We start from the raw sequence: 58,683 nt of genomic DNA on the forward strand, positions 1-58,683 counted from the left end.
ATTTTTAACCATGAAGGACAACCTCTACCAATAAAAAGTTAATCACAATGCCTTGAATACAGTATTTCATTTAAATAACTACACAAAGGAAACAACATATTTTACTCTTGATGTTCCTCACCGTCATCTAACTCTTTTCACAGCTGAATACTGAATATTGTGAATAAAAATAGCAACTGGCTGTAGTTTCTCACACCTTCTGTTACTAAAAATCTTAGTCTGCCAAAACATTCGTACTAAACTGGATCCTCTCTTCTTCAGCGGGACCCACACACGCAGTTGTAGAACTGAGCTCCAAAACACTCTCTTCTGGTCAGGCACAGAAAAAAGTCAGCTGTAAGGCATTATACAGGCACTATCAGATGTTCAGATGTCTTTAATGATAACACGCTGCACTTGGGTCAGCATGCTTTCAAAAGGGGTAGTTCAGATTGGTTGCCCCAAAAGCAGAGAGAGGGAAGCAGAGGCTCTGAGAGGTGACCAAGACCACGAGAGGAACCGGTGTCCGAGGTGGTGCTGGGATTTCTGAATCCTAATGGAACAGCATGAGCGGTGACCTCTTCCCATAAGAAATTGGCACGACATACTTAATAAACCTACCTAGATTACACACGTGCATATCTGTCACGGCAGGTCTTCAGCATCAGACCAGTGACCTGCAGGAGGCCAGCAAGGCCTTTACTTGCAACTGGCAAAGGCAGGAGAAACATGTGGCAGCTGAAAATCGAACGACTTGATAAAGATCTGCATATCTGCAGAAGTTAGAAAAAACCAGACAAGATAAAATTCTTCTCTGGGAGACAGTAAGTTATTCCTCTGGATAAGGAACAGGTCCCTCGTTTGTCAGGGCAGAGAATTTTTTTTCAAGGCAGTTTCTCTCCTAGAACAAATTTGTGAGCTGGAAAAAGAGCAAATTGGTTATCTTTCACTTCCAGTTTTAAGGAACAGCTTTGAAAACTACTGGGAAACATTTACACACTCTGCATTTATTGCTGTAGTAAACTTGCTTTCATTTTTAAAGCCAGGCAACACCATGTGGGAATTTCACACACTTGGTGATTTTTATAGCTCATGAAAACATCTGTATTTCCCTCCTTGGTGGATAGACGATTCATGTCACAACCAGAATACACTGAAATAGCTTAGCCATATTTAGCATAACATCCTGCTATTCCTCTGTTGTCATTGGTATGATTATGTCTCTTTCCTGGGGTTTATGTGCTCCGTTCTCCTGAAGGACTGCACTTTCCAAAGTGCATATCTACGGCTACATCCAGCCGGTGGTGTGGAGCTGCGGAATCGTGTAGCCTGATGGCGACGAGGCTGCAGCTGCTCTGTGCCCCCCAGTCAGAGCAGCAGCAGGGCGGAACACGCGTTCCCCATAGGCACACGTACGCACAGGGGGGCAAAACGCAAGTATGGATACACACAGCTGGGCACACAGATCCACGTGGACAGACACACTCGGTGTTTGCATGACCCCAAACGGCACCAGCAGTCTCGCCCCGATCCCCTCTCCAGCGGATCAGGATGGAGGTCTGTCAGGGGCAGCACGCGCACGCGTGCCCAAGGCGGATCCCCCGGCAGCGGGGCTCAGGCCCAGGCTCCCTCCAGGGGCTGCCCCGGCCCCTCGCCCCCCCAGCTGCTGGCACCTGGCAGCCAAGCGCAGCTGTACACGCTTCCATTTTCCTCCAAAGACTTCTCAGCCTCCTTGCTGGAGGCAGGGTATCCACCCACCCTGACCTACAAGGACTGAACGTGTACAGCTTGGAGCCTAATAATCTGATTTTCCATTACCCCGGTAGTGCAAATCAGCCTCTGGCAGTCTTGTCGAAGTATTAAGGAATCTCTCAATCCTTTTTCTTTGATCCACATCTCTTCTGCAGTAGTTTTCCTATACTGCAAGTTACACCATAGAACGCTGACGGGTTTTTGCTAAGCATGTAAAAAAACCCCTAAGGCAGCAGGTTCCTGAGGGGAGAGAGCTGATGCACTGGGATCTAATTTAAAAGATCCGGAATTTCCCTTTGTAGGCATCCAAGGTCTGACCAGCCACCAAGATGTGCTTGCCTCTGACCCTCTGGCATACAGGGTCTTTCCAAAATCTGCTACCAACAGTTAAGACACAGTCAATGCCAGTTTGCAACGGGAGCGACTGGGCTACTGGGAAGTCGCATCAGAAAAATAAGAAAGCCCAAGACATCCACCCCACTCCCCCCAAAAGCCCTGTTCTGGAAGGCACTATTTTCTCTACCCCTTTTCTCAAGCAGATCATATCCCGTGCAGTTCCATTTGATTCCCAGTGAGGAGTATATTTGAAGAGAGCGGCAGGACACAGCCGCGCTCCGAGATCAGCGACCCGAGTGACTGCAGGGAGTCTCAGCATTGCCATTGATCCACGTAGATTGGGAAGACAAGGAGAAGGAAAAATAACTATTGCTTCTCAGTTCTAGATATCGAAAACATAGCAGGGATTTGAAATAGTCAACCTCTCACAAGAACAGAATTCCTACTAAGGATTTGTTAGAAAAAACAGACGCTGTAAAGAAGTCACAAATGGTAGGGCTTTGCACCTGAGTCCCACTGGAGGGGGGAAAAAAATTCCAAATTTAAGGATTAAGTAGCAACCTAGGAAAGAGCCAGTCAAAAAAGCACATTGATACACCTAACCCATTCTCTGCTTTTCTAAACGATTAGACTGGGGGGGGGATCACTTGAAGTTCTACATGAACAGCGGCTCTGGCACTGCGATACAAATTGCATCAGCCGCTATTCCAGATGGAATAACATCTCAGAATAGCGTTTCAATTACGAAGAGTATTTTTCATGACAGATCCTGCATGCACACAGCTGTTCAACACTCACACAGTTGTCTTTAAAAGTTCATACATCTATTTGGATTTTTTCACTTCCAAGAGCCTGCTTCATTTGCAGAAGTGTTGCTGGAGAGAAGGCAATGCTCACAAGGTGAGCGTTTGCACCAAGAACTCTTACACACCCGAAAGTTAGTAATTTGGAAAAATTTTGCTATTAGATAACTTCAGTCAAGGAACCATCAAATACTTGGGGAGCCTCCTTGGCCAAAGCAGGATATATTTCATCTTGGACTAGAACTGGAAGCCAATCAACCAGGAAAACATGACAAAACCACTGCCACATGCCTAAACTTCTTTTTTAAAACACTTCCAAAAAAATGAAGCTTTCAGTCAAAAATCAAGTAGCACCTGGGTTGCATGTCTTTCATTCAGAGGCTTTCTGGTTTTGTTTCTAAAGCAGCAACAGAATGGTGTTTACTCCTTTTTTAAGCAAGACTAGCAAGAGAGCCTTTGTTAGCTTCAACAAGATCACTATAGTTCATGAATAAAGGACAATTAATTTGTTAAAATCTTAAAACCGAACTTGTAAATCAACAAATATGTGCAAGGTTTTAAGTCTTGCCTAACTGGAAATAAATTATCTGCAGAGTAGAGTTTTTATCTTTTTTTTTTTTTTTTTTTAATCAAAACACTACTGTTTTCTAGAGAGAGAATATTTTGTAAAATACAGTGTTACTCCTGCAAGAGGCTTTTATGGGCCTGCCCTGGTTTTTACTGTCAAACTAGAACATGTCATAGTCACAGACTCGCTATAGAAAAATTAACATAGCCCCTTTCCCCAACAACTTTACAAGGTTTCCACAAACGCCAGGTAACCCATTTAATACCTAACGATTTGAGTCCAGCTGTTAGGTGAAACTCCTTACCTAAGTCACCTCCTTCCAAGAAGTGTATTTACCATCAGAGAGGGTGCAATTAAAGAATATACAGTACTTACCCAGCACTATGGGTCATCTTGACTGATCAGAAGTAGCAGCACTTAATTCCTGGAACACTTACCAGACCACAAGACGAATCCTCTCTTTAAGTGCCACAGGCTTAAGACATGGTGCAGTACTGTCAAAACCAAGCAATTCTTATGAATAAATCAATTAGTTTTATGCGATTGCTTCAGGTAGATCCTCCTCCTCATGACTTTGGGGAAACAACAACAAAAAAGAAGTGGCCACGGTCAGTTGTTAGATCTAGTGTCTTTTGGCTTTGGGTGGTCTGCATTAGCATAATATATTTTACAGGTACCTTAACATATTTAAACTTTTTTTAAAGCTTTGAAAATACTTTTAGAAAATTAAAAGTTTCAATTGCACTGATTCCTAAAGAGAAAGAATTAAATGCTTGATTAGAATACAAACCTATCCTGAAATTTTTATAAATTCAATTTAGCAAAAGGAACGAAAGACTCAAGTTCTTACACATTTGCTGACAAAAGCTCAAAACCAAAGTTGCAGTAGGTTTGTTAGACCAGAATGTGTTTAATGACCAAAACCGTATGTGAACAAGACACAGCTGTAGCACAGCTACGGAGCTTTCAAGTTTTCGATTATGGTGAGCCGATACAGTCAAGACAATTGAGAAGCCATACTAATATAAAGAAATTGCCAGCATACTGATTTATGCATTTCAAATTCTCCACCCTCTTGCAGAGCAGTGCCTTTCTGTAAGAGGTTATAGCAGAAGATGGACTTTTGTAATCCAGATACTCGACATTACTGAGGGTAAGCAGGAATGCCTGCAATCAAGACTACAAACAAAAGCTGATCATCTGCTACCGTAGGTAAAGCTACTCCTTTAGTAACAGCTTTCCCCTCAAAAACAAGAGAGAAGCGATGAGCTCAACCTCACACGCTGAACGTCCCACGTCCTGTTTCTACCCCAGACGCTGCACAGAATAGCCGTCGTCTAAATGGGACTCCTGCTTACACAAGCTGTCCGCATCCACAGGGACAGGATTTGGACCCCAGTTCAATGTTCAGCAGTTGCCCAATGAGAATCGTATTGATCACCAAGAAGAAAGCCCCCAAAAGCCCTGAAACAAATTTGCTATAGCTAAGGGTTCAAGTGGAAGACCAGAAACAATCGGACTATGAAAGCAAAAGGCTGTATTTTTTAAATGTTTCCTACTACATACAAGAACAAATGCAGGATGTGATGTTTGCTTAGTTTTATTAATTTATTTTTGCAGGAATCTGCAACTCGGAGTATGCACTTTCTGGAGGTACCATGCATGCATAGCCTCTGAATGCTTTTATACAATTTCATCTCTTAGTAATAAGTTCATTCACAGCATACACAAATCTAGAATGTAGACACCATATATACAGGATTAAACAAGATCGTGTCTTCTTTTTTAATGAAAAAATTTAACAGGGTTTCACACAGCAGGAAATATGGATTAGATACACTGGTGCCACCATAAATAAATAAGTTTCAAGAACACAGTTTTTTAAAATCGGTTTCAAAGGTACTGAAAATCCAGGATTATAATATTGCATTAACTCCATTGATTTCTGATTATTCAAAACCAAGAAAAATATTCGCATTAATATTTATGGACATAAACAGCAATGAAAGCCCCAAACTGAAGAAATCTGGCAAAATTCAGTCACGGCTAGCTTCATATAATATTGACATTTTGAAACGAAACAAATGCAGCAGCACATAGAGACAGTACTGACTATGAGATGTGATATCTGTGCATGTCTTCTTTCTCTATGGGATTTAGAGTCACTGTAGTACAGAGCACGTAAATTCTGTGGTACCAAACAAGCTGATGAATTGTTTATGTCCAAACGTCCACTTCTCGTCAGGATAGTCATTTTTCACATTCTAGGGTATACCACTGAATTTTAAAACAGAAACTATCATCCTGATGACAAGCTTGTTCTTAACATATTTAATATTCTCACATTCTTTTTTAAAACATTCTTTATTGTTTTTATTTTGTTTTGTCCCCATTTCAACTCAAGTATTTTTATTTCAGTTTCAAGGGGGTTTACAATCAATATTAAATGTAAAAGCATTTAGAAATTGAAATGAGAGATGTATAACTGGGACAGATAAAGTAACCGGAAGAAAGTTTTTCTTTTTAAAAAAAAAAGTGATTTAGTAGCATATCATAACCAGAAAGTACTGAGACCAGCTCTTTTAAGAATTATTACACCTTTTCACCACACCTCCCATTTTTCAAGGGAAACACACACATACCACAGACACACGGATACACAATTCAATCTAAGACTACATTTTACAAAGTACTTCCTTTTGCTTCACTTCCCACCCCTTTCCTCTTCACCCAAACAAGACTAATAATTACATCAAATTAAAAGTAGATCCAAAGTTCAGGATTTCTTTTGGTTTACTATGATCTGAATCATTTTCCACAAGCCCCACTCTAAATAAACTTTTAAGGAACTACAGTAGTATTCTATAATTAAAGGGAATTCATCTTAATAGCACAGTAAATATAAAATAAGCTTTATAAAATTTCAGTGAACAGTGAAATAATTTTGAATATCTGAATGTCCAAGTCAGTTACAAACTCTACCACTCTAGTAGCACGGTCGAGGGAAAGCTCAGTCATTAAGGAGAAAAAAGAAAAACACAAGTAGTGCATTAACTCAACACAATGGCATCAGCATCCCACCATTCACACACACACACACATTTTATACAATACAGTGCATTTTGTATGCCAGCTGACATTAGGGTTTTACGTGCATTCAATAAATATTACATAAACCAATCTTTTTGGCATAATCTACAATTCTGTTGGGGTGTGAACAGCGTCACCTGCTTTCAGAAGGAAAATGGATCTTCCAATATTCAAAATACAATTTACATTCTAACAAACTAAAAATATTCAAGCACCATGTAAAGTCTTCACTATTAATGATTGAGTATGGGCATTTACAAGTAAAAAAATACATCAGAAGGTTGTTGGTTTTTTTTTGTACAAGCAACAAATGAGAGCAATTGAAAAACTGGAGGGAAATTATCGGTAGAAATTAATTTGCAATTTAACAGCACTCAGCCTTCCAAAAAGTCTCTTGCTGACACAGCAGCTTTCCTTCTCTTCCTCTGGTGAAGCTACGACTAAGATTAGCAAGTTTCCATTTATAGTTATTACAGTTCAGGGAATTATTGGACTGCATGCATTTCCCCCCGCCCCCCCCCCCCCGCCTTCAAAAGTAGCATCTATTCTGCCTGAAACTGGCACAACTCTATGGATGCATGACACACCTACTCTCATTTGCTGACTGCCATTTCAGTTGCTATCATTTTGTAATTCCAGCAAAAACAAATCCTTCTAGAACTTCAACAGAAGTACAAATGAACAGAAAATTGAAATAATACAAAGGCAAAGGCATCAGAATAGAAAAGTCGTGAAGTTACTGGTATTGCTTTGAGTAATTCATTATATATCTGATAACAGCAATGGTACTGCTTATCCTAGGTATAATGCTTCTGCTCTTCTGTTTTCTAGTTACCTCAGTTTTGTCAGACTGTCCACTTACATGAACAAAATTAATATTTCCCTTCTAACTTCATTTGACAGTAATTTTTTTACCCCTTTCCACATGTGATGAGCTCCCCACACAGTAATATAAAAAGGGAGGGGGACGGAGGGGAAGGGAGGGGACCTAGCTCTGATGCCTTTGACTTTGTTTTGCTCATCAGTGGTGCACACTGATTGCTGGAGATCTCTTAGCTTATTTAAAATTATGCTGAAGATTTAATTAGTGCAAGAACATACTGAAAAATGCCAGACAAAATATTGGTTCCTCATCTAAGATCACAGTTTCTTTTTTACTGTTATCTTTATAAACTGCAGGGCGAGAAGACACCAGATTGAGCAACGCAGTCAAGATGAGTTTTCCTCCACCCACCCCTTACAAACGCTGCTTGATTTTAAATAAGGATTCAGACACATGATTGTTCTACCACAGCTTAACATGTTATCACACATCAAGTGAATTGTGGTAATTGACCATATGGATGTGGCTGCCATGAGCTAAGAACAGTTTAAAACGAAGTAGTTTAAATCCTTCTGGTAAGGTTTAGCTAGCACATTTTGCCTCACAGTTGCAAAGTCAATTACCATAACTCAGCTGACATGCTTGGTTGCGTCTCTGAATCTTGACAAAGTTATACCATAAAAACTCAAATGCACTGTACCAGCTTTTGACCAGTACACAAGAACATCCTACTCAGTCGCACAGTTGTGTAACACAATCATTCAGCTGCCCAAACCCAAGTTCGGTTTCACAAGTATTGAGTGCTTTATTACAGCAACCTGAAACATTCAAACAAACTGAACATCACCTTTATAATACAGTGTATCATATGCATAAAAGTACCAGTATGATTTTCAGTTGCAAGTCTTGTATTCTTTAACCTATGGCAAATATTTCCTGACCAAAATAAAAAGAATGCAGTGTGAAATTTTTCAGGATCTGGCATCTGCTATTTTATACAGGCTGGTTTATTAACAATGTGCAAATAAACCTTTACTGAAGAGCTAATTGAATAATTATCTTTCAGCTAACTTTGAACTGGGGCACAAAGTACCTTCTGTGCTGTAAACATCATGAATTCTTCACAAATTGGAAGCTGAAAAGGCCTAAGGAACTGGGTACAAACTCTTCTCATACACAACCACGGCTGAGCTCAAGTCTTCAGAACAGAATTTGGAGTAGTCTGTGTTTGGCATATGTCCCTGTGCTGCTACAGAGCACAGGCTTAGAAGATTGTTGTATATAAAAGCATACTTTTAGCTTTGAAACACGACAGCCTAATGAAAGCATGCAGCAGTATTTTCATCTGTAATATGGTAGAATTCATTCTTAGTTTATTACCAGTGTTGACACAGCCAGGTGAGCACTGTACAAGCAAAAGGGATTGTAAAAAATTACCTCTGATTAAACTCTCTGTAACACTCATACAGTATCTCATTTAGTCACCTTAGGTTACTATTTCAAACAGCAATTTTTTGTAGACATAAGTTACCCTGAAAAAAAGCAGCAATTACAAATACCCTTCTCCTTGTTTTTTTATACATTGCAAAATTTATCGTTGCATTTACCTGTCTCCTTTTTCAGTAGCTTACAATCTAGAAGCACAGGGAGCCTTTGTTTTCCAGCTAGCTGTGGCCAGGTTAAGTCAGCTCTGGCTCTTCAGTTTTTCTGGTTAAGTGTAACATTTCACACCATTACTAAGAGTCCTATAATTTTTTAAAAAAAAAAACCCAAAACAAAACAGTATATTTTTTTTTTTTTTAGAGCCACTAAGCAGTAACTATAACCACAGGACTAAACACCAGTAGTTATTTGCTTTCCTGTATACATTCTTCCCAAAATTAATCCTTTTACATTTTCAGGTTTCATTTTCTGCTTTGCTCACTGCAATGGGATAAGAATTTCACCCTTAATTTATTTATTTTTAGTGTAGCACAAGCAGAAACATCTTAACACATTACTCCCACCCCTTGCAATATGAAGATTGTTGACTGGCAAAGGCCGGGCAGATGGACTGAAAGGTTCCCCATGTTTCCTTCTCCTACAGCTGTCAGCTTGAGAGCCTGTTTTCAACCCAATGCAGCCCCTTCCTGATTTTCAGGTGTATCGTGGCATTTCACACTGCTCACAGCGATTTAGTGCTGGGTGATTTAGAAAGGTGCAGCTATCACAATTCCATGGAGCCCCTTCAAAGTCTTCATCTCTTGGCTGAGTCCGTGTAGTCTGTTTGGAGCTGTTTTGATGCTCTAAAAAAAGCCAAAGGAAAACATTTTTACTTATTTCAGAAGAGAAGCATGATAGGCAAGATCATACTACTGGTTTGTCACTTCGTTAAACATTCTATCTTAAAATGAACATGGAAACCTTTCCACTTAAGTAACATTAAAGGTCTTTTGCTAAAGCACTTCTAATTCAGTTTGTGAAACCTGAATATTGGAAGTATTTAACTTCTGTAAAGAGTCCCTTAACCATACTACATCAACAACAAAAAGAGCAGTCACCACTCTTAGGTCACTGATACTGCTAAACGTTTAATAGCTTAAAACGTACTGAAAAGTTTGCTACTGGCACTGCAACACCATCCTGTTAAGGAATGACTTCATAGGTTTACATACCGCAGTCTATTACCAAATTCTAAATTCCAATAACCCTACTTTACCTGAACTGAAAGACTTCTTCTAACTTAGTTCCTTCAAACAGTCTGACAGATTAATATATTTTCAGCATCTTTTTCTAGCACTTATCCAGGCTGAAGAAAATACAATATAAAAATAAAATGGTAGGCCTGGTTCAAAACAAGATGATTGTTTTTCTTCCTCATGGCTTTGCAGCAGGGATGTGTGTATGTGAAGCAGCACTTAAGTCTGTTTTCATTTATAAAATCAGTATGTATGCAAATCATACATTAGGTATCATCCCACAGAAAGACTCGCTTTTCTGGTGTCTCTGACCACCACATCAAGACCTCAGGTTATCTACTAAAAGTGACAAATACTCCCAGGATGTGGAAACACAACATTTTACAAACTGTTAATATTTGAAACAACATTAGCACACACACCTAGAAGGTAAGGTTAAGATACCCATCTGCTAAACAAACATCTGTAGAACAGCTTAATTAAAAGAGAACTTACATTGTAAAAAAGGACTGCAATTCGTAATTCAAAGTGCACACATTGCTGTCATCTGCTAAGAAATCTAGCAGATGGCCAATGACAAAATTAGTGCAAATAGTGCTTAGGTTTGTCTTCACAGACATACTTAAAAGTAATCTTCTTGCTTAGATATAAACCTTCTCCAGTCCAGAAGTTGTGTAGTGACATTAACAGTGCTTGGCCTCAACAAATTCCTTCTAAGCAAGCAAGTAGTGTGGGCACTAGACTGCATGCATGTTGACTAGCCAGATGGCAGCACAGAGCAGACCCTTGTCTGCCCATGCCGGTCTGTCTGCCCATGCCTTCAACAGGTGAATATTAAGGAAATGAAATTTTTTAAGGAAAAAAATCATTTTGATGACTCCATGTTAACAGCTAATCTCAGAATACAGTACACCAACCCTAAAACTGATTTCTAGTAAGTTGACAGACAAAACGGGGAAACTAGTCATAAAACTCATACAAATCCTTACAAGACACTATCTTTCCAATTGCCAAATAAAATCACTTATTTCACACAAGTTTTGCACATTATTTTGCTTTGAAATAATAAATCAAATAGGCTAGTGTAATTAAGAGAATCTCTTCAAACATTACGAAGTAGCAGTGCCTTAAATCAACCGCACGACCATGGCAATTTAACAAGAATCCAGGCAGCTGCCTTCAAGCCACTGCTCACCTGCTGCTACTGTCTTTCCTGGACACTACCACCTATGCAGGGAACACATCCCAGTACTGGGGTTTTTTTTGAACCACGAGCAGTAGTTCTGGGCCTTCTCTTTCTTTTAAATTTCCACATACTAAGCATTTCATTGCATCAAAGGGTAAAATACTTCCTTCAAAACAGGGGGTAAAATTTCCTTATATGAATTCAAAGTTCAACTGCAAAAACCTTTATGAAGTGCTTATCAGCAACTAGAACTTAATTACAAAATTTGGATTTTCAAGTAGACTATATGATTATTGATTCAGAAGAGTGACTTTTCCACTAATAATTTTAGTACATGCTAGTTACAGTAAGAGGAGACACAATATTATAAATCTTATCACAGATAACACTTTCAGAGAAAAGACCACTGTTTTCTCTATATCAGAGCACAGGATCCTAGACTGGCTATTTCAGCAGAAAGATACGAAGCGTTTAAAAACTTTCACTAGCATCTGAAACCATTCTTTTAACAGATTTCAGGACGAAAAAAAAAAGTCCAAAAGCACCTGAGACAAATGGTAGGATTCTGCTCCCAAATCACCACTGAACGTAGTGGAGTTGAGAGAGCTACTGGGCTACACGGCCACTAGGTGTCTACTAACGGTGAGCTGAGTCACTCTGGGACGTACTGCCCGAGTCTCCACTGGGCAAAAAGTGAGACTAAAGACATGGCTCCTGTGCTAACACAAAACTTAAGTGTCCTCAGCTGGATATGAATCCTAGATACTATGCAATTAGCATAGAATATTTTAGAAACCAGTAATGAACTTGTGCAAGTGGGACACGGTTATCTCTTTAGACTGATGTGAGGAGACTTGTTCTGTCTTGATCCTTAAAATGTCTGAAGCTCTTGCTGTGCTGAAACTTCAGGGCTACTGTGAAATTCATACTCTGCACAAAAAATAGGTAAAGTGTGACCAGTCAAGTTAAAATATAATTAAAAATATAAATGCAAATTTTAAAAAGCTGCTGTGACCAATTAAACTTGCCTAGAAGAACCCAACTAAACTATAAAATCCTAACAATACATATTGTAAGACAGCTAAACAAACCTGACAGAGCTTATAACCTAGAAGTATTTTAAAAAAACATCATTAGGAAGCTCAAGTTAATACATAAAAGTTTGTGTATTTACAAACAACATATTAACAGAACATTAATTTGCAACAACCTGTCTGAGGAAAACAAGTTGTAGCCAGGATTGCTGCACTTACATAAAAATGTTCTGTTTTGGTTTATATACAGAGAAAAGTTATAATAATTAGAATTGCTTCCTGTCATCACAGGGGTTTTTCAAAAAAGGGGGGGGGGGGGGGGGGGGAGGAAGCTTTCTCAATGCAGATTAGGTAACTTGATGCTTGTTTGTTGACCTACCCTTTTTATATGGCTTTGGTGGCACAACAGGACCAGGCTCTATGTTATCATAGAAGTTACACGTGGCTTTCGGATCAAAGTTCCCTGTCAGAAAAGAAAAGTAAGAAAGCGTTAACTCCAAGGTTATTTACATACCTATGCTAGTGATATGAACATCTAGAGGCTTCAGATTTTATACATCTTTTTATTATGACATTATATGTTAGTTTTTTCCTGAGTAGTCTTTTGTCACATTTTTTTTTTGTGTTGATTCTAGTAATTTTTAGCAGGCCAATCCTATATTGAAGAATCAACTCCAGCTCAATGTTCTGTACTGCTTTAAAAATATGTGAAAACGTAAATCTTTCTGTAGGACCCATTCTTGGTAAAAAAGGAAGACTATGCATATTTAACCTATTTGATTGTATTTATGTCAAGTTTCTGTTGCAGAAAGAGGATTTTTAAAGACCTAAGTAGATTTCTGTTTGCCAACTTCTTGGTTGCAACCTGTAGTTCTGTTCTGTATTACTTGGTCAGAGCCTTTGTCAGCAAAAATTTAAAAACTTAAGTAAAGAACCTTCACTAAGGAGTATTTTATTTTTTTTTTTTTTAAGTTTGCTCTTGACAAAGTCACTTTTAAGTCACCACTTTCTTGGTAATGTAACTTAACTTGGCCAACAGAAATATTAGCAAGTCAAGTTTATCAGGTTGCAACTGAAAAAGACAGCTTTTAGAGATAAGTGGATATTGATAATCAAAATTAAACTTTAAAGAGTCCAAGTATCCACATTTAAGCACATACTATATTAGAGTCATAGAATCATCTAGGTTGGAAAAGATCCTTAAGATCATCAAGTCCAACCATAAACCTGACACTGCCAAGTCCACTACTAAACCATGTCCCTAAGCACTACATGTCTTCTAAATACCTCCAGGATGGGGACTCCACCACTTCCCTGGGCAGCCTGTTCTGGTGCCTGACAACCGTTTCAGTGAAGAAGGTTTTCCTAATATCCAACCTAAACTTACCCTGGTGCAACTTGAGGCCATTTCCTCTTCTATCGCTTGTTACTTGGGAGAAGAGACCGACCCCCACCTCGCTACAGCCTCCTTTCAGGTAGTTGTAGAGAGCTACAAGGTCTCCCCTCAGCCTCCTTTTCTCCAGACTAAACAACCCCAGTTCCCTCAGCCACTCCTCATAAGACTTGTGCTCCAGACCCTTCACCAGCTTTGCTGCCCTTCTTTGGACACGCTCCAGCACCTCGATGTCCTTCTTGTAGTGAGGGGCCCAAAACTGAACACAGTATTCGAGGTACAGCTTCACCAGTGCTGAGTACAGGAGGACAATCACTTCTCTAGTCCCGCTGGCCACACTATTTCTGATGTAAGGCAGGATGCTATTGGTCTTCTTGGCCACCTGGGCACACTGCTGGCTCGTATTCAGCCAGCTGTTGACCAACACCCCCAGGTCCTTTTCTGCCAGGCAGCTCTCCAGTCACTCTTTCCCAAGCCTGTAGCGTTGCATGGGGTTGTTGTGACCCAAGTGCAGGACCCGGCACTAAGCCTTGTTGAACCTCATACAGCTGGCCTTGGCCCATTGATCCAGACTGTCCAGATCCCTCTGTAGAGCCTTTCTACCCTCAAGCAGATCAACACTCCTGCCCAGCTTGGTGTCATCTGCAACACTCCCGTCCATATTTAAATTATGTTTTCAAAAAAACTATCAATTCTATACCTCTAGATTGAAGGAGATCAACTTCTTTCAGTGTACAGTCAACATTTATCTGGAGCTGTCTGTTCAGGCTTCTCAATCTGGTCATTTCCTCAGGCTAGAAAGAAACAACCCAAAATAGTAATTGTGGGGTAGTCAGTATCTGATCTGACATAGAAAGAACATTGCTATAACTCTGTTAAGAGCTTTATTAGAAACCGAGTGGTTTTATAGATAAGCCACTGAAAAAAGTAGCCAAGATTACACTGTCTGTCCCATCCCCCCTACCCAGTTTATTCCCTCAAAAAACATTCTTCTACTGGCATCTGAGGAAGCAAACAAACCAAACCAACAAAAATGAACAAGTTACTTAATATTAAAATTCATGAATAAGACGACATAGCTCAAGTTTATAAAACCATACACCTTATAAAATTCTGTATAAATTGATGACTTTCTACATGAGTTTACATCAAGATGATCAGGAAACAGAATACGAGCGGCAATTCACATTAATTATTACTTGATTATAACGAAATAAGGTCAGAAGTTTATTTGCATCACCCCAAGGAGATCCAACATGCCAAACCTTCTAGCCCAGTATATTTAAATCATCAATGTTGCAAGACAGTAATTATTCTTAACAGAATAATCAGTTATTTGAGTCCATATATTTGCATATCATTAAGAAACCCTAAATTACATTAAGAACATTAAAAAATGTTCTTAATGCTAGCAGCAGTGACTACTAACATGTATGTAGGAATAACTATCCTATCCTAGGATACATTCCAGCATCAGAGTGTCACAAAATCACAGAATGTTTGAGGTTGGAAGGGACCTCTGGAGGTCATCTGGCCGAGCCCCTCTGCCCAGACAGCAGACAGCTTTTGAATATCTCCAAGGATGAAGACTCCACAACCACTTGGGGCAACCTGTGCCAGTGCTCAGTCAACCACACAGTAAAAAAGTGGTTCCTAATGTTCAGAGGGACTCTCCTGTGTTTCAGTTCGTGCCCATCGCCTCTGGTCCTGTCACTGGGCATCAGTGGAAAGAGCCTGGCTTCATCCTCTTTGCACCCTCCCTTCAAGTATTTATATACATTGATAAGATCCTCCCTGAGCCTTTTTTTGCAGGCTGAACAGTTCTAGCTCTCTCAGCCTTTCTTCATAGGAGAGATGCTCCAATCCCTTAATCACGTTTGTGGCCCTTCACTGGACTCTCCAGTGTGACCATGTCTCTCTCGTACTGGGAAGCCCACTCCTGGACACCATACTTCAAGTGTGGCCTCACCAGTGCTGAATAAAGGGGAAGGGTAACCTCTCTCCCTTTGCTGGCAACACTCCTAATGCAGCCCGGGATATCATTAGCCGCCTTTGCCACATTGCTGGCTCATATTCAGCTTGGTCTCCACCAGGACCACCAGGGCCTTTTCTGCAAAACTGCTTTCCAGCTGGTTGGCCCCCAGCTTATACAGGTGCATGGGGTTGTTCCTCCCCAAGTGCAGGACTTACTACTTCCCCTTGCTGAATGGCATGAGGTTCCTGCTAGCCCATTTCTCTAGCAAAAATTGTTGAGGTCCCTCTCAGTGGCAGCACAGCTCTCCTAGTTTTGCGTTATCAGCAAACCTGTGAAGGGCACACTCTGCCCCATCACCCAGATCATTAAGGAAGATGTTAAACAGGATTAGACCCAGTATTGACCCCTGCGGTACACCGCTAGTTACTAGCCTCCAACCTGACTTTGTGCCACTGATTACCACTCTCTTGGCCTGGCTGTTCAGCCAGTTTTCAATCTACCTCACTGTCTGCTTATCCAGCCCATACTTCATCAGCTTCTCTATGAAGATCTCACCGGAGGCAATGTTGAAAGCGTTACTGAAGTCTACGTAGACAATAACCACTGCTCTCCCCTCATCTACCAGGTCAGTCTCTTCATCCTAGAACTTTATCAAATTGGTCAAGCTTTACTTCCTCTTGGTGAATCCATGCTGATTACTGCTGATGACTTTCTTGTCCTTCACGTGCCTGGAAATGGTCTCCAGGATTAGCTCCTTCATCGCTTTCCCAGGGATCAAGGTGAGGCTGACCAGCTTTTTGTCCCTTCTTGAAGACAGGAGTGACATTTGTGCTCCTCTAGTCTTTGGGCATTTCTCCCAAACACCATAATCTATCAAAGATTATCTAGCATGGCCTCGCAATGACATCTGCCAGCTCCCTCACCACTCGTGGGTGCATCGCATCCAGGACCATGAACTCATGTATGTCCACTTTGCTTAACTATTCCCCGACCTGATCCTCTTGTACCTCATATACCTTCCTTGCTCCACACTCTTCCCTGAGGTCTGTGGGACTCGGGATTCCTGAACGCCTGTAAAGACTGAGGCAAACAAAGCATTCAGTATCTCAGCCTTTTCCATGTCCTATGTAACCAGGTCTCACTGAGCCATGGGCCCACATTTTCGCTAGCCTTCCTTTTGTCACCTACGTACTAATAGAAGCCCTTCTTTTTGTCTTTGACATCCCGTGACAGATTCAACTCCAGTTGGGCTTTGGCTTTCCTAACCTCATCCTTGCACACTCAGACAGTGCCTCTATATTCCTCCCAGGAACACACCTGCCAAATGCTGCCCTGAGACAGGCAAGACATACAGCAGCCATACTAGCTAAGCAGCTAACAGCCCCTACTATGCCCTCCAGCCTACATCTGTGTGCAGCTTACTGTGAGTAAGTCTGAACTGATTTGACTAACAACTGCACAAAGTGGAAGTTATTTTGCAGTCAGATTAATTCTCTTATCAGAGCCATACAGATGTTTGGGCTAGAGTCACTTGCAAGTGGCAGTCACACAGATAGGAAGAATCAATGAGGAAAAGAGGAGAGAGATATGCCAATTATTTGAGCCAACACCACCACTGAAAAGTTACTTGGCACATCCTCCACATACCAAATGGGAAACAGATTGTCTAGGAGATGTAACTACTCAAATAACAAAATACCACAATATAACAAAGTACCTTTTAAAAAAAAAACGTGAAACTTTGCTGCATGAACACTAAGCTGTATATGGCTTAGGCTCTTTAAATAGACTTGGACATACACTTTTATAGGTTGTTAGGAAAGTAACTATCTTTTCAGTTCTGGGGTCCAGAAAAGCATATGTATACAAGTTTCAGAAATTCTGTTGCGAACAATAAGGAAGGTGGACACATATCTGTTCCTTTACAAGAACTTCACAAGAATTAAAAGAACTGCCTTACGACAAGCCAAGAACTTACAAAAAATCATCTCCAAAGATTGAAGATTTTATACCCCAAAATATTTTTTTGTATAATACTTTAGTTCATGAAAACACAAAAAATAAATTTGTATCTTGAATTAAAATACTAACAAATTGCTTACTGTTGGAATTGCAGTTGTACAGCTAACTCTTCGAAGCCGCCTCTGCATTAGATCATGCTCCATACCGTTGACTTCGGCTTTCAGGCGTTCGAGCTCGTCTTTCTCAAGCTTCAGTTCCTTTGCTAATCTCTCCATCCTTGCTCGTTGATGTAACAGCAAGGCTGATGTTTTACATGGAAGAAATAGTTACTAACACACAAAACCCTGTAAAACTAAATTCTTAACTTATGCATAAGATTCATGAGTGACCTTTCTGGAAAAAAAAAGTGATCATAAACATGCAGCCAAATATCAGTGTGAAGATGCTTTCATGCCAAATGAACTACAATTTAGAACAAAGTTCTTCCAGAATAAAAACACATTTTAGACAGTAACTTGAAGTTGATATTACCATTTTGGTCAAAGCTTCTTTTTTTGCATTTGGTCTTTCTCGTCTCAAAAATACAAAGGCACCTGTACAAGGAGACAGCTTCTCAGGATGAAACAGCAACCTAGTTATATTAATATTGTACTGACAAAAAAAAAAAATAAATACCAGAGGTAAGATCAGAAGGTAAAACACACTTCACATCTGCTGCTCAATAGGAGCTGACACACTAGCCTTGAGACATTAGCCAAATGTCAGTCCTGAACTGTTTTTTTTCACTGCTATTACAGATTATGCTATAATAACTTTAAGTAGTTCTAAGCTTTTCGGAGAGTACTGTAATTCTCAGCCCTAAGTTCCCCAGTGCTCAAAGGCAAAACTATAGAACAGACTAGAGAATCCAGAAAAAAAAAAGTAGGGACAGCTCAAGTGCTTCAGAGTCTTTAATTCTACTATAGAGCTGATTCACTGTCTTCTAACCTCTCCGCTGTTACTTCTTCTCTCATATTTTTGTCACGGTACTGAAATTTATGACTCTCGGTCACAAGCTGATGTTGGGCTCCCAGAGCAGCCAAAGAAAGAATTCTGACTAGCTAGAAAATAACATTCAGTTTCTGCAGGAAGAGTGCTTCTCAGTATCTCATCATGATGCAAAACTGACCAAGTTAATTAGTGTGATGCTTACCACTTTCTGATCTGGCTGTTTTTACCTGATTAAAGTCTACTAGGACAGAAAAATATAAAATAAATTTGCTGTGGGTATTCAGACAAGCACACTGCTCATATAACAATGTTCCAGCAACCTGTTCAAATGTGCGAAGACATTGTAGAATCCGCAAAATGCTATTTCATACAAAGCACCAGCCAGCACCTGCCCTTTTCTTCACCCCTATCGAACACAGGCAAAGAAAAAACACATAATATCTCAAGAATATTTGCATACTAACTAAAAAAAAAGTTAGAAAAATATGTAACAATATGACACTTAATTGGGGGGATTAAAAAAAAACAGTCAGGAGCATAAAAATGACAGTGTTTTTTATCAGATATCAGTATTCTGTGCAAAAAAGTAGCACTACACTTTGGATTTTGTATGGATCCACCAATTCATGGCCACAGAATAAACACTGAAAATCCTATCCAAGAATAACATCAGATGTTTTTATAATACAGGCACTAGTATTGCTGAACTCTTTTCTACTTTTTGAAGTAGCAGAAGTCATCCAAGTAGAGTTTAAGAGATCGCAAAATTTAAAAAAAATTAAAAAAAGTACAGATACCAGGCTCTATGATTTTCCGCTATTACTATCAAACCCTGTCTTTGTATGACTCCTCCAAATTAACATCTGATATGACTACGTTACATAGCTTCACATTATACTCCAGTACAACTCATCAAACATGACTCATGCTACAAAGAAACAGTGGAAGTACAGACACCAGAATGCATTTTTGGTGACACTTTACATAGTGGTTCATATTCAAAAGAACATTAAATAAACTTGTTGCCTATATTAAGCTGTTAAATAGACTCTTCTTTAGGACTCCTTTGTGGTAGTAAAGAATATAACGTTTATTATTCTACAACTTATTTCTATCAAGAGTTCAGAGTGCAGCAATACCAAAGGCTATAATAAAGTCCCAGCCATGGTAGGTATTGCCACAAGAGCAGATGCCCCCAAAAGCATATACTAACTAGTTTTATTAGTTTTGTTTTCCAAATACACAAAATCTAATCAAAGACACAAAGGCAAAGCCAGATTTATACATTTCAGAATGTGTTTTTCTCAGGTATGTGAAACTACTTATAGTTTTCTCACATAACTGACAATCTTTAATGAAGCTGTAATAGGAACACTACCAAACAAAGCATATGGCCTAGGAGTTACAGACCTACTAGCATTCGTTCTTCTAAATAAGATTTCTAATTGGGTCCACCAGGTACAGAACAGCTCTTTGTTGATGAGTTAGAATAACTCAAAAGACACAAAGCAAAATAAGAAATCAAGAACTACAGGGCAGCATTATAACCGATACTTCAGCTCTCTCAAGTGAAAGGAAGGCTAGAAGGAGCACTGGAGGAGCAGACGCTCTTTTCCAAACACAAACCCAGAAACAAAGCACATTCATTAAATAATTGCTGTGATTATCATTCTGTCACTACCCCAAATGATTCGTTGGAATGCTTGCAGACTGATTCATTTGCTCAATTTTAAATGTTTCAAATCTATAAAGTAGATTACTCTGAAAAAAGCAGTTTTCAGCTAAAGGTTAGATTTCATGATTTCATCTTTTTTTTTTTTTAACTAAATTACTTAATTCTTCATTTATACATAGCTTTAAGACTATGTTCTATCCCTATGCAGCAGAACACACATCCTAAAATTTGTCTGCCAATCTCTTCCTTCTCTTTGAAAACTCTAAGTGGAAGAAGTGAACTTTTAATTAATTTCTTCAAAATAATTATTTTAACACCTTTCAAAACAAAAATGATTTGTATTGACACCCAAAGTAATTTTAGCTGCAATCCTACCTCTCTCCCCTCTTTCACTCAATGCTCTTCAATCTAAACCAAATAAATTGCATTCAAATTCCCTACAGAAGGTTAATGCTTCTGGTTTTATAAAGCACCTGAGTACAGAACAAGCACACAAAAAAAAAATCCACATGTAAATTTATGACACAGTTCTTCAGCGTAGAATTTACAAAACAAGCACACAGTAAATGAACAAACCACTTACTCTTTAGTTGCAGTGTTTTCTTTTAAGAAATTCACCTAACATCAAAAGCACAGCAACTTTAAGAACCTCAGAAATTCTTTATGTATTAGACTGAAATTTGACAAAATTTTTTAAAAATCAGAACAAACTCTCTCAGATGTTTGGTGCAATTTCTATTCTTCTCTGTACAGGTTCAAAAATTCTCACTTAGTAAGTAGCAAAATCAAGCTGGAAATGCATTTTACAATAATACAATTTGTAGGATGAAACATTTACCTTGAGTGTAAGCATAGTCATCTGATCCAGAACTAGAACTTCTCTGATACTTATGGCTTCCTTTTTCTCCTCCAGATCCTGGGATTACAGAAATAGGCTGAATAGGTTCTGGTGCTGCAGAATGCTCTTCTTGGTCCACTAAATTTAAAAGATTCTCAGTCGGTGCTCGACCTACTGTGATTTTAAAAATGGTTGGGTTTGGCTGAGATACCATTACCCGAGGAGACTGTGTTGGTGCACCCGTAGGTCCAGTTGGTTGAGTGTAGGTAATATATACTGGATTAACACTAAATGGAGGTTTGGGTTGACCCGACATACCTCTTGATGGAGAGCTTGAAGGAGGAGTAGTGGCTGCATACAGTGGGTGCTGGTTTCGTTGAGATGGTTGATTACTTATTGGTGAAGGACTTCGGTTCAATGCAGTCCCAGGTCTTTGCGGTGGCTCAACTGTAATTTCTATTTTATTCATGGAACCTTTGGATAAACTAGGTCCAGCAAAAGGAGGAAGATACGATACAGAGTGACCGCCTTGTTTTTGAAAAGTCTGGGATGCTTGCTGATATGGATGGGGTGGGACAGTTGAAGGACTAGGAGGCATGAAAACATGTGAACTCTGATGACCCAACTGAGGAGGCTGAACTTGGTGTTGAGGAGAGCCAAAGGGAGAGGGACACTGGGATGCCGGTGGTGATCGAAAAGCTGACTGAGGGATCTGGGGTTGTTTAGGAGAATACTGAGAAGGCTGATAGTTCTGTTGATGTGGATACACAGGTAGAGGACGGGGAGTATAATGTGGAACTGGGCCCTGTGGCGATGAATGCCACTGTGTATTCTGAGGAGTCTGTCGTCCTGAAGAACTTTGAGATGTTTGCCTTATATAAATAGAGCCAGGAGTCCCATAAAGATTGCTTGGAATCTGTGGAAGAATTTGTAGAGCTCTGGGTACACTCTGTCCAGAGGGGAGGTTTTGTGATACTGTAACAGTAATGGGATTTGTACTGTACCGAGGTATGTGCATATACGTGGGAGGGGGGCCTTGCATAGCAGACGTGTTCATTCCTGGTTGTATGGAAGATGGCTGTGGAGGTGGCTGTGGAGGAGGAGTAGCTGCATTTCTATTCTGGTCATTCATGAAAAATGGATTGTAACTAGGAGAAGCTGCCACAACAGCGGGAGCAGAATGTGGTTCTTGAACTAAGCATATCAGCTGTTTACCTGCTGTGCGTTGTGGATCAATATGTCCATCGCTTGAACTGTGTACCAGTGTACGACCACCATTAAGTTGAGCTCCATCCCCTGCATGATAGCTGGTATGAGGATGAATACCCAGATTAATGTGCAAAAGGCTATTTCTATTCATTCGGGTGTCATCAGGGCTGTGGTACTCCATATATAAGTATTTGTTGCTCTCCTGTGCGAGGGCTCGACAACAGGCATCTAGGTTGTTGTTGTTCTAGGAGTAAGAATGGACACCTATTATTGTCAAATAGCAAAAGAAAAAGCTACTGCTCAGCGTTCAACAAGCATTCAACTGAGCTGCAGTTCAAGCCTAGCTTGAGCATAACTAGGAATAATACTTCACAGACATGAATTTTGAAATAAAGCTAATACCTACCAGGTCACAGTATGCATGTAGTACATAGCTCACATTGCACCTAGCAAAATGCTATGGTAACACTAGCTACAGTATGACCTACTAAAAAAATCAAGTCCAGTTTTGGGGAAAGCAATGCTTAGAACTCTTGGCATCTTCTGCAAGGAACAGGTATGTACAATTAACTACTTCTAATAACAACACAAATAAAATTAAACTAGGTCAAAATTGCAAACTCTGGAAAGTTGAAACAAAAACGCAGATGACATTTTAACGTTTACCTGAGTGTTTACTGCTTTCACCTTTATTTCGCTGTTTACCTGAGTATTTCTCTTTACCTGGAAGTTCAAAAGCCCAACAACATTTTAAACCAGCTTCTCTTGGTAGAACAGAATTTAGCGCCTTAAAAATGAAGTCAGAATAAGTATTGCTTGAAAAAGTACTGGTAATTCCATAAAGCACCTTACAATTCTGACATAATTTCAACTGCCTTTAAGAATTTCAGGCTCAAGGCTAAAAAAAGGTTTATTCATACATCAGTGAGGAAACCAAATAACCCCTGTAAATGTTTGATTTGTTCTGTGGTACCAGCAGCTGAAACTATACAGACAATAAATTATGACTCAAAAGTATAATGGGGAATTCCCTTTCCCTTCTTCCCCCCTCCACTCATTTTAGCTTAATCTGGCCTTGTAAGAAGAATGACATGAATGATAGCTTTTCCAAAAGAGTAAAATCACTAGAAAGCATTCCAGATTGTGATTTTTTTCTCCCCAGTTTCTCATACAACAGCCTGTATCAGCTGTGGTTCAGTTTTCAATTTAAAGAGTAGTTAAAGAAAAAAAATTCACTTTAAGTTAAGTTCAACTATATCTGGTCCTCAGCACCTAACTTTGTTACATGTGATCCAAGACTAGTACCTTCTGGGACATACAGCACCTCCCACCAGCACAAGTGTATACATATTTATATATACACACATACACCCCCACCTTCCTTAGTGTGTTAAGATTACCATTCTAAGGAATATACATTAATAATGGTTTCACTTTATTTTAAACACTATCACTACCTAAAGCTTGTATACATATTTGTCTTGGTTTCAGCTGGGATAGAATTAATTTTCTTCCTAGTAGCTGGTATAGTGCTATGTTTTGGATTTAGTACAAAAATAATGTTGATAACACACTTATGTTTTAGTTGTTGATAAGTAGTGCTTACACTAATAAAGGACTTTTCAGCTTCCCATGCTCTGCCAGGTGCACAAGAAGCTGGGAGGGGGCACAGCCAGGACAGCTGACCCAGACCAGCCACAGGGCTATGCCATACCATGACGTCATGCTCAGTATACAAGCTGTGGGGAGTTGGCCTGGGGGCAGTGACCACTGCTTGGAGACTGGCTGGGTATCGGTTGGCAGCTGGTGAGCAATTGCATCATTCATTACTTACTTTATATAGTATTATTATTACTGTTTTACTTTATTTCAATTATTAAACTGTTCTTATCTCAACCCACGAGTTTTCTCACTTTTACTCTTCCAATTCTCTTCCGCATCCCACCCAGGGGGAGTGAGTGAGCAGCTGCGTGGTGCTTAGTTACTGGCTAGGGTTAAACCACGACGATATTAATACTCATTTGGCCTTGCGATACAATTTTCTACAGCCTATCCAGTTGGTTGAAAAGTCACAGTTACATTTCTTTTCTAAAGGACTGATACCTAGTCAGTCTTAATACTAAAAGGAAGATAACTTTCCCAAAATTTCATATGATTTCACTATCAGACAAACACACATATTCAGCATCCTCTCAGATGAAGACTTATCACTGAACATGACAGAAGACAGAGGAGTCCAGCACTTAATTATGTATGGCTCTCACTCTATGGATACTTCTGACTACTTCCCCTTCATGCCAAGCTCCCCTTCTAGACCCCAACGGTCAATGGGAATATCCAGACGTATCACAGAAAAATTTAAAACCAGAACACATGGGAACCAGACCTTGTAATAATAACCAGCGCCACAGTGCCAAGACAGCAGTCTCAAAAAAGTTAACTGCTACCATCAGCCACTTGATGTCTAAACAGGACTTCATCAGGGTGGAGGTAGAGAGAATGTAGATAGGACAAGCCCTAGTCTGATTTTCTCAGGGTATGGAATATATTTGTCATTTCAAAGGACCCTCAATTTTTAATAGGTCCAAAACTCACACTGGTTTAAATCTAGAGCACGTATTGCAATAGGTTAATGGAAACCAGCTCATGTATCTTAAAACAAACGTAAAGTGTGTTTGGAAACAAACTCTGTACTTAAAAAAATAAGAGATATTTGCAATGTAATGTTAACTAGCTATCCAGAATACCGTATTATAGATATAGAACACCATATGCTTCTGCAGCATTAGCGGTCCTTTAAGTTTATCAGTTTAAAGATGTCTATGACTTAAACATAGTTCATTGAAAGGATCATGTACTTAACAGTACAGAAGAGATGACTGTCAGGATAAGTAAAGCTTTATATTGCAGGGCTTCCCCCGCTTTACATTTGTCTGAAAGCAATTAATTTTTATTTGTATGGTTCAGAAGACACATAATGCAAAAATTGCAGCCACAGTTATAAGTAAACCTACTCTTCTGCCAGGGACAGGTAGGATGCAAATATGGCTTCGCTACTTTCATATGCAGCAGTTTATTGCACTAGGTTCCACCTTAGCCATGGCCACACAAGGGCAAACCAGATCTTACATGTTTCTATTCCACTCCTGAATCTTCTCATTAATGGAAGGTATTCCCAGATGACCACGACTCTGAAAAATGATTGTGTGTGGTCACTTATTATCACCTCCAATTTGTGATTTTGGATGAAGGTGGCAGGAAGAAATAGGAAAGGGAAAAAAAAAAACAAAAAAAAAAACCTGCCACCTGATTTGGAAACAGAGAAGTAAAAATAAGCCTTTGGACAGCTGTGGCAAAAAGATGCTATGAAGACAGAAAACCTTTAGATTCCTAGCTAAAGCCAGTTCCTTATCTTGGAAGAATGAGTCATTGTTTGTTAAAATCTCCTCCAGTATATGTATGTTATTTATGTGGCCATCATCAATAATCATCCCATTAGCCACTTTCCTTATTCCCTGTATGCATACAGTCACAGGTCACATAGACAAGGAAGAATAGTCAGCAAAAAAAAAAACCACTAATGTAAGTGAAGAACGATAAAATCTTTGTACATAAAAGACAGGACAAAAATGCAAGTAGTGGAGTCTTCCACCCTTTCAAAACAAAACCAGAAGAGTGAAAATCTGTGCTCCATGCATACTACTAAAAAGAATTTTCATACTACAAAAATAAAATACAGGCTCTTAAAAACTCTTTACCATACCTGAAGCATGCACTGAGATACCACCCCTTCAGGTATCTCAGGGAAACGTTGTCGGAGATCATGGAGTACCTGCACATCGAGTTGTTGACTGCCCTGCGCCATGCCAGATTGATGATGTTCCAGATTACCAAAAAAAGGAAGTCAACAGGCCTTCCAATGATTATGGTCTTCTGAGGCTTCTGGCATTTTCTGTAAGGAAGAAAACACAATTATCTTTTAAGCCATCACAACAACTTTTCCTCCTTCCCCAGGTGCATGTATAAAAGAATTACCGTATTACATTTTTAGATCTAGATATCAAGAGAGACAATGGCTTAAACACAACACTGGGAATCGTCATGTCTCAAATTCTAATATTAAAACACTTAACATAATCACAGGTACATCTACACGACATTTCACTGGAATGTGCTAGTTCAGGTCCCACTGTGGTACTATGTGGGCATAACTTAAATTAATCTGACCTGCATAAAATGGAACTGTTACATATTTACTCCCAGTGAAATCCTGAACAGTTTGTAGAAAAGTCTGAAGTTACCACAAAGCATGCATGTCTCTGTTATTTACAACATGCCAGAAATAACAGGCTGGAAAACTAATTAGCACAATTATCCAAAAATACTCCTCTAGAAATAGGGCTTAAACTCTTTCCTCTTTACATCACTACAAATCCAAGAAATTGGAAGCAATTTTTGTGAAACACAACAAGAGTTAAACAGAAATTAAAGAGTACTTTTTAGGATTAGTGACAAAAAAACCCTCTATCCATTTCAGGATTCTTGTATTCAACAGCAAAAAGATTCCATCCAAACTTCAATACCCAAGGACTACTAGAAGGCAAATATAGTCTGAGACAACAAATGCTTTTCTCCCTTGTGGCTCATGATCACAGCAGTAATCAAACGGTAGCTGAAGTTAAGTAAAGATTCACAAAGATTTTGCGTGAAGGTGGTGCATGACATAGCCCCTGTAACACATCTATTATTGCTAAGCTTCAAAAGCCTTTCCAACATTACTACTCAGTTGAATTCTTAACTGCAGAGAATGTAGTCCTGTGTTCAGAAATGGAAATGAAAGTCAGATACCAACAGAGTTGGTGTTCAAGTAATATATTAGCTACTCAAAGTCCCAAGTTTAAATCATGCTTGTCTCAACTTCAGTGCAACTGTGGGTGGCGCATAGTATAGGTATTCCAGTCAGCTTTCACTTGTTAGCTCAACTTCTAATAGCAGTCTAGAGCAGTACAACAGATCAGCACAAACATACGCACACCTTTATGCACTAATAAACTCCAACAGTTTCCTCTGTCTTTCCTAAGAAAGTCTCTTAGTTTTCATAGGCAAGAAAATATAACATATATCTTCAAAGAAATATAAAATGTCAGCTTTCGGGTAAAAAAGCTTTGGTTTTTCTTTTTTTATTATTATTTTGAATATTTAATAACCACGCTTTTCTTTTTTCACCTCTTTCTAAATAGCACTTCCTTTCTCTGAAAGGAGGCAAAACAACAACCACCACCACCTAAACAAAAACACAAGTCAAGTCCACTTCACTATCTGGCTACTTTGTATGTGCACAGCTCTTAACTGACATTAGCATTCATTAAATAACACATATACTTACAGGAAGGGTTGCTCTCTGTCATATCTGGTATATGCTAGTATCCAATATCTGTCACACTCTTTCTCAAGATAAATGAGACAAGTTTAAAGAACAGTGAGATATGTGAATTATCCTGCTGTGATTAAAGAAATACTACAATAAACTCACATTGTATAATCACAATGCAGTTCTGTCCACTGCAGTAATGCTGCAGACCCCTTTTATTTTAAAAGGAAACGGGTTTCCACTGACTACAAGAGCCAGCTGAAACTTCATATCTGCACCCACAGTAGGGGATCTTTTATAAAAGTTATTTTTCATAAATAACAAACATCATACTCTGAAAGACACCACCACAAGAATTCTCAAAGAAAACCTGGCAGCAATCAAGCTCTATGTGTTTCTAGACAACTCTCCTTTTTCCCAGGAGGCAGGGGATGAAGTGCAGTAATGGAGGAGTACCCTACCAGAATAAATTGCAGTTAAAACCTCTGTAGAATAACAATGACAGTATCTGAAAATCTGAAATAGAAGATAATAATTTTAAGAATTTCATTTGCACAAGCAAAAGCCTTTGCATCACTTCTCTCTTCAAATGCAAATTCAAATGTAACATGGGTAAGCAGACTGAAGATCCATCATCGATACATACAATGTTTTCCTACAACACTTTTATAATAATCTAAATCAATGATTTCTTTGATGTTTTTCTAACACTTCCTGAATATGTGTGGTGAGTAGAGGTATAACACTCAAAGTAATTGGCAGTTATTGGCCAACTATGAATTTTATCAGAGTTCTCTTCTAAACACAAATAATGGGTAACAGAAATTTCCATTCTCATTTTGAAGAGCTGAAGCTTCTAGCCTTTACAGTTACATAGATAGTCTTGAAAAGTCTACAAGAAACCCGAAATAATTGTCTTGAGAAGCATGAACACACAATCATTCAGAACTCCTTGGATTCCATGGCTACACTACTGTGGAAATTTGTTATTTTTCAGCCAATACCACAAAATTCGCTACTGCCATATCTAGAAGCCCAGCATTTTGTCCTACCTGTTGCCAGCATTTTGTCCTGCCTATTCTGCTTGACCTGCCTACAACTGCCTGCACATTTTCCACTCTAAGCAGGCACAAACTGGCTGGAATACAATACCCATTTCCCCCGTTGCTCCACAGCACCAGGCAGGTGGAGAAGCAAGTTGTTCAGAGAGCCAAGAGTTTACAGTGCAGACTACACAGCTAAGATGCTTAGACAACAAGAGCTCCTACTGAGCCACAGGAGACTAGGAAAGCAATCCTTCAAAGCTTCTTTCTTCCACAGCAAGCACAGGCTAAGGGACATGCCGAGGTGCACTACACTACCAGTCTTATAATTATTGAAAGTTCACAGAGCAGAACACATCAAAAACCAACACAAAGTCACAACGAAAGCAAGCCACTTCATCTGTAACTTTCAAAAATGAGTTGAGGATACCCAAACTCTAGTTGAAAAGTATTTCACGAGGATGGAATACATTAATGTTGCTACACAGACAGCAGCTCTAACAGCAAAAACAAAGGATATTGCTGCAGAATTGGTCCTGCTGTGTTAACACACAGAGATGACCTCAGGAGCCACGTATGAATCTTGAGGATTATGCAAAGCATGACTCAAGACCTAAACAAGTACACTAATCAGTTTTTCACACCTTTTACATACCCACATTATAAGTACCGGAAAGCAGTATCTTAAATTTAATATTCTTTCCTTAAGCCATTTGTGTACCTTGCAAGTTAAGAAAATAGTCAACAGTTCCATGAATCAACTGATGCCTCTTTTCTGAAAGAATGAATAAAAAAGTAGAATTACTAGTCTTGATACTCCCCACAGATGTGTTCAAATATATACAGAAGTAAATCCATTTCGCTACTGTTATTTCTGAAGCACTAAATCACCTAAAATGAAGATACATGAATCCTCAGTAATGAGATCCAATTGAAAAATAGATTAGGTCAATACATACTATCTGGAAGCTTATAAATTATGTACTGGTGTGCACTTAGGCAATTACAATGTATGCAGCAACTAAAATAATTCCTGAGTGAACTTCCAGAAAACAGGTTACCTGGAAGACAGTTTTCCAGGCCTCATCAATTTAAAGTTAATTGTTAAGATTTTTGTAACAGTTCGGCCTTGAAGGATAAAAAGAAAAAAAACCAACAAGACAAAACACAATACTAAACAAACCTGTTTATATTTGCTACTGGCATTTAGGCATAAAATTTCTGAGTAACACTGATATCAGTGCTACTTAGAATTTCATTCCTGTTCTCAGCCAAACAGAAGAGCAATAACAGTCTGAATACCCTCCCTGAACCGGAACTTTCCTTATTTCTCTGGTAGTGAATAGAGGGAGAACTGTGACAAGTGAGGAGAGGAACTGAGGAAGAAGAAAAAGATACAAAATTCTAAAATTCAGTTTCATTAATCTAGATCAGTACAGAATTTTACTTTCACCAAAAATGGCAGGGTAAATAAAAACAAGATCATGTCCAAAATAAAAATGTTATGTTCTTTAAATGGAAGAACAATAATAAAAGCTTAACACTCATTTGTAATCACTTTACTAAAATATGCCACTTTGTTTTCAAAGCCATGCTAGACTAACTGGCTGCACAGCATGAGATCTGAATCTGCGTGACATTTTAAATCTTTTGTTCCAAATTTATTTATTTATTTATTAAATGGAAAGAAGTTGCGAGCACATCTTATGAATCATATTCCTTCTTGAGGTAATTTCAATCCATGAAACGTTTCTCTCAGTTTGGTCATGTTAGCTACGGATCTTGAAATTACTTTTTCAGTTTCGTCATTGCATTTTTCCTACTTACTTATTTTGCTGAATTTGGTCTCAAGAATAAGTTATTCCATCTTTTTGAAAGAAATCTGTTCTAGTCTGAAAAGCCTTTTAGAAGAACACAGACTATTCATACTCGAAGCACAAAAAACCTAGCACTACTAGACTTGCTCTACAAGTAATATTACTAAAGCATACAGCAAACTTGGAGTACCCAGAGTGCTTTAGAAGTAAAAAGAGGTTTTATACAGACCACAAGTTTTTTTATATATAATTGAAAAAAAAAAAAAAAAGAGTTGCTTATTAATAATATATATTAGGACGTTCATGCTTCCTGACTACTTACTTCTAGATTCCTAAATTCAAGATGTCTTATAGCATAGAAATAATCCTACCAAAAAGTCATCCACATACTGAACTACAGTGTTCTCCTTTACCAGGCACAGTGCATAACAGATTCTCCAAATAATCTATTATTTTCCCAACCATGAAAATTATTTCATTGTACTACTATAACACAAAGATTTAAACTGTATTTAAAAGATTAGCCTACTTACTAGAAGTATCTTTATTAAACCCTATGGCCCAAGAAAGATGGTGAAAATATTCCACCTCTCACAAAAGTAAAATATCACCTATTCCAGCTTCAGCACTCAAATTCAGCAACTAGTCCAAAGCATTTATTATTATTTGGGAATAAAAAACCTTGGGCAAGTTAAGCCCCTAGAAACTGTCTTACTGGCAAAGTATTTCGAAGTTTTTATTTACATATCAATGTCTATAAATTGAAAACTATTCAGTGAATTACACATTTGTTACAGTTTCTTGAATGAAGTTACCATGTAAGTAAGGACTACTTAGGAGGCAGATGTCAATTTAGCTTTTAGAACAGATGTGGACAAACTTCTACTGCCTCGAGAGCCATCTAAAGATTTGGCTGCAGTCCTCCACGGATGCCGAGATATGAGGCAGCATGAAAAAGCAGTGAGAAGAGCTTTCTCCACCTTTCTTCCCACTCCAGTCAACTCAGATGAACTCAACCTGCTAAACCAACAAAAACCCAAACAAACAAACACTTTTTGCTAGTTTAATAAGCTTACGCTGTACAATGCATGGCCCACTGAATATCACACCACTGAAGAAAGGAAGAAAAAAGGGTAAAAAGGGGAAAGGGATACAGGACCAGGAACACCACCTCCCTCTTTTCAGCACAGGTAAACCAAACGATCAGTTAAAGCCATAACAAAAATGCACCTTCACCTGAAGCAGACTTAGAACAAAAGAACTGAAGCTGTTCTTGTATGAACATCATTAAGTCAGGATGGAGATTTTGCCAAGTGCTGTCAATATGGCAGTTGGAGCACATGGTTGTGGCGCTGCAAGAAAGCTGAACTCAGAAGGTACACCACCAGCAAGAGGTTAGAACTGAAACTGTACTTCAGACTCCACATCACTTCCCCACAGTCCATCCAATACTGTTCTCTACAAAAATTCTTTCTGAAAACTATAACGGACCAACTGATTAAAGGCAGCCAGCTCTTTATCACAGATATGATTATACCTTCTACATCTCCGTTGATGCATTGGTTACATGCTTCCAAAGGCTAGAATACCCTCCATACGCTGCATGCCAATAGTAAAACATGAGAAGACAAGAAGGGAATTAGCTCAGCCGACAGATTTAGAAAGCACTTTATTAGACAGGGTATTAATATCTTTTGGTTTTTACCTAACACTGTGGTTTTAACAAATAAATATGATTTCAGCCAAAGTCTACATTACTACATGATCACATCCCAATTCCACTTCTGTATTTCAATACTCAAGCAGATGTTAAGGTGTATAATTACTGTGGTGCCTCCTACAATGAATGCAAACATACAGCAGAAAGGCTGCTAAATAGCAATATTTTTGTAAATAAGCTTGTATGAAACCATGAAATTTGAAGAGGATGATGAGTTGCTTCACACAAAGGATTAACTAAGCAAAAACATGTTTTTTAACATCCCATCCCACACATACCTACTATTTAATAGGCATCTGCACCCAATTATAGCCTTGTAAACATGCCTGGCATGTGACCTGGCTGCAGATGCAATCACGTAATCTCACCTCTAATTCTTGAGCAGCCTCTGGAACCACTGTTGGCTTAAATTCAAAGGCGCCTGCAGTAGAATATTAAACTGACTGTAAACGGTTTAAAGTCATCACACTATACTGATACTGGGAATAATAAAGAGAATAATTTTGTACACTAAGTTTCCATTTATTTAACCATTCAGATAAACAAAACCAATTAATCAACTCATGCCACAAATATCAGAACACTCACATCAATCCAGCTAAGACTTTGGATTGCTCTTGCAGCAAAGGAAGGCAAATACTTTTATGGCAATGTGACAGCTTTATAAAGATTTGCTAGCTGGAAGATCTTAAAATCTCAGCAATACGAGAAACTAAACTGTTATAACAGTGCCAAAAGAGCAATTTTTCCTCACAATCATCTTCAGTCACATATCCTGTTCAAACACAATGCATGACGAAAAACAAGGATTACTTTTCCCTGCAACAGTCGAGCTAAAATAATTTTTAAGACTACATATAGCTAAGAACATCTCTCCCACCTCACAAATCACAATGACCATTTGTTACAGAAGCTTTTTTATTTACAGGGTGATACAGCCCACAGCTTTGGGACTGTATTGCTTCACAGAGTAGGAAAGACAGGTACAATAGAATTTAAAGATGTTTTGTCAGTTCATACAGACATATTAAGTTCAACAAAGCAAAAGAAAAGCAGTCAATATTTAAAGTTGAGCTCAGCATGCTGCTGTCACTGCTCTGAATGACTGGCTACATCACTAAAAACACAACTTCATGGTTTGGCAAGCTGTCTTATGATGAACATTCGTTCACTTGTATAAAAGAAGATCAACAGATTCATAAAGCTCCTGGATGGTAGGAAGGCAATGTGAAGCACAATAAAGAAGTATACAGCAAAATAAAATTAAAAATAAAGCTGACAAGCTATCACTGCTGACCAATTGGTCTCTTTTATTATGGTAAAGTTATATAAGCTCACCTGACAATTCTTGGTTCGATATCCCTGTGCATTTAGCCACACGAAAGTTACATAGCCATACAATAGTTACACAGATGTGTCATTTGATGGCCTAGGACAGCTTGGAGTACTGAAATGGAATGCAATTCATTAAAACCAGCATGATGAGAATACTATTATCTCACATTGATGAAATGGGAGTGTAAAGCAATGAAGACATTCCTCCTCCTCTTTTTTTTTTTTCCCTATTAGCTTAAACTTAAGCAACGATCAGTTTTATCCATGTTTGAAACTATTTCCACAGATTCTATAAATGAGAAATACTGTGATACCATGTGGTGTGTCTTCATCACACAAAAGCAATATGCAATCCTGAGGTAAGAGAAACCTCAATGGAGGAAATGCATTTTTGGCACAACAGTGACACTGCCTAGAAATAGGACATAAGCATAATAAGGTTTCATCTGTGGTCTGTGGGCAAGCATGTTAATGATACAGGTTGTTACTAAAATTAAAAAATCATAATCAATCACTGTTCCCTCTTAGGCATGTATTTTATGTTGCTTTGTGTGCTTTGGCATTTGCTTTGCTTTTCTCCCTTTCCTTACAGTCAGTCATCCTTGTGAGCCATCAACATCTAAATGGACTAGTAGTGTTATCTATTTACTGTTCTTCCTCTTCCATCTATGACAGAAGACATAAAAAGGAGTCAGAGAACAATATAAAGAGTTTAGTGTTTACACAGACAAAAAAAAACCCAACAAAACCATCAGGCACTGAGACACCAAGCTGCCAGGTAGAAAAGGAGTTAAGACATATTGCTCTACAAAGATACAACATTTTCAAAACAAGGCACACATTACTCTATGGCCTTGGTCTTGATTAAATTTCTGTCCTTTAAGGTAGGAGTAGTATTTGACCATAAGAGAACTTATTTATTCCACTGCTTTGGAAGGAAAAGAAAAGGAGTGAAAATCATCTCTACCCTATATACAAGTCAAATCTCCACAAAGTATACTGTGCTTTTAATAGCTACATGGTACATTACACCAGGAGATATTAAAAACTGAATGATAATGAGAAGACTATTTAACTGGAACAATGACAGTCATTTTAGCAAGTGCTAACATGTTCTTGGACAGTGATTCGTCTACCGAGATCGCAAAATCATAGAATGGTTTGGGTTGGAAGGGACCTTTAAAGATCACCTAGTCCAACCCCCCTGCGGAGTGCAGCGACATCTTCCACTAGATCAGGTTGCTCAAAGCCCTGTCTAACCCAACCTTGAACACTTCTAATGATGGGGCATCCACTTCTCTGAGCAGCCTGCTCCAGTTACTCGCCACCCTCACCATAAGACATTTCTTCCTTATGTCCAATCTAAACCTACCACCTTTCAGTTTAAAACCACTGCCCCTCATCCTGTCACTACAGGTCTTGGTACAAAGTCTCCCTCCATCTTTCTTATACACCTCTGTTATATATTGAAAGGCAGCATATCAGATACTAGTAGATACTTCATTAGAAATTTATGGTTCTCTCACTCCAAGGAGCAACTAGAAGCAGCTCTTGCTATATAACAAAGTTAAAAGAGAATAAGTTTTCAAGGCAGCGAGATAGGTCGAGAATGATGCTACTATGCAACAAGTACTAATTTCCAGAAGAGTTCTGCAGAATACTAGGTGAAACTAAAAGTTGTAAACATGAGTTTGTATGCCTCACAAGTAATCCTGAGATTATCACAAGTATTGTGTTAGTACCAAACGCTATGAAGATAATGAACTTCCTTTCTTACCAGGACATATGACCTACGATTATTGACTGAATGTTTGTGAAATATAGGCTGTGGCTGGAAAAAAAACCCTGCAGTGAACAAGCACAGTGTCAGATTTCCTAACTCATAAACTCTAAGCATTGGCCCTGCTAAAAGCAGTTTTATAATGATGCAAAATTTTTTTGGCTGTTATATCCTATTTTGGGAATCAAAACAAGCCAGAAAGGATACAAGAAAACATGAAACTGAGTATAAACTATAAAGCATGGGAAAAGGTCTACTGCAAATCCATGGATCATAAACCTCGGCACTTTTTTTTTTTTTTTAAAGTACAGTCTGCTGTTCATATTTCCAGGTGTAACAATTACTAGAAGCTGAGGTTTATACTAGACAGAAGCTTAGCTAACAAACCACAAAAATACTGGACTACTGTTTAATACACAAATTGTTCCAGAAAGCAAGCTTCCTTTTCAGAGGTCCGAGATTAACATTCCTCGAAGAAGAAATGTCTCTGAGTATTGCTATGGAGGGAGAGTTATCTGCAGGTCACCAGCTTGAATCTCAACCAGCTCAACAGGAATTTAATGCTGTTCCAGCCTAAGAGATGTTTGATAGCTCCTACACAAGGTAAGTGATTCTCAGCATTAGCTCCTGCTCCTACATCACAAATTCATTGCTATGCTTTGAATTCGCTTGCAAGACATTCAGAACAGGCTTTGTTGCAAGATTATTTATTTACACCGGTCAAAATACGAGTCCTTCTACAAGAGACTTCCACAAAATGAAACACTGTACTTACTTTTGCAGAGTTCACAGCAGTGAGTATTCACTAAAGCCAGAAGTTTCAAAAAGACTGAAGATAACAGTCATGACTTAAAAAAATATGAACCACATTGTCATTTGGTTTACCACATAGAACTTGTAAAATTTCAGAGTCAACTACACTCATAAATCAACTTTTACACATTCAAATGCCTATTCACATAATTAGCCTAAATGTCTCCCTCACTTTTCTTCACCTTCTCACTTTGATTTGGACTTCTCCCTATTAAAAATGTTTGCTCTAAAAAAATAAATTGCTGTCAATAAATCTCAAAGAAATTACTGTCCATTTGCAGAGTAAAAGCAACATAATCACAGTAGTCATCTGAGCCTGTTGATATTTCCATAAAAGGCACACTGCTGCATTTCATGCATTCAGGGCTATACCATTTAAATTTTTAACCAGTTATTTGATTTACTTGAGTGGCTCAGCAAACAATTTCACAGTGAAGTAAAAGCCTGGCCATCCTCTCAGAGTCAGCTGAAGCTGTGCAAGAACCACAAAATTTAAATCCACTCCTTTTAGTCAACTGTGCTATGAATTAGCCATAGAATGAGTGATTTATGTCAACAGAAACTTTAAGAAATAAAATTTGTTTATGCTACTAAAGAATACTTGAACTATTTGAATTAAGCCATTCTTAAGGTAGAAAGTGGAGAAAAAAAGTTCTAAATCAACTGTTTAAACATCAGGTTTCCTGCTCCTGAAATACCCCTGACAGACTTTTGTGATGGCTAACAGTAATAGTGTTGTAAACAACAGTTAAAAATAACCAGACTGGTATGACTTCTCTGTTAAGTCTCTGATGAGTTTTTATACAACAAACCTTGAAAATTCTGTGTGTTGAATACACTGACTGAACGAAAGATTTCTGTTTTGTTGATAACAGCATATATGGAAAAGCATTACAGGATAGGACGCAGACAATTTCTGTAACACAGAGTCTTAAACTTTCACATTTTTCTGCACCAATAAGAAAATGATTGCAAAGCATATTTATACCTGTAAAGAAGTACTCATTTTCCTGCAGAGATAAAAGGAGATACTAACCAGCATTAGTTTCAATTTAAATGACCTGTGTAAGTTTATTAGTGGCCCATATAACTGACAACAGTGCAAAAAGCAACATCAATTGCAAAGACTATATTCACTACAACTCTTATACCCAAGATGATCAGTTGAGAAAGAAACGAAAGTGGTACTGGGAAGCATGAACACCTATACAGCACTTTTGCTGGCCTGACTGCTACTAGCCTGTCCTCACTTTGGCCACCTTAACGAGAAGAAAAACCCCTAGATCAGAAAGAAATGGAGTTGAGTGAGGGGATAAGAAAAACTCATTTCAGGATCCCCAGCAAACACATACTAATGGAGGATATGACTCTCCACAGAGGAAACAGAGGAGGGAAGTGGACAGGCGTATATAAACAGGAACAAAAAAATAAGACAGAAATAAGGGCAGAGTAGACACAGAAAAAACAAGGAACAGACAGGAGTCAATACAGAGCAACGCAAAAGATTATCAACAGTACAGAAAAATATGAACCACGTACTCCCTACACAACAGATACATCAACTTCCACTTTTGAAGTTTTGAATTAAGCTTTGGTGGCCTGACTGCGTGAATTTCTTTGACATGACTAATTGCTATGGTGGACAAGTTACGCAGCATGCCTGTCTCTTCTATCATTCCAGTAGAATTTGTTAAGATAAGGAATTGTAACATGAACCTTGCCTATTTTGTGGTATCTTCTGACAAGTCTTTGCATGAATACGCACCCATAAGGGTGTCACAAAAAGAGGTCATATTTAGAGGTTACACATAACATTATATTAATTGTATTTATTTTATCTATATATGTTTATTCCAATATAATTATAACATATTAATACATCGAGGTTATCTATAATCATACGTGTACTATAGATGCTTGAGTGTGTGCCATAGTTGAGGAATTGCTGTATCCAACTTCCTAGCAAAACAGAAAAGATACCTGCAAATAACAACATCATGTGCCAACAACATATATACATATACACACACATATGTGTATGTAGCTATACATATGTATATATACAGATGTCATATAAAAAGTTTTTAGCCTTTTTTTTTTTTTCTTTCTTTTTTTCTTTTACTTTTGGGGGCAGAGAGGGAAAAGTGCCTTAAAATTAGATTTTTTTGTTTCTGCAACATAATTTGTTTTCTTTTAAGGCCACATTCATCTTCTATTAACATTATTTTAGGATGAAAAATTTTATCTCAGCTTAGCCCTAGACTGACTTTCTGGGGAGATGTGCCTTAGATATTATACAAATGCAGACATTTTAAAATGTTTTCATTCTGTACTGGCTTCAGCTTTCTCTATAAAAAATACTAATAGGATACAAAAAAAAGTCTGGTGGAAGGAAAGCTGCGAGTTTCCCTCTTGCCGTAAGCAAGGTCTATGTTATAACTGTTGCAGAGATAAGCCTTGGTAGTATAAGGTAATGTTTAAACAACTGACACTCAGATAAAGCTGTAGCTGCCCTGTCTGTGGAACTGCTTCAATGGCAGATCTCCATGAGGAAGTCTAGATATTTCAGACCCACTTGTTCCATAATCGTAGGCCAGAAATAGGACAAGCCAAAATAGATAATAGAAAGACCAGAACATGAAGACAATTGCTCATCTTAAGATGCGCTGATGCATTCCTGCCGAAATTCTTGTACAGCTTCAAAGGACTTGAACAGTATCCAATAGCTTTACCCGATAAAAGGTTTAGTGTCCCCTTCCTCACAGAGAGCCTGGCAACAAATCAGGTGTTTTAACACCAGAGAGGGCAGGCTGAGAAACTACAGACAGCAGCAGTAAAAAGGGCAGCCACCAACATTGACCTTTTTCACAAATGATATTAATTTCTGCTTCACATTACCAAATAACTTTTCGTGCTCTTCTGTGTGTGCTGGGCAGAGGACAGGATTGGAATGTGATTTTTCTAACAATTTAAGTTAGAAGCTTTATGAATTACAATCACTCATAGGTCATTCATAGCTATGTACCAGCACAAACTGATTCTAAAGACCATGCTTTACCTCTCTCCAGAGGCTTTCAGTCATGACTTTGGTAGGTTAAGGAAAACTGTGTTTGCAGTCCTGACACCTTGGTTACTCGATGACATTGACTGCAAAGGCAGGTTGTCAGTATTCAGGTCACCAGTCATAACACCTGTTTATTTTTGTTGGTCTGGTACCAGGCCAGAAAATTTCAGATCCAAGTGATGAGATTAAAGCAATTCCTGGCTGGCGCATGCATGACTTTTTACATATAGCTGAGTATAAAAAGACCAATTTTGTGATGATGGAGCTAGAGCTCTCTTTCACAGAGCCTGTGATCACAAGCTATAGCAGGAACATGTTAAACAACTCTGTGGCTTTATAAAATCAGGCTTACAGTATAAAAATTAAAGGGAAAGAGGTCCTTTACTACTAGCCGGTCTTTCCACAGTTGACACTGCGCATGGCTGTCTGATGGTGAAGTGAAAAGCAAATTTAACTTTCATCAGGTACAGCTACAGAAAAAAAAAATAGATATAAATCTGAATATGAGACAAAATGAATAGTGCACTCTTTCTGAAACTTTAAGGAATAAGTAGTAGTATAAACTTTAAGGAATAATTAGCATTTGGCTTTTCAAAGCATTTCACCCAAAAGTCTGTATTAACAATTTGTTTTTAAAATACTTTTATTTTCCATATGACAAATATTCTTCCAAATGTAAGTTAAACACGCATGTTAAACACTTAAAGCAACCAGCATCTCTCTAAAGCCAGATCATTTCCACACTGATCTGCCCTACTGTACTCCATTAAGGGTTGTAGGATAAACTGCTCTGATTTCATTTCCCTTTTAGGAAGCTATCCTCATAATCCTGCTTTAGAAGAAGAAACAAAAAATAGGGCTCAAAGACAGTTTCAACTTTAAATAGTTACTCACTCATTCTACTCTTAAAGAGGTTTAGATTATTTCACTTCTCTAAAACAAGAAGATGCTGTCCAGCAGCTCAAGGTAGGTGTGCCCTCCAAAAGCACTGTCCTTTTTTGTTTTAACAGACCTCTTGATTCTTATAGGATATATGGGGCCTTGTGGATAACTTGGTAAAGCAGTAGCAAAAGAACTGCTTGAAACATTCTTTACACTACACTAAAATTGCCCTAGTATTTGTGCTGTGCTCAGTGCTATTCACCTTCACAAGAACGGAAGAATGCAACAGATATCCATCCAATAGTTTGAGTGGTTGCAGATGCAAGCCAGAAGACCTTAAAAGTCTTTCTTTGACCTGATACGGTACGGTGGTTTCTTTGCAGCAAAGGAGATGTGGTATTAAGTTAGTTCTTTAACCAATCTCCCAATTTCTTTACTGTCAAGAAGTGGCAGTGTCCATGTGTTTTGTAGAGAGTAACAATATGGAGCATGCCCAGCTCTTCATTTAGACACTAAGAATTTCAGTCTGAAACACAGGTCTTTGGTCTAACTCCCTGGAGTCTTAGAAAAGCATCATTTGCTGAGAACACAGAGGAAAAAAAATCAAGGTCATGCATCTCCCCGCAAATCAAATGCAGTCTTGTATACAACAGGAGGTTGGACAGAAGAAAAATCTAAAGTTTAAAATAATTTGCAGTCATCCCCACAGCCAAACACACTACCACCAGAGTATTCCCCTGAAGCCAGTAACTGACAGTGTCTGCCCTAGACATGAGCAGCACAAAGTGACAGATTTGTACATTTCAGAACCAAAAAAAGTGGTTGAAGGCAAAAATACACTAAAATAACATTGCAATCTGATGCCTTGATTCTGAAATCATAGCGTGAGTAGTCACACCCTGTGCTTAACCAAGCAGCCCAGTGACTTCTTCAGAATTCTCACAAGCATTAAACACAAACAAATCGCAGCTCTAAGCATTTGCATGACCTGGACTCAAGCATATGCTTTGGGTTTTCTCTGCTTTTAGAAGATAGTGAAGGAGCTGAAAAATGTTTTGACGTTTATAGTCCACAAGCCTTATGCAGAAGGGTATCTATTTTGTTCTCTGTGTCATTGTTTCCCTACAGGATGGAAAGCAATGCTACACTTCCAGACAAGAAAACACTATCACTTTATTTTGAAACAGAATTCAAACCTACCTGAAAATTAGATATAAATATACTTCTAAAATGCTATGAATAAGCACATTTTAAGAATAACTGTGATAAATAAGACTGTGTATTTAAAACTTGTTTTTTGATAACTGAACGGCCAGATGAGCTGAGCAATACTGTAACAGACCTGTTAAGTCAGACTATAGATCATATACAGATTCTTTTGTTCCTTCCAATTGCTGGAGAAATATGCAAATTAAGTATTTAGATACCTCTGTAAGATGCCTGTTCCTTTGATTCAGTATTAGATTTAAAAAAAACAAAGATAATTTACTTTTTTAAAAACCGTTGTAATACCAAAGTCATTGATCCTTACCTTAAGAACTATTTCACGTCACCACTCTTCTATTATAGTAAACCAAATGCAGTGCTTTGTTTAAAGTTTGGGGGTTTTCTTGGCTAGAAAATGAGTGGAATCTTTTTCAAAACAATATTTACCCGAGAACCACAATCAAAAGAATCCCCAGTTACCAGATTTACATAATAGTATAGTATTTCAGCAAACTTTTCTGCCAAGGATTACCAGGCTCCATTCAGGGTAGACACAAGACCTTGGATATTTGAGGCCCACTAATTCTCCATTATTGTGTAAACAGTTTAACCTGTGGAGTTACTCTTAATTCAACTATCTTATTACATATTTTGTCTAATTGTCAAGTTAATTAAAAGTAAATTTCACACTAATTTGAACACTTGTAAAAGGAAACGTACATTCAACTCTCTGTACATACTTGCTCAGATACCAGATCCCTATTACTTTGATAATTTGTCAGGTTTCCACACCCAACCACTCACTTTGATCAAAGAGCAACTTTCTACATATTTGAAAAGTAAATGAACTGGACACAGACAAAATACTCTTCTAATGAGACACTGCCTTTATAATAAACAAATTTCCAAGTACGCGTAAGAGTAAAGACATTCTTTATGTAGTCATATACACTCAAATCAACTGAACTGATTCTAGAATAAACAGAAGCTGCACATAAAGAAAAACAGGCATACATTTAAGCTACAAGTTCAAACACTGTAGTATTGACTATATACTTATTTACGTCAAAGTATTCACTATGTGCACCAAACCTGTCAATAACTGAACACCATCATGAAAGAATCATAACAAGCATGCTTAAATTGTATGCAGGGTGAGAATTTTTAATAATTTATTACAAAAAGCAACTTTTAAAATTCAAATTATTACTTTCAAATAAGAGCCAAAGAATTAAAGGAAACGTCATTACTAGAATTCAAAATGACATGTTCCCAATTTACAAACTGTTCATGCAATTGCTTTTACCTAAATAAAATCAAACTTTCAAATGTATTTGACATTTTAAATCAGTTTTTAAATTACTAGTGTTAACGAATATGTCTCTTTAGAGAAGAGTATGTAATAGAATAGAGATAACCTAGGCTAGTCTGGGAGTCAGTAGAAAAAATTACTAGTAAATTCTGTAATATTAGACCTTCTGATTAAGGTGCTATTGAATGCTATTTCCAGAAAAAAAGGAGAAGAAAATAAATTCTTAAACATGAGAAGTGTGAAATAATTAACAGAAGGAAAAAAAAAATCCCACCACATATTACAAACATAACTGCACCCAAACATCAAGCTTCTTACAAACTTCTTTAACAGGGAGCATAGGGCTGTAGTCTACTTCCCTTCTATGCAGAGAGACAGAAATAGGCAGTTATAAGGGAAAAGAAATACTGAACATCCAAATCCATCCATTTTTTCTCCAGCATACGGTATCACAACTGAGAACACCAAACAAAAAACAGCAATCCCAGGAAAAGAGAGGGAGTTTTGCTATCGTTGTTGAACTCTGAAAAACATTAAAAACCTTAAACAAGTGAGCATTAGGCACCCCTTTAACTTCAGGAAATAAGTTTTGGAGGGGGAAAAAAAAAAAAAAAAAGCTCTTTGTCCAGGGAAGTATTTATCGGCCTAAAATGCTTAGCTATAGCACAAACTCTGGGTGTTTCCACAAGAGAAAACTATCACATAGGAAGTCTCGTCTGACTGTTTCATAATCACTTTAAATCAGCAAAAATACAATAATTCTGAAAAAAGAATTTGCTTCTCCTTTCCTTTGAATGCTTGCTCCTCCCAATGCACTAGCACAGATGTTCAGGGTCCAAATGGTGAACTGAACATTATTAAAGCTGAACTTTGATTTACCAACCCTAAATACTAGCTCAAGCTGGATCAGCTCCCTGATTCACCTCAAAACCCTATGAAACCTTGTGCCATAATCAGATACAAAACATTGAGACAGAAGCAGGCAGCCAGGAGTGATAAAGAGAAGTGTTAGACTGAAATGGCCACGATGAGATCTCACCAGGAAGATCTCAAAAGCATATTCTCCCTTTAGGTGTGACAGAAAAGACTATTACAAATTAGACTATCTCATTATGAAAGCAGTCCAAGTCATAAATCTTTGATTCCATTTAGCAGATTTCCTTCTGGGACACACAGGTATCTCATAGTTGCAACCAACTATGCAACCAATAGTTCTGGTTACAACCAATATACCTGGTTACTCATACTTAGTGTTTTAGACACTGAAGAAAAACAGATAGCATTTCTAGAAGTCTTATTTTCAAGGTTAAATGATAGAACAATCAGTATCCCTGTGAAATCCAAATGATCTACATTCAAGCAAGCCAGGAACCTAAACCTTGTAGAGGGGCTGATTGTTCCCAACTTCCCTGTAAACCTGCCTTTCTGAGTCTTTTCTTTTTTATTTGGAAGAATCAGGAAGAGTTCTTAGCTTTGACCACAGAAAAAACAAAGCTATCAGTGCAGATTAGTTGTGAATGAATTTCAGGGATTAGCAAACAAGAATAATCACAGAACAGAGAAAATAACCCAAACAGCAGGGCAAACTACGCAAAATACTTGTATTGTGCTTGCAAAATGTTAGTATTTTAATGAGATGCACAGAAGTGATATGAGTTTAATCTAGTGTCATGAATTAAATCAAACACCTAAAAAGAAGTTTGCAATCCTCACAGATCCCTCCTGAAGTTATTCAGCAGAAAGTTTTACAATTACATTAATATATTCAGAAGTTACTCATCTTTGACTATCTGTAACTTATTTAATAAAAAGAACACAAATTATATGTACTCAATAATAACCTATTATAATTCAATCTTGAGGTTTACACCTTAGTAAACTCATTTAATGTTTAAGCATTTTTTTTTCATAGCTAGCAATGTAATTAGCTGTTAAAGGAACCCTAGTTAAATACTGTTTAATACAATTGCAATACAACTATTTTACTGCTTTTTTAAGAATGCATTCCTGAAATAACCACCACAGTTCTTCCCGAATATTGCAAAAAATCCAGCAAACTTTTGTAGCATACCTGTCTACTGGATAGTCTTCTAGTAGCACTCTCATGCTATACATACTATCACGTAAACAAGCAACTAAGATGCTCATACTACGTAACATGGGATCATCACTACTCATGAATAAATAATCCGAAACATCAGGTTTTTCTGATTGCTTGACATTTCTTATAGTTTAATAAAAATTCAGATTATTTATGATTATGTAACATGTTTACATAATTCACAAATTCTACTATTCACAAAAATAACTTGCCCTCCAAGTTCAAGTATACCATTCACTTGCTGGGAAAACAAAACAAAAACAACCCCCCCAAAAAAACCAACTGCAGTAAAAAAACCAACCAACCAAACAAAAAACCCCCCAACAAAACCACAACAAAAATGACTCAGGGAAAGCAGACAAAACAAAAGTCTAAGCAAGTCTAAATGCATTCCCCCTAAGCATGTAGCATTTTCGTTTTCTGAACAAACTAAATAGCCTGTACCATAATCAGCTTCATTTAAAAATGAATGTAGCTTATGTAAGCATGTGGCAGTCATCATAACCACTTTTACTGATGACAATACAACCAACAGTGGCTAAAAAAGTATATAAACATGCTCAGTTCAGAAAGTAGCATTTCGGAACTAATTCAAAATATCAGTAGCCTTTACTATAAACTACTACTGACAAAGCTTAAACTCAAATATTCTGTGAATGGACAGTGGATACAGTAGACCAAGGATTATGCTCAGGCAAATTTATTCAGAGTAGCCCCAAAGCACAAATTTGCCACTGTCATGACAGCACAACTTTTACCATAAGACACGCCTGTACTTTCCGGCATCTGTGTTCTATCATGTAATAAAAACATAAGCAAGAGATACTAAAATGTTCATGTCATAACTACTTTTTTCCCCCCTCCTGAATCAAAGACCATAAATCAAAGAAAAATACTTAAACCTTTTTCTCCCCCCCCTCCTTCTTCTAGCACTCTAAGTACTTACAAACCCCTTATCTTTCAGACCTTTCAAAAAAACATGAAACATTAAGAGAATTCTTTAGACTCCTTTACAGAAAGATGTACTAAACAATGATATATGACGTAGATTTTAGTAGGAATCAATGCGGGGGGGAGGAAAGGGGGACCAGATGGGACCAGAAAAGGACTGGTTTTTTGTTGTTTGTTTGGTTTTGCGGGTTTTTTTAAACTGAATTCACAGAAGAACAGCGTCAAACTTCTCTTGATCCTTTCCTGCCAGTTCCCTAACACCACTTCCCCTTCATCCAGTTCTTAGAGATCTCAAGTCCATGAACAGCAATCCCCACAGGGACCACTTCAGCGAGTCCAAGACTAGCAAATAAAAAGTTTCCTCCACCTCCCTCAACCATCAGAAGAGTAAGCAGAATTTTCTCTTTGAGAAGATATAGATTCCTTAAAAGGTGAGAGAAGTAGGAGCTCTTCCCTCACCTTTTCTGTTTTTTCTAGGAGGGGAATCCTCCATCAGACTGAAGACACCTGTCCACTAGTGAGAGGTCAAAACACAGCATTAACAGAGGTACGCGAGAACAAACTGCACCAGGACTTCCGAAAATGAAAAGCCCAGAACTGAACTGTATAGCTAAGAACCAAACAATACAAGCTGCTGCCTCTGTGTCCTGATCACATCTTGGGTAACATATGCTCTTAGGAGACCTGTCATGCATTTTTGTTACAACTTTTACAGAAAGTGGTCTCAGTTAGGGAAAAGCAGCTTTCAAGTGACTGGGTGTTCCTCCAGAAATAGAAGTACTGTTTGTCAGAGTATCAGCAATGTCTGTGTTGTTGGTACTAGTGCCCCAGTGCGTAACAACAGGAAAGATCCGTGAAGATCCCTCAATGTCAGCATTACTATAGGAAGATGTCACCCAGTTAATGGTACTAAAAACATCGAGACCTGCTGTACAGAGTTGCTGAGAGCAAGTTTCTTTCTTGTCTTTGGAAAACTTAAAGTTGTGCTCTACAGAAGCCACTAATTCATCTCCCTCTCACAGACCCCTTACTCCTAGATGAAGCAACTCTTGTTTCAACACTTTGGTGACTTTTTGACCCTTTCTCTCTCTCTCTCTTTAAAAAACAAAACAAAACAAAACAACAGTAAAAGATCATTTCTAAAGACAGATCAAAAAAGCTGATCTTACTTAGGTCTCTCTTAGGCCTAAGGCTACCTTCAGCCTCATTTACCTCAACTCCCAAATCTGGAAAAGGATTGGCAGGTAGAACATTTACTTGACTTGGAACTTTCTTTAAAGCAAAAGCAGCATTTACTGTATCTAGAGAAAAGGCTTCAAAAGCAAAGAGGCAGATTTCATTTAAAAGGATCTACGTTCTGCCATTTATAAAATTAATTCCGCTGCAACAGATATGGTAGAAAGTGCTTTCCCCTTCTGTCCCGTCTTCCTTTAAACTGGATATTCCAAGAAAACAATAGTAAAAGAATATGTTTGTTACAAAAAAATGCTAATAAGCTCAAATCAACACAGAAGGAAGCTGGATATGAACAGGGACTTATCTCACTGTCACTACCTGCTACTGAAAGCGGTTACACATCGAAGGCTAACGTCTTCAGTATAGAAGCAAGAGAAAGTATGAGACTGCATACATCATCCTGAACAGTTACGCAAAAAGCTCATAAGCTCACAACACATGAAGCACTTGCAGACCAACAGTGAGATGTGTTTTGAAATACCTGCATAAAACACTGATGCTCATGAAGAAGGAACAGAGAGCAAACTTCTATAACCACATTTTCACAATGCTGTCCGAACAGCAGGAAACGAAGCAGAGATACAGACTAAAATAACTGTTACCCCATGCTGTCCATTTGAAACTTACTGAGTTGCAAAACCCATGCTAATCCACAAAAGCACTGACAAAAATGTCTTTTTTTAAATATAATTTCATGTAAGTGTTCTGAGTTCAGTTACAACACTTACTCGGCAATTCCAGGATTACTGAAGTCGTATCTGTACACTAGCAGATCCTGTGGCAGCAAAAACTTGGTCTGTACCAGGAAAGGACATATAGTGGCATTTCAGTAAAATTACCCAGAAAATAATAAAAAGCTTTTACCACCTTCAAGTCAGCAGTGGGAAGAAAGATGATATTTGATGTAGAAAAGTTTTATACTAGAAATTTATCCTATTGACATTTTTTGAGAAATTACGAAGCAACAGAGTGAAATTGTACCAAATTAACACTTTGTCTTATCTGGACATGTCATTTTTGATCCGAGATTAGCAGCATTACAGTGAGAATTACTATTCCATCAAGATAATCTTAAGAATTTCAGGAAAGAAAGGCAGATACATTTCAACAGCAATGCTCCGCTGAAGACCTAGTGCCTGGCTTACAACTTCTGCAAGCTGATCTTCAAGAAAATCAACAGGAAAGCCAGATTTTATGTTTCTTTCACAACATCCAGGTGAAGAAAAAAAACAAAAAAAACACAACCACCCCCTCGACTTGCTCGAACTATTATTGATCCCATGCCCAATGCCCAAAAACAAAGAAGAAAACAAAACCGTAACTCTTTCAAGTGCTAGGAACAAATGTCCACAGCTTGAGTTAAGCCAAATTATACAAAGTCCCCACAGAACAAGAAGAATTATACTTGAGGATTGATACCAATGTGGCAAATGCTATGACACACATAGAACAAAACAAGCCTTTCGCTAGCTATTTTCAGTAAGTTGTGACATTGTAAACCAGCACGAATTGTTCAAACAGATGAGACTTCAGCACAAATTACATTAGAACATAACCAAGGAAGGGAAAAATGAAAGCTTAAAGCTGCAACGAGATTAAAATACTAGCACTGCTCTGGATCTTGTTACCAAATCTGATAACGAGAAACAGTCAATACTGAATACATTTTATAAAAGTACCCATTTTTTTATGCCATGACATCCAAAACAAATACTGATAGTATTAGAATTTTTTCTAAAAGTATCCCTACATTAACCATGATTTCACAGAAATTGATCCACTTTTCAAATTAATATACACTTTAGTGGATATACAATTTCATTTGAAAGCAAGTATTTCATTAAAGTGTATTGAGTGTAGGACGTGATTGATTAAATGTAATCTGCTGAAAGGTGTTTTTAAAAAAAACATTCTTAATTATCTACCAGCAAGCCTACATGCAGGTAGGAAAACATCTATACTTAAGCAGTGACAGTCAGGTTACTGAACACTACTATAGCAGAACGACCTTTATCTCTATTATGTAGCTTTACTGTTTGCTTATGAAGCCATCCTGCTTTATACAACCCTCTGAAAAGAGCAAAAGGAGAAGTAATTTTCCTTACAATAGAGCTAGGTTAAGACAAAACCTGGTAATACACTGAAGATGCTTTTAAAATACCACTACTTCAAATGCAGGCCCTGAATAAAATAAAGCCCATCTGAAATTCAAGAACTAATGTTTCTTGAGAAAGCTGTATATAACCTTAACAGAGATGATATTTTTCACTTTTATACTATAGTGCTATGCTGGCTATTATGAAACAGTACTTGAAGAGGGAGAAACATTCAACGTAGTAATCAATGGGGTGTATGAATACTGAAATGTTAGTTCCACTCTGGCATTAAACTGAGACACAGACACACAGTGTGATCTAGCTAGTATAACTAACCTTCAAAGAAAGAAAAAGAATAAGAAAATACCCAAATACTAAGAACTCACTGCCTGTCTTGATCTGTATGGTTTATTAGCAACGTTGTAACTTTGTCTCACCTTCTTACTACATACTGAATTTTGCCAGATGTATTTCAGCTTCTCATGTCAATAAGAAGGCTTCAGTGATGTTTTTTCTGGTAGTTGTGCATGAGTCTCCTGGATACTAATACCACAGTGCCATCTTTTAAGCACTGACTGACACAGCACAGAAGTCGCTGACCAACTACCGACCTCATACAGAATAAGAGATACTCAGAATGGATACTCAGTACCATAGAACCATCTACACTATCAGGTGGGACTCACATCATTTGTATTCACAGTTTGAAAGCCTTTCAAAGGACAGCTTTGATACTTTAAGATTTGGAAGAGTGCAAGAACCTATTCTGGAAGTGTTTTCAACCAACACCTTCAACATTTGCATACATGAGCCTAAACAAGTATTTCAAAACTCTCACCTTTCCATTTAGAAAGAATGCTTCACGCATGCGAATTGGCACCATGACATCAGCGCACATTCAATCTCAACAAAACGATTCCTGGTCTTTCACAAGAACAAGACAGCTAGTATCGCCCTTCAGACAATATTTTAATCTATTATATCCATAAAGAAATAATAGTCTACAGAAAATTGACATTATATAGATAACTGAAGAATAGCTCCAACTTGGGGGAAAAAAAAAAAAAAAAAAAAAGACAAATAATACCAGAAAAGTTTGGCAGGGATTTGAAAGTAATACCCTAATATCAGTTTACTGCACTAGGCAGCACCACCAATTTCCAGTTTAGCTTTATTTTTCTGTTTGAGTAAAGACAGTAAGAGGGACAGGAAAAAATATTGCAAAACCACAAGTCACAGATATTTCTACCTTGTAACTTGAAACACTTGCATTCAAAAGTAGTCCAAAAGGTGCTTATGAAAAAGTTTGAGGCTTTGTATAAACTCTCTCTCAGTTTCACTCTTGATTTGTCACCTGCCTTTTAAATGTACCGTATAACAAAAATAACTCTTTCACTGCAAATACCTTTACTTACCCTTATATGTGCACACATAGGTACATACACACCAGGCACTGCACCAACTTCAGCTCACAGCAGTGGGAAGAAGAGCATAATGCAGACACTCCTAGAGCAAAATGTGTCATACCATAGTTGAGTGGGATGGCTAAGCATACATGATAGACTTGACATTAGCCAAAATTTACTAGATTTGATAATTTACTCAATGTTTGGATCATCATAAAAATATCTTTGGTATCAAACAAGTAAACCAAAGGCTTTTGCTTGGATTGTTAGTGATTTTGCTAAAACATTGCAGCTGTAGAAGTAAAGATTTGAACTATCATCCCAACTGAAGATACAGCTCTTAGAAAAAAGCTCAGTAAGACATCTTCTTAAGTTTCATATTAGTACATTAAGCAGTACATTAAGAAACATGTAACACTGACCCTAACCAAAAATACTTTTGCAGGTCATACTTTGAGGCTACTTATGCCATTTAAAAATACAGACCAAATGAATCATCACAGGATTAAAGTCAGAAGAAAGCATCTACAGACCAGTGCAACCAAAAATTTAACTTTATTTAAACACTACATAATTTTTGAGAGGGGACAGAAAGAAACAAGCTATTACTGGATAACCTTAAGAATGATATTAATGTATTCTCTTGAACGACTTCAGTGGAATCCTTTACCATTAGGATTACCATTACTCCCTGCAACTCAATGGACAGGTATCAGCACAGACATATCACCAAAGCTGGGTAGAAAAGACACGTTTTCACAACACCTATTCAACTTATCTTGCCTTCCTCAAGATGACAACTAATGGAAGGAAAAAGGAGCCTCGATGAGATCCAGGAAACAACCAGAAAGAATAGACACAGATCTCACAATACCCTCTTTACATTTATCTGCAATCACTTAAAGTAAAGGTTACAACCCAAGCTAGATAGAATACATCATAAAAGTATAGTTTCAGAATATGCATCCATCACATTTATCCAACTTACTGTACATAAACCAAAAGATTTAAGATTAAAGGCATACTTAAATGCTGATTTTATTATCCTTTTCTAATGTGTGTAAAATTTGATACGTTAGTAATTTTATGGATGAACCAAGAGAGTTTATATATACATTAATACAGGCTGTTACGGCATTCTTCAGATTGCTGCTATCAACTGACACCATCCACAAGACAGGACAAAGGGCAGGCTTTAACAAATGTTGTGAAATACTGTAAGAATCCTGTTCCTCTCTCACTACTGAGAGGAAATGAATTTAACATTTCTTCTTTTTACATGAAATATGTTAACTGAAAATATACTTGACAAGGGACATAAGAAAGTAGTGCTCTTCTCACACATCCGGAAAACAAAATTAAAGCTATCAGAACAGCCACTGACCTTTGACTGTGCAGGCTTTACCTGGGAGTTTTAAGAGTTCTTTTATATTAAGCCCCCTGGAAACAGAACTGGTCAAGTGGACCTGTTACAGAACATAAGCCTATAAACAAACAATTACTACTCAATTTTCTAACAGTGAACACCAGCACTAACAATAACAGACACCTATCAATACGTCAGCGGCACAGGCTGGCCTATCCACTCTCAGTATTTATTTAGAATGGAAGAAGAGGGGAAAAGGAAAGCCACAACATCAAGCTGAAAAATCTTGAAATGTAGTTATTATAAAAGCAATTATAAAAGCATTACAAATAGCTATCTTTTAAGCTAATTTCTTTATTTAGCTCATATTTACTGTATTCGTTAGCTATAAAGATATTAATAAACTACTAACAGCATCTTCAAATTAGTTACCACCGAGACCTTCATAGACAGTTGTACGCATATTTACCTGCACACAGTGTCTTGCTTCAAGTTTTTCCATTACCTTCCAGCGTGGCATACCTGGGCCATTCCATTTTTCTGCTGACAGGGATTCTCTACTAAACTCCAAAGTATAGTTACTCTCAAACTATCTAAGCATCTGCCTTTCCTCTCCTTGTTTTCTCCTTGCTAAAGCAAGGAAAAGAACAGCCAATTATTACAAGTCATGTTTGAACGAGGGGAAAACACACCAACTGCATAGTCAAACACTAACAGTGGAACAGTATCGAGCCATAAATAAGAGTAGCATCCTTCCACCATATCCACCTGTATTAAAAAAAAAACAAACCCAAAGAAAACCCAAGCTATTCTTCCCAGCAGCCAATACGAACAGCCGATGAGATCTCAAATCTGACCTGAGGACAAGACTCTGGACAGAGCACAACTAAGGCCTCGCTGCCTTTGGGGGCCTTCTACCGCCAGAGCCAAACCACAACAGCAGCATCATCATACTGCAGTCAACACGTCGAAGAGGCAGCACCAGCTCTTTTACCTGTGAATTTAGTTGGGGTTTTTTTATTGTTTTACACAGCAAGAGCAGCATCCGTGGCCCAGCAGACCCCGCAGCCCCTGCTAAGCGGACACCCGCACAGCATCCCCGGGCAGTCAACCAGCCCCCCCTCTCCAAAGGGCTCCAAAAACAAAGACCAAAGTTTTCTCGGCTCGGCGCGTGGGAGCGCGGCAGCAAAACAAGAGTCAGGATCAACACCAGCACCCTCCCGCCACCACGCCCCTGCCCCCGCACACCCCGCGGACCCCCCCGCCCGGGGCAGCCGCCTGCCCCCGCACCGCCGGCGGGAAGGGCCGGCTCCAGCCCGCTCCCACCCCGCCTTCCCCCCTGGCCGGGGGGATGGGCAGGGGTCACCCCACCGCCCGGCGGAACGGGGGCGGGGGGGCAGCACGGAGGTGCCACCCCCCGCTCCGCCCTGACCTTCCCTCCCGGAGGGGGCACCCCCGGCCGCCGGCAACCCCGCCCGCCCCCAGACTCAGCACCCCCATCCCACCCCGGCCCCGGGGCCTGCCCCCCCTCACCGTGCTGCGCTGGGGGCTCGGCTCCGGCGGCTGCATGCCCGCCCGCCCGCCCGCCCGGCCCCTCGGCTCTGCCCCGGGCCTCCGGGGCGGCGAACGTTGCGGGGGGGGGCGGCACGCGAGGCGCCCCGCGCGGGCCCCCCCGCTCCTCCTGGGCGCGAGGCGGCCGGGGCGGGGGGGGGGGGGTAAGGAGGGAGAGGTGCGTGCCCCCCCCGGGAGGGCGCGCGGGGCGGGGGGGGGGGGGACGCTCTCTGGGAGGCAGCGGGTCTGCGCGAGGGGGGGGGAGGGGGGGGAGGGGGGCCTGGACCGCGGCGCGCGGCCGGGAAGCGCTTCCGGGATGGGCGGGCGGCGCCGCACGCTCAGTGCTGGGCGCTGAGGCCGCCGGGCGCGCGGCGGGGGGAGGGGCCCGGCCTGCGCCGACCAGGCTCCGACATGGCGCGGCCCGCGCGCCGCCGGCCCCCGCCCTCGCGAGACTTGGCGGCGGGAGTTCGAAGGCGCGCGTAAGGGAGCGCGGCGGGGGGAGGCCCGGCCGGGCCGGCGCGGGGGCGGCGCGCGGCGTCCCCGGGTGCCCCGCCCACGCCCCGCCCCGCCCCTGTGCCCGCGGCCCCTGAGGGGGGCGGGGCGGGGCGTTCCCCGGCGGCAGCCGCGGCCCCGCCCGGGGAGAGCGGGCGCGGGGCTGGCGGGCGCTCGGCCGGGGCCTGGGCGCCCCGCTCGGCGGGTGGGAGGCAGCGTCCTCGCCTGGGGGCTCCACCCGCCTTGGCAGCAGGCTCTCTCTGGGCACGGCCAGGCGGTTACCGAGGCCTTTGGGCGTTATTTTCTGAATATTGGCAGCCACGATAAGGTGCGTGGGCACGAAATCTACGGCACCGCTCTCACTCGGGTAGCAGGGGGAAGCTGTTGGGGTAAGGGTGCCGGTGTGCCGTGCTCCTGCCCCAGGCTCTCCTCGCCCTGTGCCGTGCCGGGTAACGTCGCTGTGTCCCTCCGCTGGCAGGGCAGGCCCCAGCCCGCGGCCATGGCACGGATTGATCCAACGCGGACTTTTCGCTGACGCCAACGGAGGCTGAAACCTTCCTGTTGAGGCAGAGCCTTGCAGATGGTTTAGTGGGTGTACGTTGGTTTTTCATCCACAGACCGGGCGTTGGTTTGAGATCGCGTTCTTCTGCTTGTGTGCCTCTGTAAGCTGGTCTGAAGCGTCTCCTCCCAAGCAATAAAGACCGTGATTTGTGTTTCTCATTTCTTTCTGTCTTCAAATATTTTTCTTTGTTTAGCTAGCATCTCTCTTAAATAGGTCTTTTTTTTCTTCTTAGCGCTGTTCATCAGAGCCGCAGAAGCACCATTGCAAAGAAATTAGAGCAGATGCAAAGTTCCTGTGACCGCCTTCTGTCTCTCTGGTAGAGATCTGGGAAGTGCAGGGTGAAGGGGTGAAAGGAGGGGGCATGTATCTTGTATTGCCATTACTGACTCCACGTCATCTTCCGTATGCGGAGGCCTTGGCTCCTGTGTCAGATTGTGTGAAGTTAACTAAAGAATTCCTGTATTCTCATCCCTACATCGGAAACGAGCCAAGCGTGACGAGCATTTCTGGAGAGGCAAGATGCAAAACCAGAAGTAAATGGGATCTCGGTGCAGCAATGCTGTTATCTAACAGAGACTGATTCTCATCCTATGATTGGAATTAATATCGACATGCTGAAGTGCACATTCCTCAGCAAAAATCCATAATTTCCAAATATAAGTGCGTGCTTTTGTACCCAATGAAGAGTTCAGTAGCTCTATCTAGTCTCACTTTCTTAAAATGTAAGAAACAGCTCTTCTTATAGCTGTTGATCCTTATGCATGTTAGAGTCTCGATTACACATACTGGCCCTGGCTTGTTCAGCATTTTTTGTGTTGTCCAGCTACTGTCTTAATTCATCCTGTCATTTGTTGCTTCCAGATCTTTCAAATCAACATCTCAGGCAAACCTTTTCTCTACTGTTTCTCACTGTCTGTCTGTAAACTCCCTGTACTGCAGCTCCAGGGTGTCTTGGCTAGCCAGTGTAGCATCATGCAAGTAGGCTCCATGGCTCCATTTCAGTTCAGCAGCAACCAGGCCTTTATTTTTGTTTGGAAATGATGCTTTTCCTCTGCAGTCCTCTGCAATGGACCGTAATGGAAGACTATCATCTAGCGATTGCTTGATTTATCTGCACCTATCCCACTTTCAAAGCAGGAGTGTTCCAACAGAAATTGCAGAGGCTTCGTATTTTTCATCTGCTCTTAGCTAGTCATAGATTCGAGAGCAGGATTGTGCTACTGGCAAATTAATCAGTCTTGAAACTTCACACTTAATCATAGCAGAGCCAGTGCTCTGCTCAAGAATTTAGGAAAAAAATCCTTACGGGTATTAGGTGCCTGATTACCCCAGAAATCAAAGATTGTATGTGTTTTAACTCTGCTGAACACATCTTTGAAAGGAGTTCATTTTATTGCTGATCCAGTTCTTCTGTCTTCTCTTATCCATATGACAACTACAACAATTGATTATACGGAAAAGTAATATTAGGAAAGCATTTAATGTATTTTTAGCTGCTTCTAATGGGATTTAGCAGCTGGAAACAAGGAGAGCTGGCACTGAGTAATCAGGGCAGTTCTTAGACAGCTGTGTGAGAACGAGTGTATCAGACATGGCTTTGAAATACATCACCATTTCTTTCTGTATTTTAAAATATGTAATATATGCAATGAAAAATTTGAAAACTAAACCTCAATATTTGCAGCTAAGACAGTTAAGTAGAGTGGAATTCATTGTTAAATCCAGTTCTGTAATAACTTCTAGATGAAAATGCCCCTGGGTTTTGTTTTTTAAATGTAATGCCTATGGCAGTTATTACTACCCATCTTTGAAAGGCCTCAGGTTGGGATTTAAATTCCATGCTACATTCATTTTTAAGCAGAACAAAAATGTAGTTATTTCTGCTCCCCTTTTCTCTTTATGAACAGCAATCTAAGAGACCTGTTTTCCTATTTTGGAAGAAAGCAATTTTCTGTGTGGTTGTGCCTAAGAATTGCAGCCAGAAAAGTATCTTGATAAAATGGCCCTCTAGTATTCCATACGTTTTCTGTCTGAATAGTTCCTATACTGAGTTAGTTCCATTTGCAAATCAAAAGAGTAATTTTTCAACATAAGCACTGTAAACTGAGTCTTGAATCTAAAAAGTCAAACTGAATTCTTTCTCCCTGTTACACTGCGGTCAGCAATCTGTATTTTGTCACTGAAATATGCCTAAAGGTTTTGTTTGACGATGCATAAAGTAGAATACGGTATGAATCCAGTTGTCATAGTTTTGGTTACAAAAAGAAGTAACATTTTTGGTCTTTGTGTACCTGAAGTAATTAACTTCATTATAAAAAATCCAGCAATGTGTCTAGAGTAAGGAGGTACCATTTTTTCCTATCATTTTCTATGTGGGAGGAAATTATCTCGGGAAGAAGTGTAAGCAGAGTAATCTATAGGCCTGTGGTAATACCTTGTGTTAGTGTCAGATCCTGCTGACTCCTCTGATAGTTTGCTTGTGTACAAGAAGTTGCAGACCCTTAAGGGTCTAAGCAGAGTTATTGAGGTGAGGGCTTATAGAACCAGAGCTCACAGTGAAGGATATCCTTTCTGTAACAATTTTAATTCTGCCTACAGAATTAAATAGAAAATTTTAGTCCCGATATGTCAGTTTAAATTTCTCAAACTGTCTAGCTATTCTTTAATAAATCCTGTGTCATTGGTTCATAAGACCACCTCACTCCTCTGTCTTTCATTCCATTTTAAGGAATGTATCCTTGGCCTTTGCTCCTCTTAAGGCAAATTCTATGCCCTAAAAACAATTAGTAGAGCACGATTCATCTACTAGATTCCAAATTTAGTCAAAAGTTTTTGGACCTATGCATCACCCTTTGTACTTTTCCTTTTTCAGTAAACCTGTTTTGCCTCTGGTAGGTACCCTGGTTATTTTTCTGTTTCAAATTGGTGTCAGCCCTGTGACTCTGAGAGAACAGTATAAAAAGTTTATTGTTTTAACAGGGATCGTGGATCAAGAAATTGAGTTCAAAATGAAGATATCTTGGAACTTAAGAGTAAACACAGCAATACTAAAGTTAAGAAGTCGGAATAAACCTCTGAGAAAATTGAAAAGATTCATAAGAGCACTCAAAAAATGTTATTACTTTGTCTTAAGGTGGAATCTTTTCTACCTTACGAAGTGCCGATCTAAGCAACTGTCACTTGTTATACCCTCTGAAAGGCTTCCCAACACAGTTTGGGGAACCTGTTGGTGTATGTGTAAATGTGCATATATATTTCTGGTAAATAAGAAGGCGTTATCCCTCACTATTATCTTTTCTGTGTCTAGTGTTCTCCACTTCAGACGCACAGCACTACAATCACATCTGTGTATACCCCAGAAAGTTTTCAAGGCATGCCTTTCTATTCTCAGGTTCTATGAGTGAGTCTAGCAAGGGGGGACAGAACTCTGCTGCTGTTTGGGGAATGGTCTTTTGGCAGAGAGTACAACTCAGACACTGGGAAGAGCAGTAGAGCTAGTGCCAGCGTGCACCTTTTAGTTGGCTTTCACTTTCCTTGAAGAAAAGCTGTAAAGCAGTCCCCATTTTTCTTTTCGCAATTTCCATAATGAAGTTTTTGCTGCTTTACAAATACCTAGCCTGTGACCTGGAAGAACTAGACTCTACAGAAATACAGATTCTCCATAGGCATGCTTAAAAACTTAGGAAAAGTTTCAGCGTTCCTTTGCAGAGTCTTCTTAACTGCTGCAGTCCTGGCATAGTCATTGTCACTAGAGCGACTTGGTGCTGAAAGGCTGATGAATCAAATCAGTAATAATATATAAAGTAAGTGTTGTGGCAAAAGTGTTTTCGGAATGTTTGGATGGGATATGTAGCGTGAGAGAAGTGAAGAGACATACTTGCATGTATGCCTTTATGAGCATGCATTTTTGTTGTTAGGGTTCAAAGGCTTTAATAAGACAATTCAAAGAGGATTTGTGATTTTTTTTTTCTAAAGTGACATGAGGACCGTATTTATCTTTTGGATGATATATATAATAGATTCCTTTGTGGGTATTTTTCGTTACAATTAACTTTGTGCTCTGGTCAATTCCAGTTTCTAAATACCTCGAGTTTCCCTGTGGTAGCAGGAATTTAAATGAATGATGTCATTTGCTCCTTCTGTGCCAGTGCTATTGTGTGGGACTACTGTATTCTATAAAATTAGCTGTCCTTTTTTATCTTAGGTGTGGCTGTACTTCCGCAGTGAACACAATGACCGGGGTGTAAGTCTATTTTGCCATTTACGACCTACATGTGTTTTATTGATA

At 39.1% G+C, this 58,683-nt stretch overlaps 1 protein-coding gene across 8 annotated transcripts; it reads right to left on the reverse strand.

Annotated features, from left to right (window-relative positions):
* Positions 1 to 5,041: 5,041 nt before the first annotated feature.
* TAB3 (TGF-beta activated kinase 1 (MAP3K7) binding protein 3) lies at positions 5,042 to 53,460 on the reverse strand. 8 transcript variants are annotated; one of them, XM_082332260.1, is made up of 9 exons: positions 53,324 to 53,372; positions 52,648 to 52,784; positions 50,434 to 50,524; positions 26,055 to 26,243; positions 21,083 to 22,535; positions 17,720 to 17,880; positions 14,343 to 14,436; positions 12,629 to 12,712; positions 5,042 to 9,636 (listed from the first exon to the last, which is right to left on the reverse strand). In XM_082332260.1, exons 4-9 carry the CDS (start codon positions 26,154 to 26,156, stop codon positions 9,488 to 9,490), a joined length of 2,043 nt encoding a protein of 680 aa, XP_082188386.1. In that variant the 5' UTR covers positions 26,157 to 26,243; positions 50,434 to 50,524; positions 52,648 to 52,784; positions 53,324 to 53,372; the 3' UTR covers positions 5,042 to 9,487. The 8 variants fall into 8 exon arrangements, with proteins under 8 accessions (XP_082188386.1, XP_082188391.1, XP_082188390.1 ...); XM_082332265.1 differs by lacking the exons at positions 50,434 to 50,524; positions 52,648 to 52,784 and having other exon boundaries at positions 21,083 to 21,160; positions 21,401 to 22,535; positions 53,324 to 53,460; XM_082332264.1 differs by lacking the exons at positions 50,434 to 50,524; positions 52,648 to 52,784 and having other exon boundaries at positions 21,083 to 21,220; positions 21,401 to 22,535; positions 53,324 to 53,460.
* Between the last annotated feature and the right edge of the window lie 5,223 nt (positions 53,461 to 58,683).

This window comes from Platalea leucorodia (assembly GCF_965183815.1).
Source record: "Platalea leucorodia genome assembly, chromosome: 2".
NCBI lineage: Eukaryota > Metazoa > Chordata > Aves > Pelecaniformes > Threskiornithidae > Platalea > Platalea leucorodia.

Bases quoted from the DNA above. Each gene is read 5' to 3' on its own strand.
- TAB3 (XM_082332259.1), bottom strand. From the start codon at position 26,156: ATGGCGCAGGGCAGTCAACAACTCGATGTGCAGGTACTCCATGATCTC. The intron at 22,536-26,054 runs GTATGGTAAAGA...TCTTACTCCTAG, and splicing joins TATCTCAGTGCATGCTTCAG to AACAACAACAACCTAGATGC. The intron at 17,881-21,082 runs GTAAATGTTTCA...GTAAAACATCAG, and splicing joins TGACTATGCTTACACTCAAG to CCTTGCTGTTACATCAACGA.